Source organism: Marmota flaviventris, chromosome 18 (assembly GCF_047511675.1).
Source record: "Marmota flaviventris isolate mMarFla1 chromosome 18, mMarFla1.hap1, whole genome shotgun sequence".
Classification (NCBI taxonomy): Eukaryota; Metazoa; Chordata; class Mammalia; order Rodentia; family Sciuridae; genus Marmota; species Marmota flaviventris.
The window spans coordinates 13,129,752-13,201,840 of NC_092515.1; the positions used below are offsets into that span (position 1 = coordinate 13,129,752).

General features: G+C 40.6%; 1 protein-coding gene and 1 pseudogene across 2 annotated transcripts; both read right to left on the reverse strand.

Moving 5' to 3' along the window:
• Positions 1–18,010: 18,010 nt before the first annotated feature.
• Positions 18,011–24,317, reverse strand: LOC139702638 (cytochrome P450 2A13-like). Of its 2 annotated transcripts, XM_071604125.1 has the most exons (9): positions 24,138–24,317; positions 23,704–23,866; positions 22,839–22,988; positions 22,462–22,622; positions 21,239–21,415; positions 20,116–20,257; positions 19,497–19,684; positions 18,746–18,887; positions 18,011–18,192 (listed from the first exon to the last, which is right to left on the reverse strand). In XM_071604125.1, exons 1-9 carry the CDS (start codon positions 24,315–24,317, stop codon positions 18,011–18,013), a joined length of 1,485 nt encoding a protein of 494 aa, XP_071460226.1. The 2 variants fall into 2 exon arrangements, with proteins under 2 accessions (XP_071460226.1, XP_071460227.1); XM_071604126.1 differs by lacking the exon at positions 23,704–23,866 and having other exon boundaries at positions 24,116–24,317.
• A 39,345-nt stretch (positions 24,318–63,662) lies between these two features.
• Positions 63,663–72,089, reverse strand: part of LOC139702648 (cytochrome P450 2G1-like) — a 17,432-nt pseudogene continuing 9,005 nt past the window's right edge.

Below are 72,089 nucleotides of genomic sequence, written 5' to 3' on the forward strand. Positions count from 1 at the left end.
AAAAATAGATCATATATTATGTCACAGGGCAACTCTTAGAAATTATAAAGGAGTAGAGATAATACCATGCATCCTATCTGATCATAATGGAATAAAACTGGAAATCAACGATAAAAGAAGGAAGGAAAAATCATGCATCACTTGGAGAATGAACAATAGGTTACTGAATGATCAATGGGTTATAGAAGACATCAAGGAGGAAATTAAAAAATTCTTAGAGATAAATGAAAACACAGACACAACATATCGGAATCTATGGGACACAATGAAAGCAGTTCTAAGAGGAAAATTCATTGCTTGGAGTTCATTCCTTAAAAAAAGAAAAAACCAACAAATAAATGATCTCACACTTCATCTCAAAAATCCTAGAAAAAGAAGAGCAAAACAACAGCAAAAGTAGTAAAAGGCAAGAAATAATTAAAATCAGAGCTGAAATCAATGAAATCAAAACAAAAGAAACAATTGAAAAAATTGACAAAACTAAAAGTTGGTTCTTTGAAAAATTAAATAAGATCGACAGACCCTTAGCCATGCTAACAAAGAGAAGAAGAGAGAGAACTCAATTACTAGCATACGGGATGAAAAAGGCAATATCACAACAGACACTTCAGAAATACACAAGATAATTAGAAATTATTTTGAATCCTTATACTCCAATAAAATAGAAGATAGTGAAGGCATCGATAAATTTCTTAAGTCATATGATCTGCCCAGATTGAGTCAGGAGGATATACACAACCTAAACAGACCAATATCAATTGAGGAAATAGAAGAAGCCATCGAAAGACTACCAACTAAGAAAAACCCAGGACCGGATGGGTATACAGCAGAGTTTTACAAAACCTTTAAAGAAGAACTAATACCAATAATTTTCAAGCTATTTCAGAAAATAGAAAAAGAGGGAGAACTTCCAAATTCATTCTTCGAGGCCAACATCACCCTGATTCCTAAACCAGACAAAGACACTTCAAAGAAAGAAAACTACAGACCAATATCTCTAATGAACATAGATGCAAAAATCCTCAATAAAATTCTGGCAAATCAGATACAGAAACGTATCAAAAAGATCATGCATCATGATCAAGTAGGATTCATCCCTGGAATGCAAGGCTGGTTCAATATTCGGAAATCAATAAATGTTATTCACCACATAAATAGACTTAAAGATAAGAACCATATGATCATTCGATAGATGCACAAAAAGCATTCGACAAAGTACAGCATCCCTTTATGTTCAAAACTCTAGAAAAACTAGGGATAACAGGAACATACCTCAATATTGTAAAAGCTATCTATGCTAAGCCTCAGGCTAGCATCATTCTGAACGGAGAAATATTGAAGGCAATCCCTCTAAAATCTGGAACAAGACAGGGATGCCCTCTCTCACCACTTCTGTTCAACATAGTTCTCAAAACACTGGCCAGAGCAATTAGAAACACGAAAAAAATTAAAGGCATAAAATAAGAAAAGAAGAACTTAAATTATCACTATTTGCAGGTGACATGATTCTATACCTAGCAGATCCAAAAGGGTCTTCAAAGAAACTACTAGAGCTAATTAATGAATTCAGCAAAGTGGCAGGATATAAAATCAACACACATAAATCAAAGGCATTCCTATATATCAGCGACAAATCTTCTGAAATGGAAATGAGGACAACCACTCCATTCACAATATCCTCAAAAAAAAAAAATAAAATACTTGGGAATCAACCTAAAAGAGGTGAAAGACTTATACAATGAAAACTACAGAACCCTAAAGAGAGAAATAGAAGAAGATCTTAGAAGATGGAAAAATATACCCTGTTCATGGATAGACAGAACTAACATCATCAAAATGGCGATATTACCAAAAGTTCTCTATAGGTTTAATGCAATGCCAATCAAAATCCCAATGGCATTTCTTGTAGAAATAGATAAAGCAATTATGAAATTCATATGGAAAAATAAAAGACCCAGAATAGCAAAAACAACTCTAAGCAGGAAGTGTGAATCAGGCGGTATAGCGATACCAGACCTCAAACTATACTACAGAGCAATAGTAACAAAAACAGCATGGTACTGGTACCAAAACAGGCGGGTGGACCAATGGAAAAGAATAGAGGACACAGAAAACAATCCACAAAACTACAACTATCTTATATTTGATAAAGGGGCTAAAAGCTTGCAATGGAGGAAGGATAGCATCTTCAACAAATGGTGCTGGGAAAACTGGAAATCCATATGCAACAAAATGAAACTGAATCCCTTTCTCTTGCCATGCACAAAAGTTAACTCAAAATGGATCAAGGAGCTTGATATCAAATCAGAGACACGGTGTCTGATACAAGAAAAAGTTGGCTACGATCTACATACTGTGGGGTCGGGTTCCAAATTCCTCAATCGGACACCCATAGCACAAGAGTTAATAACTAGAATCAACAAATGGGACTTACTCAAACTAAAAAGTTTTTTCTCAGCAAGAGAAACAATAAGAGAGGTAAATAGGGAGCCTACATCCTGGGAACAAATCTTTACTCCTCACACTTCAGATAGAGCCCTAATATCCAGAGTATACAAAGAACACAAAACATTAAACCACAAGAAAATGAATAACCCAATCAACAAATGGGCCAAGGACCTGAACAGACACTTCTCAGAGGAGGACATACAATCAATCAATAAGTACATGAAAAAATGCTCACCATCTCCAGCAGTCAGAGAAATGCAAATCAAAACCACCCTAAGGTACCATCTCACTCCAATAAGATTGGCAGCCATTATGAAGTCAAACAACAACAAGTGCTGGCGAGGATGTGGGGAAAAGGGTACACTTATACATTGTTGGTGGGATTGCAAATTGGTGCAGCCAATTTGGAAAGCAGTATGGAGATTCCTGGGAAAGCTGGGAATGGAACCACCATTTGACCCAGCTATTCCCCTTCTCGGTCTATTCCCTAAAGACCTAAAAAGAGCATGCTACAGGGACACTACTACATCGATGTTCATAGCAGCACAATTCACAATAGCAAGACTTTGGAACCAACCTAGATGCCCTTCAATAGACGAATGGATAAAAAAAAATGTGGCAGTTATACACAATGGAGTATTACTCTGCATTAAAAAATGACAAAAATCATAGAATTTGCAGGGAAATGGATGGCATTAGAACACATTATGCTAAGTGAAGCTAGCTAATCCCTAAAAAACAAATTCCAAATGTTTTCTTTGATATAAGGAGAGTAACTAAGAACAGATTTGGGAGGAAGAGCATGAGAAGAAGATTAACATTAAACATGGGTGAGAGGTGGGAGGGAAAAGGAAAGAGAAGGGAAATTGCATGGAAATGGAAGGAGACCCTCATGGTTATACAAAATTACATACAAGAGGAAGTGAGGGGAAAGGGGAAAAAAAGCAAGGGGGAGAAATGAATTACAGTAGATGGGGTAGAGAGAGAAGATGGAGGGGAGGGGATGAGGGATAGTAAAGGATAGGAAAGGCAGCAGAATACAACAGACACTAGTATAACAATATGTAAAACAGTGGATGTGTAACCGATGTGATGCTGCAATCTGTATACGGGGCAAAAATGGGAGTTCATAACCCACTTGAATCAAAGTGTGAAATATGATTTGTCAAGAACTATGTAATGTTTTGAACAACCAACAATAAAAATTAAAGAAAAAAAATAAGTAAAAGGCTGTTCTGCATAGGAAGGGCAGCAGAATAGAATAGACATTATGATTGCTGTATGTATATAGGTGACTCTAATGAACAGTGTGATTCTGCAATCTGTACAATTAGAAAAATGAAAAATTATACCCCAATGATTCAAATGTATGAATCACCAAGATCATTGTAATATCATGTGTAGCTAATAAAAAAATTTAAAAAATTAAAAAAATTAATTTGTATTATATAAATATGATGCCTGATAGGCAGGGCATGGTGAAAAGGAGTTAAAAGAGGACTTCTCTGAGGAAAATTACTTGACCTTTAACATTTTTAATAGTTCATTTTTATGCTTATTGAAGTAAAATTGACCAATAATATACTGAAAAAAAAAGATAAAGCAATCATTAAATTCATATGGAAAAATAAAAGACCCAGAATAGCAAAAACAATTCTAAGCAGGAAGTGCGAATCAGGCGGTATAGCAATACCAGACTTCAAACTATACTACAGAGCAATAGTAACAAAAACAGCATGGTACTGGTACCAAAACAGGTGGGTGGACCAATGGTACAGAATAGAGGACACAGAGACCAATCCACCAAATTACAACTATCTTATATTTGATAAAGGGGCTAAAAGCATGCAATGGAGGAAGGATAGCATCTTCAACAAATGGTGCTGGGAAAACTGGAAATCCATATGCAACAAAATGAAACTGAATCCCTTTCTCTCGCCATGCACAAAAGTTAACTCAAAATGGATCAAGGAGCTTGATATAAAATCAGAGACACTGCGTCTGATCGAAGAAAAAGTTGGCTCCGATCTATATATTGTGGGGTCGGGCTCCAAAATCCTTAATAGGACACCCATAGCACAAGAGTTAATAACTAGAATCAACAAATGGGACTTACTCAAAGTAAAAAGATTTTTCTCAGCAAGAGAAACAATAAGAGAGGTAAATAGGGAGCCTACATCCTGGGAACAAATCTTTACTCCTCACACTTCAGATAGAGCCCTAATATCCAGAGTATACAAAGAACACAAAAAAATTAAACAATAAGAAAACAAATAACCCTATCAACAAATGGGCCAAGGACCTGAACAGACACTTCTCAGAAGAGGACATACAATCAATCAACAAGTACATGAAAAAATGCTCACCATCTCTAGCAGTTAGAGAAATGCAAATCAAAACCACCCTAAGGTACCATCCCACTCCAGTAAGATTGGCAGCCATTATGAAGTCAAACAACAACAAGTGCTGGCGAGGATGTGGGGAAAAGGGTACACTTATACATTGCTGGTGGGACTGCAAATTGGTGCAGCCAATTTGGAAAGCAGTATGGAGATTCCTGGGAAAGCTGGGAATGGAACCTCCATTTGACCCAGCTATTCCCCTTCTCGGTCTATTCCCTAAAGACCTAAAAAGAGCATACTACAGGGACACTGCTATATCGATGTTCGTAGCAGCACAATTCACAATAGCTAGACTGTGGAACCAACCTAGATGCCCTTCAATAGATGAATGGATAAAAAAAATGTGGCATCTATACACAATGGAGTACTACTCTGCATTAAAAAATGACAAAATCATGGAATTTGCAGGGAAATGGATGGCATTAGAGCAGATTATGCTCAGTGAAGCTAGCCAATCCCTAAAAAACAAATGCCAAATGTGTTCTATGATATAAGGAGAGCAACTAAGAACAGAGTAGGGAGGAAGAGCATGAGAAGAAGATTAACATTAAACAGGGACAATAGGTGGGAGGAAAAGGGAGAGAGAAGGGTAATTGCTTGGAAATGGAAGGAGACCCTCATGGTTATACAAAATTACATACAAGAGGAAGTGAGGGGAAAGGGAAAAAACAAGGAGGAGAAATGAATTACAGTAGATGGGGTAGAGAGAGAAGATGGGAGGGGAGGGGAGGGGAGGAGGATAGTAGAGGATAGGAAAGGCAGCAGAATACAACAGACACTAGTATGGCAATATGTAAAACAGTGGATGTGTAACCGATGTGATTCTGCAATCTGTATACGGGGTAAAAATGGGAGTTCATAACCCACTTGAATCAAATGTGTGAAATATGATATGTCAAGAACTATGTAATGTTTTGAACAACCAACAATAAAAATTTTTTAAAAAAGGGTATTAGTCAACATGTCTTTGCTACTCAAGATGATACTAAATAATAACAGTCAAAGGCTGGTTGTATGGATTTATCTTTGCTGGAATGTGTGTGTGTTTGTGTGTGTGTGTGTGTGTGTGTGTGTAAACACTTAGACATTTCTAACTTCAAATCCCAGCATACCAGTTCCTTGCATTTCAACCTTGAAGTTTCTTTAATCCACAGTCAATCACTTTCCTAAGGGCCTTGCTTCCCAATTCCTGTGCCTCTTCCCTGCCTTCTCAGATTGGATCCAGTGAGGATCACAAGTGCTGGAGCTTGCTGGAGCCCCATTCTGGAGCTTGGCCAAGCCTCTAGATCACTGCCAAGCTTGGCCACTTGACCTCTGTAACCTGCACCACATCTTGCTCCTGTATGCACGCCAGGACAATGGGGACTGGCTCACACTGTTCCTGAGAGGGGAAAGTCAGCCTTTGACATGATCTTCTTCAGGTGTCTATGTAAACTGCACCCTGTTCACAAACTTGGCCGGTGTTGGACAGCCATGGTCATCTCCAGCAGAGGCAACTATAAATTTCCTATCTGAAAAAATTTGCTTGGCACCCCCATAGTCCCAAGATGAGAACTTCATCTCTCTCTCTCTCTCTCTCTCTCTCTCTCTCTCTCTCTCTCTCTCTCTCTCTCTCTCTCTCTCTCTCTCTCTCTCTCTCTCTCTCTCTCTCTCTCTCTCTCTCTCTCTCTCTCCTGAACAAATTTGTGGGTCAGAAGGATCTGGCAGATGGCTGTGGATCACATCCCAAGGTTAGTGGGATTCTCTAGCTTTTACTAGGATATGATCTGTCCTTAGAAGATTCAGATTTTTTGAAAAGCTGTTGTCTTCTGAAAAAAAAAATGACTAAAGAAACCATGAAGGAAGGAAGAGGTTTCATTGACTAGTGACATACAATCGCCATCTTCATAATATCCACGTTACTGTGAAGAGTGTGAACACGTTTAACCTAAGAACCACCTGTAGGTGCTGCTTGTTTGTAAGCAGGCCTGCTTGCCCTTGAGGTCAGGAATAAACAGGGTCAGCCAAACTTAAAACTCACAGAAGTTTGTGCCTATAAAAGTTATAATGCAGGGTTTCAAGTGTCATGTGGAACTCCTCTTGCTTCTTTTACACCTGAAACCATACACTGTGCCACAAGTATAAAATTGATAAAGTGGCATTAGTTACTATGTTTTAGGTTGGAATTTTATTTTAGTTAATATTTTCAGGAACTATGAAGCCATATAAAACCCATCTACTTTCATGCTCTGAAATCCTACTTACTGAAAGCAAAGAGGTTAGAGAGAAGGAGTATTAAATTAAGGAGGATTATTTTCAGTATGGTAAATATTGGATCATTTTTTCCACCTCATTAAAAGAGGTCATTTTTATATTGATTAAAGGATGGGAAATGAGAGTTAAGACATGAACTCTATTTAAAACCTTTGATCATGTTATGGATTCTACAATCAATTTCTTAGTTCATGAAATTTCTTAGTTTCCTACCAATAAAATAAACGTGATTACATTTTTTAAAGTCACATGGAAACTTATTGTGACCCAGGGAAAGTCATCTCACTTGTCTCAGCCAAATTACTGCAGCGATAAAACAAGTGTTTGAGACCTGCCTCAGGTTGTTGCAAAGACTGAATGATCTGAACAGGAAAAGCACCCATGAGGCAGTGGGTGGGACCATTTCCAGTGTCAGGAGGTGAAAGACACACACACACACACACACAACTTTAATGCTGGCTCCACCTACCCAGGGACACCCAGTGACAACAAGCAGGAACCTTTCCCTCAGGGCCTTGGTCTCCCACGTGTACAGTGGGAAGCCAGAGTGTGGTCTGCGCTTCTTTTTCATTTTTTGAGGGCTTGTGGACCCTCATGAAAACTTTTCATCGTCCTTCACAGAAAAATGTGGCTCTGCACTGAGTTTTGAATAAAACTTCAGGAAGTTCCAAGACCCCTCGTCAAGCTCTAGCATGGCTTCCAATCATAGACACTTCTTTGTATTTGTCTGTCTAGTTTTAGCTCAGTATCTCTGCCCTTTGTTTCAGTGGTTCATGACAACTTTTGTTCCTTCATGTTTGGAAATCTGATAAAAGTCAGAAATTTTATCCCTAGAAAAATAAGCCTATAGGCACTCTAATAGAGACCACCAATTGTTCCCTGAAATCTGCTTATCTCTTCTTCCACAGCAACAGAAATTCCAGGTTGTCATTGGGCATAGAGCCACCTAGAGTTAAATAATATACATTTCCCAGCCTCATTTACAGGTGAATGTGGCAACATAACTCGGTTCTGGCCAATGGGACTTAGTAGAATGGCCATGTGGCACCCTCTTGGTATCTCTATCAATGACACATGCCTTAACTCCATGACCCCATTTCCTCTATTTCTTATATTTCCTTCTTTCTCCTCTCTCCTACCTCACTCTCCTCTCCTCTTTCTCCTCTCCTTTTCTCTTCTCTTCTCTTCTTTTTTGGCACTAGGGATTGAACCCAGGGATGCTTAACACTTGAGCTACATCCCCAGCCCTTCTTATTTTTTATTTTGAGACAGGATTTTGCCAAGTTGCTTAGGGCCTCACTAAATTGCTGAGGCTGATCTTTAACTTGGAATCCTCCTGCCTCAGCCTCCTGAATCATTGGGATTAGAGGCCTGTCCCACCACACCTGGACCTTTCCTCTTTTCTGACAGCTGGGATGTGTAATCAATGCCTGATGCTCCAGCAGTCATCATGCACCATGATGTGATCCTGAGAGTGGAAAACACACAGTAGAGCAATAAAGTAGAAGAGCCCAACCCTGTGGAGAACCATAATGATCTTGTACTGACAACTGCTGAATGTCTAGAATTTGTAAGAGAATTAAAGTATCTTATTTTTTCAGACTATTTCTGGATTAACCCATCACCCACCATACTCAAAAGTCTATATGTATTTAACATGAAAGAATGATTGACAAATGAATGACCACAGTCAATTTCACCTGAAAAACTAAGAAAGGAGTGGGGGGCACTGTAGAGAAGAATAGTAATAGTAATAGAGGACTTGTGGGGTGCTTAGACTAGGGGAAGAAACACTGAGAGCAGAAGACAGTTTATAATTCCATGAAGCAGTTGTGCAGCACATATATGAAGTCCAGGTGAGGAAGGTGATTGGTGGAAGAAAAGATGAAGAGCAAAGAGACAGGGGTGAGTGAATGGTGTGGGGATGCGGCAGTGCCACTGAGGATTGCAGATAGCTGGCGAATTGAGGAAGAAAGGGGAAGGGATTTTTGTACAATTCCAAGAAGGTGTGCTTGGACCCTCATCTTAGTGAGCTAGCTGCTGTAACAAACAATCCCTCAAGTCACATGCACTCAACACAAGAAGATGCAGTTCTTACTTACATAAGACATGTGCCCATGTTCTTGGTCCTAACTATGAGGGATATCGGGAAATACAACCTCCTAGTCTCTGCCACCTTGACTTTTCTTCTTCTTTTTGCTCCATAATTTCCTCTTACTGTCCTAATAGAAAAACAAATAACTGTTTTGGATTATTATGAATTCATTTTTGAGACAGAGCCCTCATGAATATTTGTAATCAGTGGGTTTTGGTTATAAATTCAAGGAGTCCACAGAACCATTGAATCCTAGTCACAGTCCCTGGGTAAGATTTCCTGGGCAAGAAGAACTTCTCCTCTTTATTCTTCTTTCTCCCATTCTCTCTCCCTCTCCCTCTCCCTTACCCTCTCCCTCTCTCCCTCTCTCCTTTTATGTCTCCCTCTCTCCCTCTCTTTCTCTCTCCAGTACTTAGAATCAGCTTATGGCTTTGAACTTACTGGGTAAGAACTCTAGAATTAGAGTTACACCCCAAGCCTGACAAAAGGAACTTTAATGACATTTCCCATAAAGGAGTCAACCTGAGCCCGAGCTGGTGAAAGTGTCCACTATAAAGAAGTATTGAACAACCAAGTAGACAAAATAACTGTGGTATACAATTTTTGCCAACAGCACTGGCAAAACTGGCCTCTGAACACGGTGATTCTGAATATTAGTTGTTGCTGTACAAAAAGTTACCATAATTATAGCATCTTGAAGCAACACAAACTTATTAGCTCACAGTTCTGGAGGCAGAAAGTTCAGCATGCATTCACTGCATTTTCTGGTTAGGATCCAATGACATTGCAGTCAAGGTGTTGACAGACTGGGCTCTTACCTGTAGAATCTAGGGAGAATTAAACAGAATTCTATACAAACAAAGCTTGTTAAAATAACCCTTAACTTTCTAGTACTCCTCCATGATTAGCCCATGCTCAAGCCCCTTGTCTTGCCATATATTCAAAATTCACTACTCTTTTTGAACTTAGTATATTAGCATCTGGCTCTAACTGCTCCTTTGGGTCTTCTCTTTCCTGAAGAGATTCCCATGCAAAGATAGAAACCATATACTTTGCTCTTGTGAATCTTTCTAATGTTAATTTTATACTTAGGGACAGCTGAAATACCCTGTGAGGTAAAATTTTCCTCCCCTATAGTACTACTAGAAAAATGATACATGGGGCCTCTATATCTTTTTCGTTGAATCTATGATTATTTCACACTAAAAAGAAGAGAAGGAATCTGTAATGTTACCATGTTGACATAGAAATTGAATTCATCCTAAGCACTGTGACTTAAAATTGTTTTCTTTGACGTCTGTCTTCATTCTTGCACTATCTTTCGTTTTCTGTGTTGATTTTCTCAAATTTCTAAAGATGGACACTTAGTGTACTAATTTTTGTATGTTCTTTTCCTCTCCCATGAAACTGTAAGGTACAAATTAATGTCTAAATACAGATTTTCCTTATTCCCATGGAACAAATCAGAAAGAGTGTTTCCTCCCATTTTATCCTTATTTGAAATTTTTTTTGTCTAGTCTATATAGATTTTTATACTAGTTTATATAAATCCACCAAAATTCTTGCTTGTATTTAATTGTGTTAAAGTTATAGATCAATTTGAGGAGAAATGACTTCTTCATTATGTTGAGTCTTTCAATCCATGAACATGGTATGTATCTCCATTTATTTACATAGTAATTGATTTTTTCATCAGTATTTTGTAGTTTTTAGAATACAAGTAGTGTGAAAATGTTGCTACATTTATAATTAAGTATATTTGAGTGACTGTAGTAGTATTATGTTTTAAAGCATTATTTCTTCAGGTTTATTGCTAGTATATAGAAATAATAAAAAATAATTTTCACATGTATGTTAACCTTGCAGATCTCACTTATTAATTCTAGGAGGGTATGTTTGGGTAGATTCTTGGAGATTTTTTTGCATAGACCATTGTTTCATCTGCAAGTAGAGACAGTTTTATTTCTCCCCTTCTAACATGAGTGCCTTTTATTTTATTTTTCCCTTGATTTAATATGTTGGCTAGAATTTCCAGTAATACATTTAACAAAAGTGTTGAAAACAGATCTACTTGCTTGTTCCTAATTTTGCAGGGAAGTCACTCAATCTTTTACAATTAAATATAACATCAGCTGTAGGTTTTTATAGTCTTTATCAAGCTGGAAAAGTTGTCTTCTACTTATAATTTGCTGAGAATTTTTATTATGAATAGGGGTTGAATTTCACCAAATGATTTTCCTGCATATGTTTATTCCATCACATGACTTTTTCTCATTTCATCTGTTTACATGGTGAATTGTCTGGGCTTATTATTTTCAATGAATAGACTATTTTTCAAGTAGTTTTGCTTTCACATAAAAATTGAGTAGAACCTACAGAATCCTTCTTCTCAATTCTCTCTACTCTATTCCACTGAACTTCCTTCTATTTTCCTGGGATTCCCCCTTTTTCCTTAATTGGCTCTAACTTCTGCATATGCTAGAAAACATTTGACCTTTAGTTTTCTGTTTCTGGCTTATTTCATTTTAGCATGATGTTCTCCATTTCATCCATTTACCAGCAAATTACATAATTTCATTCTTCTTCATGACAGAGTAAGACTCCATTGTGTATACATACCACATCTTTATCTATTCATCTGTTGACAAACACCTGAGCTGGTTCCATAACTTAATTCCAATCGACCACAGTGAACCTCTGTGAATTCCACTTGACTGTAATGGATAATATTTTTAGTGTGTTGTTGCATTTGGTTTCTAGTTTATTGTTGAAGATTTTTGTGTCTATTTTCATCAAGATTTTTATATACTATTTTATATTGGCCTATAGTTTCCTTTTTTGATGTGTCCTTATCTGGTTTGCTTCACAAGTAATGCTGGCCTTACAGAATATGTTTGGAAGAATTCCTTCCTATCCTATCTTTTGGGGATAACGTAGGGGCAATTGAAATTAGATGAAATGGTCATCATTGGAATGGGCAAGTATGTTTTGGAAAAGACCCCCAAAGCACAAGGAACAGAAGCAAAAATGGAATTACATTAAACTAAAAGGCTTCTGCACAGCAAAAAAAAAAAACAATCATAGAATACAGAAACAACCTATAGAAAGGGAGAAAGTATTTGCTAACTGTATATTGAACAAAGGGTTGATATTCAGAACATATAAGGAACACCAAAAACTCAATAAAAAATAATAACATAATTAAAAACTGAATAATACATCTAAATAGACAATTCTTTAATTAATACTACAGATTTTTAAAATTATATATATTTTTGTATACTATTTTACACACACACACACAAATGACTAACAGGTACATGAAAAAAATGGTTGACATTACTAACCAGCAGGCAAATGTAAATCAGAACTACAGTGAGATGGCATTTCACCCTAGTAATATTGGCTATTATCAAAAAAGACAACACAACAAGTCCCAGCAAGGATGTGGAGAAAAGTGCACCCCTGCACAGCACTGGTGGGGATGTAAATTAGCACAGCCATTGGGGAAAACAGTATGTAGTTTCCTTTAAAAAATAAAACTATAACCATTATATGATCCAGGAATCCCACTACTGGGTATCTATCCAAAGAAATGAAACCAGTATGTTGAAGAGACATCTGCATTCCTGTATTTATTCAGCCCTATTCACAATATTCAAAAGTGGGGAACACCTAATGTCCACCAACCAATAGATAGGTAAAGAAAATATGGTACATATACATAACGGAGAACTGTCAGCTGCAAAAATCAATGATATCCTGTCATTTGTGACAACATGTGGTGAACTGAAGATTGTTGAGTGAAATAATCCAGACACAGAAAGATGAGAATTATATGATCCTACTCATGTGTGGAATCTACAAAAGCTTATCTCACCAAACTTCAGAATACAATGGTGGTTCCCAGAGGCTGGGGCAACTTGGGGTGAGAACTGGAGAAAGTTTGATCAGTGGTTACTGAGTTACAGCTAGATAAAAGCAAGAAGTTCTGCTGTGCTGTTGTACAGTAGGGTGACTATAGATAACAATAATATATACAGTCCTTTCAAAATGCTAAAAGAAAGGATTCTAAAATTTGTACCTTGATTAAATGATGTTTGAGGAGATAAATGCTTAACCTGATTTATACATTGCTCAATGTACCCAAACATTACATGGTACACCATTAATATTTGTAATATTCATGTTTTGTATAAAAGTTACAAATAAATTTTATAAAGAGCATGTTGTTAGATCACATGGTTGGCATATGCTTGACTTTTAAGAAAATGCCAATCTATCTTCCAAAGTGACTGTACCATTTTTGCATTCTTACTGGTGATGAAGGAGAGTTCCTGGAGCTTCATCTCCTTGCCAGAATTTAAGATTGTCAGGGTTTCAAATGAAGCCCTTCTAATAGGTACACAGTGGTATCTTATCTACCGTGGTGTCTCATTGTGTTGTTTTTTTTTTCTCCCATGGTGCTGGGATTGAACCCTGGGCCTTGTGCATGTGAGACAAACTCTCTACCAGCTAAGCTATAGCCCCAGCCCCCACTGTGGTTTTAGTTTGCGGTTCCCTCATGACGCAGGATGTTGGGCTTCTTTTCATCTGCTCATTTGCTATGCATGCATTCTCTCTGGTGGGATGTCCATTTACATCTTTTCCCCATTTTTTTTCTATTTGTAATCGTGTTGTTTTATTCCTTACCATCAAATTTTAGAAGCTCTTGTATTATTCATATACAGAGTTGAAAGTATGCTTTGCAAATATTTTCTTTCAGTCTTTAGCTTGTAAGTTTTTAAATTTAAGTAAATTGAACATATTTGTTGTTTCTTTCATGGATTATGCATTTGCTATTCTAAGACTTGATCACCAAATCCAGGTCACCTGGATTTTCTAAACATTTCACAGTTTTTCTCCTCGTATTTAGGTCTAGGGTATGCTTAGAGTTAATTTTTGTGAAAATCATAAGCTCTGGGTCTAGATTCATTTTTTCACAGGTGGATGTTCAGTTATTCCAGCATTTTTTTCTTGGAAATACTATGCATGTCCACAGGCCTGCCAGAGTCGTGGAAGCAGCCCAAAATGGAACATCATGGGTTTCAGTGAGGGATGATGGGAAGCTAAATCCCAGCCTCTGACCTCTTTTCCTTGGGAAACGTTCTCCTTAAAGCTGATTCCTCCCCCAGGGTTCCTCTGGGTCTGGAGTTGTCTCTAACTCTTCTCTGAAAGCTCAAGAGAGGCACATCAGAATTTCCCTGTCCTGTATCCACTTTATGACCTTCATTGTGTCCTATCTGTGTGACTTTAAGCAGGTTCCTAAACTTCCTATGAGCCTGTGAACTCATCCTTAACTTGGCGTCATCGAATTGCCTGACAGGCTGGTTTATAGGATTGAATGTGCCATGCATAGGGACGTTATGGGGGTGAAATGTGTGCTCCCAAAAGGTTCAAGTCCTAATCCTCAGGACCCCTGCTATGTGACCTTATTTAAGCATAGGGTCATGGAAGATGTGGTGAAGATGAGGTTACTCTGGAGTAGGGTGGGTTCCTAATCCATGTGACTGGTGTCCTTATAACAAGGTGGCCAGACAGGGACGGCAGTCATGCAGCTAGAAGCCCAGGAACACAAAAAGGAAGCTAGGAAGAGGCGCAGAAAAATTCCCCTTTTGTGTTTCAAATAGCATGACCTGCCAACACCTGGATCTTGACCTGCTAGCTTTCAGAACTGTGAGACAATACATTTCTGTGTTTGAAGCAACCCATTCTGTGTTATTTTGCCTTGGTAGCCCTGGGAAGTTAATACAAGGGGCTAAGCACAGGCTCTGGCACAACCTAGGCAGTTGTCACCATGGCAAGAACAGGTGTGTGTGTGTGTGTGTGTGTGTGTGTGTGTGTGTGTGTATTCATGCATGTATGTGGCTTTACTCTTGGAACTCTGGGCTTGTTGGAAAGATTGGTGGAAATAAAGGTACTCACAAAACATCACCCCCATCTCATCCATCTATCCCTACAACCATTTAGGGTTTTAAGCTCTCCAGAACTGGGCTATCTGTCAACCTGCACATCACTACTGTGAGGAAGGAGAGATGAGAAAGTGCCCCAAGAAGATGGCAGCAAAGCCTGGCCCAGATCCAGGGGTCATGCTCCCACCTCAGTCTCAGCACAGCTGGGGAGTTGGCCGTTCCAGAGCCCCACAGCTGAAAGCATCCTGTTTGAACAAGTGAAAATGGCTGCTGGTGGCACCTCTGGAAATGCCTTGATGAACTCCTGGTTTTGGTTTTGGTTTTCTTACCAGGCATAAGTTTGAGGGTTATGAGAATTAGTACTTGCTCTTTTTCTCTCCTCTCCCCTCTTACAGGGTAAAGACCTACCCGCCACTCTGTCTTCCACCAGAGGTGTGTCTCATTGGCAGAACCCACAAATGGCACCAGCCTCTCATTCCTCTCCTCTTTCTCAATAGGAACATTTAGCTTGGAGGACAGACATTTGCTCCCACTGAGGTGCTTAGAATACATTTCCCAAAAATGTGTGTGGGGCAACTTCTATGAAAATTGTGAGCACCGAGAGTTCCAAGTATCAGTGATCCGAAGATTCTGAGGGGAAATTTCTGGGTAGTTGTCATTCCAAGGTTCTGAATTTTAGACATCACAGTTTTAGGATATGACAGTTTTGTCACTGCACAATTCTAAGATTCCCTGGGCTGGATTTGTGGCTCAGTGGGAGAGCATTTGCCTAACACATGTGAGGCCCTGGTTCGATTCTCGGCACTGCATATAAATAAATAAATAAAGGTCTATTGACAATTAAAAAATATTAAAAAAAGAAAAAAAGATTTAAAAAAGGATTCCCTGAGTCAAGGATTTTAGAAGCTCTTTAAGGAGACATGCAAATGAGAGGATGTGGCTTGATGCTGATGCCGGTTGTTGACCAGCATGTTGGTAACAACAGAGGGGTGTGAGTCTTTGAGTCCATTCTCATTCCCACTCCAGTGAACAGGAAGAGACCATTTATAGAACCCAGGTTGTAAGACATAGATAACAGAAATCGAGAAACATGAGAATCACTTCCTGTTGGAAACTTGCAAAGTCCAAGGGAACAGATTTCTCTTTGGTGGATCTCAATCTTCATTTGTTAAAAGGAGGTGTGTGCGTGTGTGTGTGTGTGTGTGTGTGTAACATTTAAGAAATGTGGATATACTCTGGTTTCTCTTCAGATCGTATAAATCTTTCGCCTTTTTAAGAAATGTGGAGATCCTGATGTATACAAATGCTCAGATTATGTATACTCCTCAAGGATCCTCCTTGTTAGGAGACTTGCATTATCTCATCTGACAGCAGGAAGCAGGTGATTCTGAAAATGGGTCTTACAGCTGATCACTGACTCCTCAGAGCACCTCACCTATGGAAACCCATGGCAGAATATGTAATCATATCCTTGTGTTAGGGAACAGACACATGTGAATGAAGGGAACACGAGGTTGAGAGAATAATTCCACCAAATCGGCCTGTTGTGCTGACCCCCATGTGCTTTCTTTTCCAAAAAGAAATTTACCTGCATCCCTGCCTGCTAAAGTAAACAGGTTATGTTGCATTTCTCAGCAAACTCTCTGCTAACTGTAGGAGAAATGCAGGCCCAAAATATTGTTGACAAGAGGAATCCAAGTTACCCTTAAGGTGAAGACTTTTGTGACCAGATCCTGAAACTCTGGGGAATAAAGATAGTTCCTCCTAACCATAAAATCTGTAAGAATGTATGGCAGAGTCCAATTAGAAGTGATCGGCAGGGGCAAAGGTAACATAGAGTTGCCATGGCAGTTGGGACTTGAAAGTCTGATGTTATCTTGCTGTCAGTCAAATGTCAAGGGATGAATCTGGGCTGAACTCTCTAGAAACTTCTTTGGAATCCCCCAAAATACTGGAATGCAGAAGAGGCAAGTTGTCCCTCTCCTCTCTGAGAGGAGCCACTCTCTTCCTTGAGAGTGTCCCCTTTCCCTTTACCTGTCCCTTCAAAAAACTCCTTCATGTTATACTCTGAGCAACATATCTGAAATCTTTCTGAATTGATCACAAGAATTGGGTTTGAAGGTGGGTTATTCACAAGGCCTTGGTTTCTTGAAAGGCCCCAGCTCTGTAACATTTACACATCTGTGCATGAACACACACCTGCTCATGGCTGTACTCAAATCCAAAATTCTGGCCTTCCCTGAAAGAGTTCATCTCCCTCACACACCTCAATGAGAGGCCTGATTCTACTTCCCCAGATGGACTCTGAGTCCGACACACTGGCCTTCTCTGACAGACACACAGATGATGACTGCTGGTTTTCATGTTCTGCATAATTAGGCAGGAGTGTAGATAAATATGTTGTTTTATTCAGGGAAGTGATGATATTTTAAAATCTCCTCCAAAGTCTGGGCACAGATGTTGAAGCATTTGCTAGGCACTTCTGTTCTGTGTTCTGTGTTCACATAGTGACTTAAACTTTCTAAGCCTCAGCCGTGTCACCTTAAAAATGGGCATGAACACTGTTCCCTTTCACGTGGGCTTTTGAGAATTAAGCTGGGAGATCATTAGATGCTTTTAGCACAGAGCTGACAAAGAATGCTTGCTCGAAATAATAGCTGTTATTATTATTACTATTACTATTACGACTGCGACTACCACCACCGCATAGTGTAAGGGTTCCCTGCTCTCAGGGTCCAATGTCCGGCAAAGGCAGTCTGTTGGTCTGTTCTTACTCTTCTCCCTCTTTTATTATCAAACTTCCCTCTTACTTCCACTCTCCCTTCCCCTTAACCCTGCCTCCCCCTTGGCTGGGCCCCAGCTCAGCGGGCCAGGAAGCTCATGGTGTAGGTCTTCGGGATGGTGGCAAAACCCACGTGTTTAGGAGACACGTCTATGTCCTGGGGCGCCTGTGGGGACTTGAGGCAGAAGTTCTGCAAGATGGTGGTGAGGAAGAGAAAGAGCTCCATTCTAGCCAGGCCTTCTCCAAAACAGTACCGCTTTCCTGAAGAGGAGAGGAGGGAGGGGCCGAGGTGAAGACAGCTCTCTGCAGCCTCACCCCAGTACCAGATGCCTGCAGCATTCTCCCAGGGAGTAGGGGCTGCAGCCCTGTGACCCGAGAGACCTTCAGGAAGGGCTCTAATCCTCTCTGAGCCTCCATTTCCCTGGCACATGAGCTGGGGTGATCCATGCCAGCCTGTAGCACTGGGAAGTTTAAGTGCCCCTTACCCCCAAATACATTCTCAAATACGGCTGTATGCTGTCATCTTCTAAGAATCTGAAGATGTTGTTGTGTGTCCTTAAAAGGATTTCTGACTCTCTCTGATCCTTCATCATCACCATTTCTAAATGAGATTTGATCATCCCTTCCCTTTTCCTGGGTGCAGATATATAGGTCCTGGTTGTTACGGGAGTTGCAGCTGGTAGGCTCCAGGGTAGATTTCAAGAGGGACTTTAGAGCTGGAGAAAGATGCTAGGCTACACTTAGAGAGGGAAGCTGGGATGAGCTTCCACTGGTGGTGTGAGCCATGGCCTGGCAGCAGGTGGTGGTCTCTTACCAATGGAAAAAGGCACAAATGCATCACTCTTCTTAAACTGCCCCTTGTCATCCAGGAAGCGCTGGGGGTTGAAATCTTCAGGGTTGGAGAAGAACTTGTTGTCTCTCAGCACAGAGCCCAGCATAGGGAATACTTCTGTGCCCTGAATAAGGGGGGAGGAGGGGTGGATAAGATGGGTTAGAAGAAGAGAGTGTTGAAAGTTCACAGGCACCAAAAAGAGAGTTAGGCTACCCCACCGGAAGAGAAATGGGAGGCGTGGGAACAGGGCTCTTCTGAGAGAGAAGCTTTGGGGGGTATGAAGTGTGAGACAGAAAGTATGGGGGAGTTGGGGGTTCACGCTCTCTAAGGCAGTAAAGTTAAGGGACACAGGGTCTTTGTCTCCTGGGACAGGATGTTGGGGAATGTGGGTTCATCTTTCTCAAGGCTGGAGGTTGGGGGAATTTGGGGAAATATTGGTATTTGTGTCCCTCAAGGCAGGATGTGTGGGGGACATGAGGTTCCTGTCCTGAAGGCAGGAGGTCTAGGGAAATGAGATTTGTGTCTTTTGAGACAGCGAAGTTGGGAGACATAGGGTTGATTCTCCTGAGACAGAAAGACTGTTGCTACTGGAGACACAGGAGTCTATGAATGGCAAGATGCAAGGCACACAGCAGTTGCATGATTCTTTGATGGAGGGTGTGGGATAGGGATTGGAAATCTATTGATGGGGATGGGGTGCTAGGGTCCCAGGGAGTGGCTCAGAGGTCAGCACCTTGGGGAGGAAAAAGTCCCGAAATTTGGTGTCCTTGATGACCCTGCGAGACACGCCCATGGGAATCATGTCTCCAAATCTTTGGATCTCGTGGATCACGGCCTCTGTGTAGGGCATCTTGGCGCGGTCCTCAAACTTGGGCTGCCGGTTCCTGCCAATCACCCGGTCAATCTCCTCATGGAGTTTGGCTGAGGGAAAAGGAAGACGGTATTTAGGTACCTAGTGGCTGGAGAAGAGGCACGACAATCCAAACACGTAAACCTGGGTGAATGGCAAGCACCTCTGTATGACACCCCCTTAGACCATTCAGAACAACCAATGGCCACACACATTGTGGCAGCAGGGTCTTGTTAACTTGATCGTACCAGATGGGAGCTGCAAGTCAGGGGCCCTAGGGAGTGCCTGGGGAGCGGACAGTGGGACTTAGTGGGCTTAGCAGAGGAGCAATTTGCTAACTGGTTCACACACTTCCAATATTTTCATGGCTACTTGGCTGATGCCTATCCACTGAATATCCCCCACCCCTGGCCAAGGACCTGAGAGAGGTGGAGTCAGTGGAGCTGGCTCAGAGGAGTTTGAAGGGTCTATGGCCTCCACTCCCCTGTCCCTGCAGCCTTACCCTCCACCTCTGGGTGCTTCATGAGCATCAGGAAGCCATAGCGCAGGGTCGTGCTCACGGTCTCGGTGCCAGCAAAGAAGAGGTTCACTGTGGTCATCACCAGGTTCTTCATGAAGAACTCTGTGTTGGGGTTATTTTTCTCCTGAAAGGAGAGAGGCCTTCAGGCCAAGTCCCAAAGTCTTCCCTTTGGGGCCCTTCTGAGGTTTTACCTTGGACCATCTCTCTTAGGTCCAGACCTAAGGTGAGAGGAAGGGGGCCTAGATTTGCCGGGCTCTGCCCAGGTTTCAAGCTTTTGAGTAAAATTCTGGCTTTGTCCAAAATGCTCTTCTCATGTACTTTGCCCTGATGGCTATCTATTCTTTCATGACCAGGCCAGTTGTCACTTTTTCAATTACAGGGTATTTAGTGAGACAGGGGTGGAGAGAGACTGAGAAACATGGGTGGAGATGTGAAGATGGAGTGATTCAGGAGCATTAAAGATAGTTTTTCTGAAACAAAGAATTTTAAGCAACAGCATCTGTTCCCCAAAACATAGTGAAGTCTTTAGAGGATCTCCTTCCTAATCCTTTGAACATCAGACTCCATAAATCCCTATCTCCTTGCCGCACAGAAAAGAGAATGACATGCAGTTGGAGGTGAGATCTTTCAATGTCACATAGTAAAGCCAAGTCACCTATCCACATGAGTGTGACTGATGACCAGGTTATAAAACATCAGACAGTTTGGTGGCTGAAAGCATCAGCCACAGAGTCAGAGAGACATTGTTTTGAGCTAGGGTCCACTTTTCTTTGCTATGTGATCTTAGGCAAGTTACTTATACTCTGTGGGCCGCAGTCTCTTCACTTGTAAAATTGGGGTCATAATAAAACATTGTTCAAGAGCTGTTGTAGATGCTAAGTAAGCACTCAAAATAGTGCCTGGCTCATGGCAGCACTGTAGAGGTATGCACACGTTCCTCTGGGCTTACAAGGGCTTGGCAGATGGAATAGTGGTGTTTAATTATGATTGGGACCATGAGGATTATGCAAAGGGAGGCTAATTTGGGCCTCTGTTCTTCTGCCCTCCCTGGCCTTATTTCCCACTGCCTGGCTTTGGACCTCCCCACCCTGGCTGCTGGCTGCACCTCCTTCATGCGGATAAGAAAGGAGTCGATGAAGTGCCGCGGGGAGTTGGGGTCCAGAGTGCGTTGGTTCTGCTCCACCTTCCTGGCCACGAAGTCCTCAAGGCCCTGCAGCTCCTTAAAGGCCTGTTGCTGAGGTCCTGGCAGGTGCTTCATCACCGAGTAGAACATCTCATAGAGCTGGTGGTTGCGGAAAGAGAAAGCAAAGACCAGACAGCTGTCAGTGCGCAGCACCCAGTGGGAGTAGGACCTGTCTCCAGGTGAGAAAGGCGCGGGTTCAGGGCAGCTGAACCCCATGTGTTCAGTATTTGGGTGGGGCTGGAAGGCAGCATAAAGTGTTCCTGTGGGTTAAGTAGGAGGGCAACTGTCTAAGAATTTAGGGGAGATGATTGGAGCATGCATGTAGGTTGCAGATATTCAGGTGAGGTTGTGTTGGGAGACATTTTTGTTGAGATTTTCAGGTGGGACTTTATGGGGGGGCACCTATTAGGTGTTTGGGCATTCAGGCAACCTCAGCTGGAGACAGCTGTGCATATACTTACTGGATTGGGAGCTTCTAACCAGGTGTTCAGACATTAAATGCTGTTATTCAGATGGCAAAGTGAGGGGGTTGACTATTCCCCTCTTTAGGTATCCAATGGGCTGCACAGAGGGACCCCTTTAGGTGTGTGAGTGAGTTGTGTTGGAGGACGCTTATTTGGGTGTTTAGGGAACATTCAGTGCCCAATATTTGGAGTCTTGGTTGTGGTGCCTGACCCAAGTGTTCAGGTAATTCAGTGGGCAGAGTAGGGACCACTTGTGGACTGGCTTGGGACACCATGATAGAGGTGAAACGGTGTTGGTGGCCTGGATTTTGCAGCACCAGGTATTCAGGCACCCAGGAGGGAACTCAAGTGGTCATTTGTCCAGGTATTAAAATATTCAGAAAGGTTGGGTGGGGAGGCTCTGCTAGAGATGAAGGCAAATTGGGCTGGGAACATCTCAGCTGATTGAAGCCATTTGTGTTTCCTGCAGGCTCTGTTGGGGACGTCTGTTGAGGTATACAGGTATTCTTGGAAACCATATATTGGACACTTGTCACTTGTCCTGGATTTGAATGCAGCTGGGGGCTGGTTTTTATCAATGGAGGGGGATGGCAGTTTGGGACACCGGTTGCCCTGTGGGGCTGGGGTTGTGGCAGTTGGCCACTGTGGTGGCAGGGGTGGTGCCCAGCTGGAACAAGTTACCTGCCCGGTGGAGGTAGCTGTGAACTGGAAGCTTCCCAGCATCATGCGCAACAGTGACAAGAACTCTTTGTCCTCATAGTCAAAGCGGTCACCAAAGACAATGGAGCTAATGACATTGGAGACTGTTCGGCTCAGGTAGAAAGTAGGATCTATGAAGGCGCCTGGGGGTGGGGAGAAGGTGGGAGTGATAGACCGGGATTGGAATAGAGCCAAGGGGGCCATCTTAGACCAGTCCCAGAATGTGAGCCAAGGACATTCCCAGCCCCATGCCACAGATGGCGGCCACACACACCCTTTCCCCACCTAAGACCCCATCCAGCGACACAATGAGGGGGATTTCCTTTTCCTTCTGGCCTGCTCCGGTGCCCCGGGCTCACCACAGGTGTCACGGAATGCCTGGATGAGGAAGCCTGCCTCCTCCTGGATGCGCTCCTGTATCCCGCGCTTGCCCACTCCGAAGTCCCGCAGGGTGGTGATGGAGAAGCGCCTCAGCTGCTTGGCGCGCTCCCCATTGCTGAACACTACCCCTAGAGGTGAGTGCAGTGGCGGGAGGAAGTCACTGACAAGGGTGGGGGCCAGCGGGCCACAGAGCACCCCAAAGAATGTGCCCAAAAGGTAGAGGGTTGCACAGAGAGGCAGGGAGCAGGGGACCATAGGCGCCGAGCTGGAGCGCTGAACAAAATGACAGGCACTGATCCAAACTTGGAAAGAGAAAAATCTGGAGAAGAGAAAAGTGGATAAGACAGATGAAGAAATTGGGGATACAGAGACACGAGGGACAGAGGGACAGAGTGAGATTGAGGAAATATAAAGTGTCTAGGCTTCTCAATTGGAAGAGACAAAACACAGGGAGAGAAGAGAAGAGGTCTGGAGAGAGGAGAGACTCTCAGCAGAGGGTGGAGATGGGGATTTTGAAGAGTCACTGTGAGGTTGTGACTGATGAAGAAGAAGGGGGGAGGGAAGGAGAGAAAGAGTCACGGGGAGCACAGAAGCTGAGGTGACAAAATCGAGGAGCCAAGAGATGGATCCATCCAAGGAAAGAAGAGAACAGGGCGACAGGTAGAGAGAAGCAGGGACAGACTGGGACATGGGAGGTTGAAGATAGGCCAGAGTCCAACACAGGGAGAGGCAACAGTGAACAGGGACGCAGAGAAGACCAGACAGAGGCTCTGCACAAGCTCAAGGGCAGCTGACTTGGGGCAGGCTGGGAAAACTGAGGCCACCAGGTGCTGTCCCACTTACCGTAGCCTTTGAAGAGCCAGTCAAAGGTGGCGTTCTCCCCTCGCCCGCTGAACTCCTCAGCCTGATCCACCAGGGCCTCCTTCACTGCATCGTAGCCACACAGCACCACGACCCGGCGAGTCCCCAGGTGGACCGTGAACACAGGGCCATAGCGCTTGCTCAGCTGATGGGGGACGATGGGAGTGGTTAGAGGGCTTGTTCCCTGAATTGGTTCAGTTCCCTCTGTGTCAGAGATTGGGATGTCTTTTCCCCAGTCTGACATCAGATGATCTCAAGGTCTGTCTTTCCTGGCTAGGTCCTGGCTTCCCAACACTCAGAATTCTCCTGTCCTAGGACTGTAGCTCCTCAGGTTCAATCCTCTGCCACAAAGCCCTGATGAAACTGGGAAGTCCCTGTGCCCACCCCATTTCACCCATCTCCCTGGAAGGTGGCACCTTCATGAGGCAGGTGTACATCTGCTCCGTGTCCAGCTGCAGGTAGTTCCCGATGAAGGGCAGTGGAGTGGGTCCGGGAGGCAGCTTCCCCCCGAGCTTCCTCTGTCTCCAGACAGACATCAACACCATTACACTCAGGCAGGCCAGCAAAGCCACCAGCAGCAGCCCTGAGGCCAGCATGGTGGCAGAGAGTAGGACAAACAGGTAGGGAAGGCTGGGATGGTCTATCTTTATACTGCTGAGATCAAAGTCTGGCCTTTGGTCCTGGTTACATAATTGTCTCTTGTCTCCTTCCAGCTACACCCCCCACCATGCACAGAGCTATTTTGGAACACAGCCAGCAAGCAAGGAGGAGGGGGCAGATTAGCAGGGTAGACTTCTGGACTGCATTTGTGACACCTGAGGAGGAAGCACCCCAGGACTAAGGATTGCAGTGGTGTAGGGTCAGTAGATAAATTTGAGAACTGAACACTTTGGGATATTTGCATACCAGAGCTTCTGAGCTTCAGGTGTGGGGTTGCAGAATTACAAGGGTCCTACAGGTGCAAATTTCAAGGTCTCAGAAGGAAAGGATCCCAAGGTCTGGATTTCACTGGAATAAGACAAGATGTGTGGCTGTGGATTTGGGGGTATTTTGGTGAGGAGGGACATAGATTTAAGGGTTCTAGATGTGCATGGCTTGGGGTGAGAAGGCCCCAGAGCTTGGAGTGGAGTTCCTGAGAGGGAATTCCCACAGGATTCTGGAGTGAGCACTTGAGCCCAGCTGTTTACCTGATGGCTGTGTGTGTGTGTGTGTGTGTGTGTGTGTGTGTCATTGGTTCTTTCTAGTTATCCATAACATTAGGATTCGTTTTACACAGTTATACAAACATGGAATATAATCTGCTCTAGTTCAGTCCCCAATCCTTCCTCTTTCCCTCCATTCCCCTCTCCACCTGTTCCCTTCCCTTTACTCTACTAATCTTTCTGCTATTTACTTATAGTTTTTTGAATTAGTGTCTTATGAATGTACATGATGGTGAGATTCACTGTGGTATATTCATATATAATACATAATAACTAGGAATGGAACCACCATATGACCCCGTTATCCCACTCCTTAGTATATATCCAAAAGATTTAATATCACCATACTACCATGACTCAGCCACATTAATGTTGATAGCAGCAAAATTCACAATGGCCAAGCTATGGAACCAACCTAGGTGCCCTTCAATAGATGAATGGACAAAGAAAATGTGGTACATATACACAATGGAGTATTATTCAGCCATAAAGAAGAATGACTTTATGGCACTTGCTGGATGGAACTGGAGACTATCATGCTAAGTGAAATAAGCCACTCTCCAAAATTCAAAGGGAGGATGTTTTCTCTGCTGAAGCTAATCCAGTATAGTGGGGTAAGGGGATAAAAAAGTAGAAGAAAGCTCAGTGGAACAGCTGAAGGGGAATGCAGGGAAGGGAGAAGGGATGGGATAAGGAAAGACAGTGCCGTGAATCTGACCTAACTTTCCTGTGTGCTGGCCCTTGACACCCAGTCTCATCATGGGAACCTCAAGGTGGGGCCAGGATGGGCAAAACAGAATCAGCTCCTCCAGGGCCCATGTGTGGCTGGGAACCAGGTAGAAGACCAGAGTCACATTTCAGCGGGACTTTGCACAGAACCAGAGAGGAGTAACTCACAGTCACAGTGGACAGAGACTCTGCTCAGACCTTGAGAAAGTCATGACAACAAGAACATGGTGGCACATGCTGACAGTTTCCTGGGTCCTCATGTACAGACAGCCCCCCTGGGTTCCTACCTTGGTCCTAGGGAAGCCCACAGGGTTTACTGGATCATTTCTATGGTATTATTTTTACTAATATGCATGCTTCCCACTTCACATAAGGTGCACCGAGGACAGATGCAGGATGAACATGGAGCGATCACATGAGAAACCTGAGGCCAAGGCCCTAAACTCCCCCCTGTCCTGCTCTGCTTCTACATTTCCCCTTTCTGGATTTTGTTTAGTGGATGGGGAACATTTGGGCTGTAGAAGATCCTATTTGACGATGCGTTCAGTCTCTTTTAAGAGTGATTCCTGGTTTGTCAGGGACTATCATTAGCAGCCAGAAGGAACTGGACATTTGGGTCAGGTCCAGTGTGGGCCCTGTGATGCTGAGGGTGGGCGCAGAGAAGGGACGAGTGGCCCTACTGCCCTTCCCTCATTGACACTTTTCTTTAACAATAAGGACAGTCACCCTTAGTGATCTTGTTGTTCTCTGAGAAGATGGAGTCTGTGTTTGCATGATCTTTAAATCTCTCTGACAATGAGGTCCCTCATCACCCACCTCACTGAGGGCACCTGGGTGATAAGTGATAGAACTGGGCTTTGAACTCTCCCCACTTCTCTCTTCCTTGCCTGACCCAGCCCACCCTGGGGGCCAGATGAGGACCAGGTGTGGCAGAAGGTGGGTGCTGAGACTGGCATCAGCAGTGGGCACATGGATTCTATTTGCAGGTTCAGATACCAGTATCTGGTAGGTGCTAAATGGGGAGGCATTGGGTTGGCATCGAGATTGCCCCCAGATAAACACCAGGGTGGAAAAGAAGTTGTCATTTAACTGGACAACAAAAGAAGATCAGAACCTCTTCTGGTACCAAGAGGGTTCTAAGAGTAGACCCAGGTGGTCATGGAGTTGGCTTCAGAAGGGAGGAAGGGTAGGTAACCAACCATCGAGGCTCTGAGGTTCGGCCCAGGAGATTCTGACATTGTGTTAGGTAGGTGCTCAGACTGGCCCTATCTGGGTTTGGGATTGGCCTCAGCTAAACCTTGAGAGGGGTGCCAGCAGAGTGCTGGGCAGGCCTTGGTGGTTGTACCTTCCAGATTTGCCCGCCCACAGGACAAATGGAGGTGGGCGAGGTTGGCACTCCCAGGACTGACATTTTGCTCAATCTCTTTTAGGCCACTGGACTCTGGAACCTGTGGGGAGGGTACAAAGCAGAGAGAAAAAAAAAAGTTGTTTGTTGATATTGGAGGGGGAAGAGGTGGGGAAAAGAATTAGCACAGGCTTGTCAGGTATCCTGTTGAGGGCCGCAGCTGAGTCAGGATGACGCGTGCATTTTTGCCAGAAGTAGTGGTTGAGAGGTGATGCCAGCGAGCCATTAAGATGATGACTTTTGAGTTCTCTCGGAGTTCCCGTTGAGTTCCGGTTGAGCTCTCGCGGGAATTCCTTTAGAGTTCGAGTTGGTTGGTGAAGTTCTGGTGGTGGGAGTTCCGGTTGGTGTGTGGTGTGTTGCTGGAGGAGCTGCGTGGGTGGCGTTCGGGAGAGTTCCCGGGGAGTGTGCTGGTGGAGTTTGGAAATAAAGTTTGTTCCTGCTTGAGTGGCTCGTGATTTGTGCCCAGCCAGACTGCGGCAGTATCCAGTCCCTCTAATCCTGATTACTGGCCTTCACCTGGGCTGGCCCTAGGCCTGGACCTCTCCTATCCCCTACCCACCCCCTGTTTTATTTTAGAAGGGAGGGAGATGTTTGGAGAATTTGTTCCTCAATGAAGTTGACCAGGGGATGAGGGAAGGGTTATGAATGTTCAAACAGGCTTTCCTGATCTGTCCAGGGAAGGGATGGGAGTGTCTGAATGGGAGCAGGATTTGGGGAGAGGTCAGTCAAGTGTGTTTGCTCTTGCTGATTTCCATGGGCTAAAGGATTCATGTCTGAAGTCACGTTGGAGTGGCAAGTTAGTGAGCAAGTGGTGAACCCCAGGAAAATGCCTTGCCCTTGCCCCAGTGAGTTTCCCTTTCTGCACACATGAATTCCTACCTAGATGGATTATGAATAACAAAGTGAAGGCCTGGGTTGGAATCTTAACTTCTCTCTTTGTTGAGTGACTTTGAACAGGTGACTTCATGGAGCCTTGTGGGGTCAGGGACAGCACCTGCCTCTCAGACTGTTTGGTTAAGGAACATATGAGTTAATGCACATTTAGTGCAAAGCAGAAAATGCTCAGTAAATATTGGCTATGTTATTTCCTGGTTGTTATTAGACCTTATTAATCTGTAGAATAAAAGATATGGTTGGGAGGGCTGGGGTTGTGGCTCAGTGGTGGAGCCCTTGCCTGGTACATGTGAAGCACTGGGTTCAATCCTCACCACCACATAAAAAGAAATAAAGGTATTTATTTTTAAAAAAGATACAATAAAAGTTTTTAAAGATATGAATGGGAATTTCTCTCGGCCCTATCCTGGCTTTTACATTCTCTAGCCCAAAGTTCCCAAAGATTTTCCTTTGGGAAAAGGGGAAGTGAGACAGAGATTTTATAGACACCTCCCACCCTCCCTCCCCATCCTTTTCTCCATACAGCTGACCTTTAACCCCCTGGATGGGAAATGGAGCTTCCAGACGATGGTGCTCTGTGAGGTAGGCTTTCTGTGTGCTCTGGCTAGCTGTATGTTGTATTGTGTTGTTCAGTGGAGTCTCCCAGATGCCTCTGTCATGTTTATCTTTATGTATGTCTTTCTGGGTGTGTGCATGTATGTTTCAGCATGTTCATGTTCATGTTGATTAACTTATTATGCGCCAGTCTTTGTGGGCTATGTGTTTGTGTGTAATAAGTGGGTATCCAGTTAATGTCTGCATGTGCACATTTGTGTGAGCAGCTGATATGGGGTGTGTTTCTAGACAGGTGTGCCTGAATGCTCACCAGTCTCTGCCTCTGTGTGCATAGCTTAAGTACCCATGTTTTGGGAGATCGTGTTTGGGGGATGTCCACAGTGTATTTTGTGTCCAATCTGGAGCATGACTGTGCTTCTACATTGGTCTGTATGAAAGCACAAGTGGGTGACTATGTATAAGTGTATGGATGTGTGTGTGTGTGTGCATGTGTGTGTTCTTGTGTACATATGGAAGCACGTGGAACATGTTGTGCACAGGTGAACATCTGATATCTGCCTGTGCTTGTCTGTGTTTGGATTGAAATGTAATCCTGGCCTGGCTTCGTTTCTCGTTTTGAAAAAACAAATAATTCCTCTGTTTTTAAAGTATTTACCTCCCTCAGTTTTCAAGAGCAGGTTGAAAAGCCTCCCTGGGACAGGTGTGTCCAGGGCTGATTACTTCCCACTGGATACATTTAAATATCCTCCCAGAAAATTCTCATTCCCACGTATCACCACCTACCTCCCAAGCCATTTAACAGAATCATTCACCCAGTGTTCCCTGATTCATGTCAGCTCTGAGCTGAGTGGTACCAAGTGACCAGAAAGCCCTGGGCCCTGCCTCACTCAGGGCTCACTCCTAAGGGGAAGACAGACCCACAGCTCAGAATGGACTGTGCTGGGGTGCGAAGACACAGGCAGAGGGGCCCAGACAGGATGGAGAGAGCACAGGTGTCTGTAGGAACCCAGAAACATCACCTGACTCGCCCTCGTGGGCATAGGATAGGCTGTTAGTAGGGATTTTGTGCAGAAGGATAGGGAGGGTTGGGAGGTTGTATTCCACACAGAAGAACCAGTGTGTGTGAGGGCCTGGGTGTGTGGCTGGGTAGAATTAGGCATTAGAGATCTGGGCTCGTGTTTGTGGAGAGAGCTAGGGCCACCGCAGGAGCCAGAACGCATGGAGCCTAATTCAACTCAGTGAGAAGTGTAGACTTTGTCTTGAGGCGGTGGGGAGCCTCGGAAAGGTTTCAATCTGGGGGACAAAATGGTCAGATTTGAGTTTCAAAAAGAGTCTTCACATTTTTGGAAAACACTTAATGCTGGCAGCTGAGAAATGAGTTAGTGTCTGCTACAGCATCCAAGTGAGAGTGGATGGAGGAGCCATGCGGGTGGGGATGAGGGGGTGGGCTGGAGAAGACCTGGAGAACTGAGACTTGGTTGCAGTTGGCTGTGCCGGGCTAAGGGTTAGGGGGGCACTCCAGCAGGGGAAGATGGTCATGTCATTAACTAATTGGTGTTCTAGAGCCTTCCCAAGGCTGATTACTTCCCACTGTATACATTTAAATATCACACAGATCAGGAGAAGATCTGAATCAGGTGGTAATGGCTTTGGCTTTGGGTATGTGGGTGAACAAGACCCAGTCTCTGTTTAGGGATTTCTTAGAGTAATGGGAAAGCAGACCCTTAAAAATGGAAGTCCTCATGATTCTGTCATTATTCATTAGTAATTTGCTACTTGAGGTTTGGGAAGGCTTCCTAGAGGAGATGCCTTATGAACTAGGTCTTGCAGGATAAATTCTCCAGGTAGGGGAAGAAAGGGAAGAAGTCCAGGCAGAGAAACTCATGCAAGCCCAGTCCAGGGTATATGGGATGGAGGCAAGAGAACAGAGGTGTTTGACAGCTACACCCAATGCACAGGCGCACACGCGCAAGCGCACACAAACGCACACACTCTGGCTCACTGCTAACCTCAACCTCAGCTTCCTATGCCCACCCCCACCAACCCCACCCCACCCCAATCCTAGCCCAATCCAGAATTCTCAGGAAAAACCTCGCTCAGGCCAAATGTGCCTAAAATCTATGATCCTATCCCAAATGAGAGTATTCTCCCTCCCCTTCCCTCCCTCCTCGCCCCCCCCCCGCGTTTAAAAACCGAGAAACTGAGATGAAATAACATTAAAATAATCATTTTAAAGCAGTAGCATTCACATTGTTATACAGCCACCACCTTAATCTAATCTCAAAAACATTCCAAAGTGAAGATCTTAAGTGAGCCTTCTTGTTTTATTTTTTAAAATACAATTACTAATGCACATTAGTTATACAAACCATTGGGTTTCACTGTGAATTTCCATACATGCATATGTCATGTTTTGATGATATCTGTTGGGAGTCGACCAGGCTCCAAAGACTAACTTCCCCATCCCCCAAGAAGAGCCATCCAATGGTGAGCCCTGCTGACTCACATGATCCTTACCCACCAATCAGACTAGCCCTGCTGGCTCACCTGATCCTTACCCTCCAATCAAAAAGCACCCCATGCCAACTCTCAAACCACCCCTGACTCTATAATCATTCAGAGCTGTTCCTCAATAAATGGGCATTTGCTCTGGTGATGAGCCTTGTTCCTTCTTTCAATATACACCCTCCCAGGCATAGTGGCACATGCCTGTAATCCCAGAGACTCAGGAGGCTGAGGCAGGAGGATTGCAAGTTCAGGGTCAGCCTTAGCAACTTTGCAAGAACCTAGGCAACCTAGAAAGACCCTGTCTCAAAAAATAAAAAATAAATAGGGCTGGGATGTGGCTCAGTGGCTAAGCACCCCTAGATTCAATTCCCAGTACCTAATGGGTGGGGAAAAGATCTGGTAAAATATAATAGTATAATTTAAAAATAAAATAAAACAATGAATAAAAATATAGTCTGGTAAAATTCAGTGGTGACTTGAGCTATAAAAATTATTGTTCAGTCTTCCTGAGTTAGCATCATTTCTGTAGTTACTCTTGCTATTGACTCTAGTTTCACTCTATTATGATCTGATAAGATGCATGAAATGATTTCAGTATTTTGAGTTTGTTAAGATTTGCTTTAGCATCTGGGGTTGTGGCTCATGGTAGAGTGCCTGCCTAGCACATGTGATGCACTGGGTTTGATTCTCAGCATCACATATAAATAAATAAATAAATAGATAGATAGATAAATAAAGTTCATCAACAATGAATAAAATATTTTTTAAAAAGATTTGCTTTCTATCAAATGGATTTCAACAATTTTGAAGAAAGTTCCATGTACTGATGAAAAAGTTGTATGTTCTTCAGATGTTGGATGGAGAATTCTGTAGATGTTGTTAAGTCCATTTGATCTATAGTGTAATGTTCCTTTGTTGGTTTGTGATTGTTGCTGTTCAGGGTGGTCTACCTGTTGGGTGAGAGTGAGCTGTTAAAGTCACCCACTATAATTGTATAATGGCCTCTCCTTGCCTTTATGTTCAGGAGTGTTTGTTTTATAAAACAGAGTATTCTGATTGTTGGTCCAGATGTTTGTAATTATGTTATCTTCTTAATGAGCTGTTCCCTTAATATGTAGAGACGTTCTATGTTTCTTAGGACTGATTTTTGGTTAATGTCTGATTCATCAGATATGAGCATAACAACTCCTTGCTTTGGGATTCCATTTGTTTGGAATATCATTTTCCACCCTTTCCGTCTTTTCAGACATAACACTGTGTCTTTGCTGGTGAGGTGTGTTTCTTGCAGGCAAAAAAACACACTTGAGTCTGTCATTTTATTTTTAATTCTAGTTTGTGTCTTTTAATTGAAGAAATAAGACCGCTTACCTTCAGGGTTATTATTGAAAGGTATGAACTTGTTCCTGTAACTTTGCTGTTTTTTTTTTTAATTATTCTATATTTACTTCTTCCTCCCTTATTAATCTTAGAGGTTTAATAGTCAAATGTATTAATAGTGTTTGATACCTAACTCTCATTTGCTTATCTACTCTTCTAGTGAAATTTCTTCTTTCCCATGCTCTTATAATTTGACTTGTTTTTCTTCCTCTTTGAGGGTATAGAATTCTTTCAACATTTTCTGAAGTGTTTATTTAGTAGACATAAATTTGCTTCACTTATACTTATCTTGGAAGGCTTTTATTTTTCCTTTGATACTAAGGGAATGTTTTCTGGGTGTTGCCATCTAGGATGGTAGTTAATTTCTTATTTTCTTTCAGGGCATAAAGTACATCATTTGATATAATTTATATCTGACTTAGTGCTTCTCTCTTGCAGTTTTTAACATTTACTTTGTTCTGTACTTATATATTATAGAGGGGTTCTGTTCTGGCCATGTCTATCAGTTTCTAAATACCTCTTGTATGTGAACTTGCATATCTTTCCCAAATTTGGGGAGTTTCTATTATTTCACTGAAAAGTGTTTCTATGCCTTTATCCAGGACCTCTTCTCCCTGTCTATTGTGCTTATTCATAATCTTTTAAAAGTGTCTCATAGAACTTGTCTGTTAATTGTTTCTTATTTTCTTTCTTTTTTGTCTGAATATGATAATTCATCAACCTTGTCTTCAAATACTGGTATTCTTTTTTTCCACTGGATCTAGTTTATTGATGAGATTTCCAGCTGAGTTTTTATCTGAATTATTGTGCTTTCATTTCCAAGATTTCTGTTTGGTTCCTTTTCAGAATCTTTTAGTTTAATTTCTCTTAAATATCCTGCATTATCTTTCTTAATTTATTCATTTTTTGTTTCTTTTTGGATTTCATTGATCTTTTTCAAAATCATTCTTTCAAATTCTTCCACATTTAATCCATTTCCATATACTAATCTGTTACTGCAGAATTATAAACCTTAGGAGGTATCTATTGCCTTGTTTTTTCCCATATTTCTTGTGTTTCTAAGTTGAGCTTTGCACATATATTGGAATGGATATTTCTTTAACTTTAATATGAGGGTCTTCTTATGAGGCAGGCTTCCCTTGGTGATGTGTCCTAAGACACCGGTTTGTGTAGTGTTGGGTTTAACTCCTAGTGGACTTTAACTCCTGAGTAGTTTTACTGTGGATTCCCTATGGCTGTGATTAGCATGTTTTGACACTATACATGCAGTGTCGGAGCCTGAGGAAGCTTCTTGCTTCTCATGAGAGTGGGGTCTATCTGCTGGTTCAGGCAGGTGTGTTGTAGGCAGCAGATTATATGGAATATACCTGTGGTTACTTCTCTAGTCTTAACAGCAATGTGTGGTCTGATAGGGTCTTTGCTGAGGTCCCTTATAGATGTGGTGTCCACAAACTTTGTGTTATTTCTCTCTGCTGTTGTTATTGGGTGAATGTTGAGTAGCAGGTTTTCAGGCCCCTGCCAGGCACACCTACTTGGGATCAGGTCATCAGATGGGGGCTTTTGTCTCCCTCATTCTTCAATTTGAAATAGCCACCAGGGTTGCAGTGGGGTTGGGTTATGGATTAAGTAAGGTGTAATTTTTCTTACCTGGGCTGAGAGTGTAGCTCAATGGCAGAGCAGCCACACAGTGTGCTCAAAGGGTCAGACTTAATCCCCAGTACAGCACAGAAAGAGGAAAAAACAAAACTAACAGCAAACAAGAGCAAACCGGATACAAAAATAAGGTAAAAGCCAAATTTAAAACTATGACAACCATAACACCAATGAGATAAGAAATGACAGGAGCAAAAATAATATAGAATGAACTAAAACATTAAAAAAGTGATGAAGTTTATAAATTTTTAAAAAGGAAGAAAAAGTGGGAAAGAAAAGAAGGAGAAAATAAAATGGTTTTAAAAAGATAAGAATGCAAGGAGTAGAAAGGTAGAAAGTAAAAGAAAATTGTAAGAGAAAGAAGAATATTCATAATTAAATATTAAAAGAATAGAGAAAGAAGAATTACACACACACAGACACACACAGACAGACACACACACACACACACACACACACACACACATACCCCAAACAACAACAACTACAAAAAGTCTTAATAGAAAAGTTTCATGTCAGCCAAGGTGGTTGATTCTGTGGGTGAACATGGATTTGTGCAACCTGTGCCCATCAGAACTTTCTCTGTCTCTTAGGCTATATTTCCCTTGGAGAGAACAAAGGCTGGAGGTTATTCACCCTTCTTACTTTTGTGTTGTCTTCAGGAACCAGTGATTTGGTTTGGTTTGGTTTGTGACAGGAGCCAGTCAGCTGGAATACCTCCCAGCTACACTGCTGTCTAGCACCAGCTAGCACAGAATGCAGAGCTGCCCTGGCAGAGATTTACCCTGGGGATATTTTCTGTGTACCCCAAGGGCAGGCTGACACTGAAGTGCATCAATTTCTCTGGTGCCTTTCATGATGCCCACCTGGGACTGGGATTGGTAATGTGGCGGCAACTCTCTGCACTTGGTGGGAAGGAAGGCAGCCCACACCCCACAGCCCACTTTGGTGTCCAGAGACTTCGCTTTTGCACAAGACCACGTATTGTCTGCTCAGTCCACTAAACTCCTGAAGCTGGCTTCCTGAGGTCCTGGTCTTAAGGGGAAATGAGCATTGTTTCCTTAAGTGTCATGGACCCATTTCCCATCACATAGAATTTTCAGTGGATTTGTCTCCATGGCCATTTCCCCAGAGTCAAACTTGGTCTCAAGGCAGATGCCCTCTGAGTCAGTGTGATAATGTATGTTCCCAGAGACAGAAAAATTCAAGAACTTTTGACTCCCAGAGCAGCAAACTCAGAGTAGACCTCAAAATGCCCCATTAGGGCACGACAACTACCCACCAGGAAGGATAGAGAACTTTCCCAGCATCAGTTTGCTGGGCAGACTCCACTTCCACTTCCATTCAGATTGCCCATTTGCAGTTTCTGGTTCTTATGCGTGCTGTGCTTTCTGTGCTTTCCCTCTTTCTCCTCTTCCCAACCCTTCCCACATTGCTGCATGATCAGTCCCATGATTCAGAGTTTGTGGGTTTCTCCCACTTTGTCCGCCATTGAACTTCAGCACGTTCCCACAGTCACCAACCTTCATGAGGAGCACGTCTCCAGTTGCTTGATTCTGTGGAGAAGTGGGAAAGTGCAGGTGCCTCTAATCTGCAATCTTGAATCTTCTATTTAACAGCCTTCTTCTTTTAAATTTAAATATTAGTACAGGGAATCCACGATATCATTTGTCAACCAACATCTTATTATGTGAAGCTTTAAATGAGTGTGATCTTTCATATTTTTATTAGTGCATCATAGTTATACATAATATTGGGGTTCATTTTGACATAATCATATATACATGGAAAATAATTTGTTCTATTTCATTCTCCAGTACTAATTCTTCTCTTCTTCCTAATATTTATTTATAGTTTTTTAAATTAGTGCTTTATAGATGTGTGTGTGTGTGTGTGTGTAAAAGTAGATTTTGCTGTGATATATATTTTTTTTTCACATAGTATAATTTGGTCATTTTCATTCCAATGTTCCTCCCTTTTCCCATCCTCCTCTCTCTCCCTCAGTTCTCCTTCTCTGCTCCACTGCTTTCCCTTTTATTTAAATAAGATCCCCCTCTTCCTGTTTTGGTCTAACTTCCACATATGAAAGGAAAAAAAATCAGCCCTTGAATCCTGTGATCTCCCCAATCCTCCCCTCCCCCACCTGTTTTTCTTTCTGAAACATCATAAATCTCCCTATAATCTCCTGTGGTTCTTGAAACACCTCCCTGTAAGCTTGAAACAAAAGGTTCTGAAATGTTAGAAGTCTCTTTTCTAGAAGAGAGATTTGACATTATATCATTTTTTTTAATTCCTTGGAACAAAACCAAAGACCTGATTGACCAATTACCACCCAAGCCACTGGCAGTGAGGTGGTGGGTGAGCATGGAGAAAAAGTTGTGGTCAGGCTGTGAAATGTTTGAGTTTTGTATTTCAGAGTGATGACAGGGATCAGGGTGAGGTCATGGGAGTGTTGGCTAATATGGTGCAAAGAGAAGTCAAGGTTCTTTCTGTCTGTTTAGGTGGCTCACGCCCATGGCCACAGGAATGCCTCTTTACCAGGAAAATAGTAGGGCACAGAGTACAGAGGAGGGGCATAAGTTAATAGGTGATATGGAATGAAGGAAACAGACTCAAAGGAGAAAGGATTTTTTAATTTATATTTTAATTGACAAATAAACATTATATATATTTACAGTATCCAACACAATGCTTTGATAGGTATATACACTGTGGAATAGTTAAATCAAGCTAATTAACAGATGTCTTGCTTCATATATTTATTTTTGTGGCAAGAACACTGAAAATCCCTCTTATCAGTTTTCTAGAATACAATATGTTGTTATTAACTATAGTCACCAGGTTGTAATTAACAATAGATCTTCTCAGCTGGAGAAGATTCCTCCTGTTTAATTGATATGTGAATCCTGTGATCTCCCCAATCCTCCCCTCCACCAGTCTCTATGAATCACCATTCTCTCTGTTCCTGTGAATTTGACTTTTGAAGATTCCACTTATAATGAGATCATGTAGAATTTGTCATTAAAAAGAGAATGGATTTTTTTAGAGTAAAGGTGTCATAGTCTACAGAATGCACTGAGTAGTGTGTTTCTGGTAGTGACTGAGTAACTCCTATTGGATCAAGCATCTAGCAAATAACTCCACCAACTTCCTAAAGTTACTGGTGAATGGAAAAAATAAAGCAGATAGTTACCAAAGGAATTGGAATAAATATTAAAGAATGTAATTACATGACTGATAAGGATTAAGGATGTTTTAGAACTTGGTTTCAGGACTCCCTGCAGATACCAAAATCTACAAATGCTCAAGTTGCTAATCATAGTGGAGAATCAATGTGAATTCTTGTTATACTGCCCTTTTTTTTGGTACTGGGGATTGAACCCAGGGGTGCTTAACCACTGAGCCACATCCGCAGACATTTGATTTTTTTATTTTGAGACACAGTCTTGCTAAGTTGTTTAGGGCTTCACTAAGTTGCTGAGGCTGGCTTTGAACTTGCAATCCTCTTGCCTCAGCCTCCTGAGCAGCTGGGATTACAGGCATGTGCCACTGTGCCCAACCAATTCTACATTTTTATTTGTAGTTTTCTTGTCATATAATTTTATTGTTTTTCTCACTATTTTTCATCTGCAGTTTGTTGAATCTGAGGATGAGAAACCCGTGGATACAGAGAAACAACTGCCTCAATGGACATGACAGTGAGGACTATTCAGATGAGGTCTCAGACAGAAATGAGGAACAAGTGTTAGAAACTGGAGTCTCACCTGTATCTGATTTAGATGACAACAGGTGAAACTCTGAACCTTGGCATTTTGAATTGTTGCTAGGATGAACTGAAGGCTGTGGAGGCTGTTGGGATCGAATGAATATATTTTACATGTAAGAAGGATATGAATTTGAGGGGTGAGTCAAAGAATGATATGATTTAAACAAATCTTCATTTTTTTCTAACCGGTTTGTATTTTTATATTGGATCAAGAATACCTTGAATATGGGTGTGCAGTTTTTCCAGGATTGTTTGTAGAAATGCCGTGCATCCTCCATTGAATTAACTTTGCACATTTTCAAAATTCAATTTGCCATGTATGTGGGCCTGTTACTGTAGTCTTTCTTCTATTCTATTGATCAATATGTGTAGCTTTTCACTAATATCACATTTAGTTATTATTGCTTTATAGTAAATCTTAAAATCAGAAAGTATGTGTTTTCCATGTTTTTCTTTTTCAAAATTATTTTGGATGTTTTAGTTCCTTTGCTTTTCCATGTACATTTTGAAATTAACTTGTTTATATCCACAGAACATACTGTAGGGATTTTGATTTGGGTTACATCAAATCTATAATTTCTGAAGAATTAACATTTTATCAATATTGAATATTCATTCTAATTTCTGCATATGATAAATCATATGCAGTTTTTGTGTTTGTTTAAGCTTCTTAATATCTTTCACCAGTGGTTTGTAGTTTTCAGCATTTATACTCTAATTTGTGTTCACTTTTTATGGCTATTGTATGTGGTACTTTAGTTATCAACTTTGCTTTACTTTAACAAAATACCTGAGATAATCAATTGAAAATGAGGAAAGATTTATTTTGGTTCACTGTTTCAGAGGTTTCAGCCTATTGCCACTTGGCCCGATTGCTTTGAACCATCAGCACATGATGGTGGGGAGTATGTGGTGGAATAAGCTGCTCACCTCCTGGTGTCCAGGAAGCAAAGAAAAAGATCAAGACTCAGGTCTCATAATCCTCTTTGAGGACATGCCCCTGATGACCTAAGATTTCCATTTAGGTCCCGCCTCCAAGGTTTCCATCATGCCAAAATGAAGGTCAAAGTGAAGATCACACTTTAACACATGGGCATTTGAATGACATCCAGGCCCAAATTATAGAGGTACTGTTTTTAAACTTTCGATTTCCAAGTTTCCTTTGCTAGTCTGTATGTGTGTATATAGGTATACATATATAGTATACATACACACCTGCACACATACATATGTGTGTGTGTGTATGCACATACACACAAACACTTTTGTACATTTGTACATTGATGTTGTGTCCTGGGATTTGGTAAAAGTATGTGTTTGGTGAAAGTATTTGTTCTAGAAACTTTTTGTGTATATTTTCTTGGATATACTACACAGACCCAACCCAATAATCTGAGTATTTTTCTCAGAATAATTCTTCCCAAACTGTATGTATTTTGTTTCTTTTTTACCTTATTAGCTAGAATTTCCAGTAAGATTTTATTAAAAAGGTGTGGTGAAATCAGACATCCATGTCTTGCTCTCAGTCTTTGGGAGAAAACATTTTCTCATGTCTTTGTAAGCACATCTTAATTTGAACACTATATTTTCATTAGAAGTACTTGATCTGTATTTAGATTTTATAAAACTTAAAATTGAAAAGATAGATTCACATCTCCAAGTGTTCCAAAGTTACTTAAAATGTTTCCAATAATTGAATCAAATGTTTGAATTATTTAAAATGTAATAAATGTAAATGTTCAGAAGGAGTTAGAAATTATCCCTTGTATCCACACAAGAAAAAAAACTGAACAAATTGAAAATCAACAACTCTTCTTAGATCTATCAGAGACCTGAGGTGTTAAGAAAAACTGCTGACCCCAAAACTGAAGAAACAGACAGGTAGATACAGAAAATCACGACTTATTAGAGCAGAATCCCAGGAGCAAAAATCTGTGAGAATCAGGAAAGCTAAACTGCAGTTGGCAAGTTGCTGGTGGTTCAGTGTGGCCAAGTGTGAAAGGTAAAAACTCCAGAGGAGTCGTTTTTGGAACACACACACACACACACACACACACACACACACACTTTCTTGCTTTACCTCCAGGAACCCCACCTCTTTTCAGACTGTAGATAGGAGATCAATGCTCCTGGTGAGCAGAGGGAGGAAGTGGGCATTCTAGTGCCCCAGGCATTCTGATATTCTTAGGAGGCCTTCCCTCAAGGGAAGCCATATTACCAGAGTCTAGCTGACTGGAGTTTACTAACCAATGAGACTAGCCTGGGTGAAGCGGCACACCCAGCTGCAGCCCACCCCAGACTTCAAAGTGCAGAAAGGAAAACACACAAGTCCAGCTGCCATGCCCTTTCTCTCACCTACAGGGAAAAAGAAAAACAAATGGGGAAACATTCGTGAGAGTCACAGCTCCTGGGCACAGGTCACTAAAACTGAGAAATATGCACACACTACAGGATGCTCCCTCTCCCCCAGCACCTCACCATCCATGAATACAGCCCCTGGGTAATAACAGGAGGATACAACAGGAAGAAATGTGAATTTTCAGAGGTTAAGGAGAGGTCTCAGGAGCAAAGACAAGTGAGACAAAAGCTAGAACATGCAGTGGTACCAACCAGATGGGAGAATGGGGGCTCTCAGGTTCTATCCTGCTCATCCTGGAAATATAACTCACCACTACAGCAGGCAGTAGTACCTTCATGAATGTTCCAGCGCTTGGGAGTGAGGCTGAGATACCCCACTAGGACCATAAAACTGAGAAAAATCATGTTCAAAGAGTCAGAGGAGCAGTTTACTCTGAAGGCACTGTCTCTTCCCCAAGCTGGCACTGATACACAGAAGATTCCCCTTGACCCATGGTTTCTGCCATGGAAAAAGCAAATTGGAGGCAGACACTCAGTTTCCCCATCATTCTGTGACTCTTGGCAGGAGGCTCATTCCTGTCTTGTCCCATTGGAAAATCAGGAGTCCTGCAGGACTAGACACCTTGGGTCAGTTAGAAACAGAGAATAGAAGTGGGGCTCACCGCAACCAGCACACTGACCTCAGCAACTTGCCAACAGAGGCACCACTCCAAAGAGACCAGCAAATAGCCTCACATTGCAGAAGGCACAGTCCACAGGACAACCAAGCTTAAGGTCCTAGCTGGCTTCACCACACAGCCCTGGTGCTCAGCTCATTCTTCCCAGAGGTTAAGGTAGGTGGCAACTGCAGCTCAGTGATTATCCACAGAAGGAGCATTGAACCTCACCCAACTCCACCAGCCAAGAAGTGATCCAATTAAGCTCTGGTCTTGTCATTAAGTGTTCTCCAGGCTGAGAGGCAACTACACGTCAGCCATTACCATGGAGGTAATTATCCATCTGGACCTGCCCAATGCCACTGCTCAGTGGTGACTCCACCAAGCCTCAGTGCTTTTCTTATGCTTATCTTAAGCTGGGAGGCAGGTGTACCTCCACACATATCTGTTCAGAACAAGCTCTGATCTTTCCCACCCCAAGTGGCTGAGCAATAACCTGGAGATCTCCATCAGCCTCAGAGACAAGCACATGATCCTGCCCAGCTATAGATTCCAAATCATAGCACGACCCAGCAGGGAAGAAAACCTAGACTTTTTCCTGTTCAGAGATCATTACAATGCCCTGTCAGTGCTGGCAAAGTCTAGCCAGTGGTCTCATGGAACACAGTAGCATATAATTTGACATCAGAGCACAGGAAGTGATGCAGCCCAGTGAGAGAACTGGCACCAAGATCTGTCTGTTTGGGGTTACTACGAGGTGGTCCACCCAGAATCCCAGGCTACACTAAATGATAAAGATCTATCGCCACCAAAGACCAGAAAAGACCTGAAGATGTGGGCATATCATCAAATGTGCAGGCATCAATGTAAGGACATGAGGACAATGAAATCAGGGCAGTATGACACCAACCAAAAAAAGTCTAATAAAGACCCAATAACAGACATGGAAGAAATTGATAACCATGAAATGACTGGCAAAGAATTCAGAATAATACTCTAAACAAAGTTCAGGAAACTCCAGAAAAATACAGATGGAAAATTAAATGAAGCTTGGAACCCAATTTATGAATAAAATGAGAAAGTTGACCAAGAAATAGAAAAAATAAAAATCCTAGAGAGAAACAGCACAATAACTTAACTGAAAAAAAAATCAATAAAAAGTTTCAAAAGCAGACTTGACCAAGCAGAAGAAAGAAACAGTGAGCCAGTAGATACCACATTAGAAATTGTGCAATTAGAGGAGCAAAAAGAAGAATGAAGAAGGCTTACAGGAATTGTGGAACTTATCAAGCAAACTAACCTTTACATAATACAATTTCAAGGAGGAGAGTGATAAAAAGATATGCTTTCTAAAAAGCATGATTTAGGAAATAATGGCTGATAGTTTCACAAATCTGGGAAAGGACAACAATATCAGGTATAAGCAACTCAGAGGTTGCCAGTAGTCAAATTCAACCCAGACACATTCACCCAAATATAACCTTATCAGATTATCAGAAGTCAAAGACACACACAAAAAAAAAAATACCAAAAGCAGAAAGAAATAAGAAACGTATCACATATCACTTATGAAGGAGACCCAATATCGCTTTCAGTGAATTTCTTAGCAGAAACCCTGCAGGCCAGGAGGGAACAGGGTGGCCATTCAGAGTGCTAAAGAAAAAGAAAAAAATTTTGCTAACTAAGAATGCCTGGAAAAGCTGTCCTATAGAAAAAAGGAAAAAATAAATATTTTTAAGACCAAAAAAAAAAAATCCGAAAGAATTTATCAGCACTAGACTTACAGGAATTGCTAAAGGAAGTTCTTGAAGCCAAAAGGCTGCTAATTGATAAGTAAAAATATAAAACTTAAAAAAACTCGATAGCATGAGCAACACATAATCATACTCAGAAGTCTCAAATGCTGTAAGGAGGTGTGAAAATCAATTTCACCCCTACTAGAAGGGTTAAGAGATAAAATTATTAAAAACAATTGTAGCTGCAATAAACTGTTGGGGAATAAAAATTATTAGGAATGTAAATTTTCACATCAAAATCAAAAAAGATGAGAGGGGAAGAAGGGCAAATGTAGAGTTTTTGTATTCAATTAAAGTTAAGTTGCTATCAGCTGAAAGTACACAGTTATGTAAGACTCATGGTAACCACAAAGCAAAAACCTTGCATCAAATATAGAAAGAAATCATTGAAAAGCACCATCATCAGAGAAAGTCATCAAACCACAAAGGGAAATAGCAAGTTAGGAAGAAAGATAAGAAGGACCTACAAAATAATCAGAAAAGAAAATATAAAACAACAGTGGGAAGTTCTTTCCTATTGATAATTATGTTAGGTGTGAATGGGTTAACTTTTTCAATAAAAAGATAGAATGGCTTAGAAACCAAGAGACAACCGTATGCCACTTACAAGACACATTACTAGTAAGGACAACACAGATTGAAAATTTGGCAAACAAGATGTTCCAATGGAAATGGGATCTGAAAGAAAACAGAAATTGCTGTACTTAGATAAAATAGACTTGAAGTAAAGAATATGTATATATGAAGAGATAGAGAAGTTCATTACATAATGATAAAGGGATTAATTCAAGGAGAAGATTCAACAGTTGTAAATACATGCACTCAACATCGGAGCACCTAAATATATAAAGCAATTAATAAATTATTATAAGGAAGATATAATCTGCAATAGTGTAATATCAGGGGAACTCAATACCCTATTTTCAACATAGAGCCTGAAAATCAATAAAAAAGTGCTGGAATTGAGTTATACTTTAGACCCAACAGCTCCAACAAACACAAAAACACTCCACCCAACAGCAGAATACACATTCTTCTCAAATGTCCCTGGAACATTGTCCAGAATGTCACAAAACAAATCTTATTTAAGATTGTTAAAAATATGTATCTTTTTAGGTCACAATGGCATGAAACAAGAATCAATAACGGAAAAACTCTTGGAGCACATGGAAATAGAGGAAATCAAACACATTTCTTAACAACCCCTAGGGTGACTGAAGAAATAAAAAGGAAATAATAATACCTTGAGACAATCGGAAATGGAAACACAACATATCAAAATTTATGAGTTCCAGCAGAAGAAATCCTAAGAGAGAAATTTATAGTGGAATATTTCTTTATTGAAAAAGGAAAAATTTATCAAATAAGTTCCCTCCAAGAACTAGAAAAAAAATGAAAACACACTGAAGCCCAAAGTTAACAAAAGGAAGAAAATAACGAATATCATAGACCAAAATAAGAGAAAAAGAGGTGGGGAAAATCCCATAAAAATAGAAGTGAGAAAAAATACAATGGCACCTGCCCATAATCCCAATGGCTCAGGAGGCTGAGGCAGGAGGATCTCCAGTTCAAAGCCAGTCTCAGCAAAAGCAAGGTGCTAAGCAACTTAACGAGATGCTGTCTCTAAATAAAATACTAAATAGGGCTGAGGATAAGACTCAGTGGTTAAGTGCCCCTGAGTTAAATCCCCCCACCAAAATAGAAGGGGGATCAGTAAAGCAGAGAAAAGAAAAGGATTGATGGGGGAGAGGAGGGATGGGAAAAGAGAACAATGGAATGAAATTAACCAAATTATACTATGTACGTACATAAATATGCCACAGTAAATTCACCTTTATGTATATCTATCAAGCACTAATTTAAAAAATCTATTAAAATAGAAGTAAGACCAGTAGATTAGAGGAAGGAAAATTGGGGGAGGGTGGAGGAAGGCAAAAAAGTGCTGGGAAATAAGTAGAGCAAATTATACTCCATGCATGTGTGATTTATGTCAAAATGAACCTCACTGTTACACATAACTACAATGCACTCATAAAAACACTTTTTAAATGAAATAGAGATTAGAAAAACAGTAGAAAAATCAATAAAACTTAGCACTGATTTTTTTAAAGAAGAAAACCAAAGTCAACAGGTTCTTTCTGAGACGAGGAAAAAAGAAGACTCAAATCAATAAGATCACAACTGGAAAAGCAGACAATATAACTGATTTCACTGAAATACAAAGGATAATAAGCAATTCCTATCAGTGACCATTTGCCAACAAATGGGAAGATGTAATAGAAATGAATAAATTCCTCGACAAAAATCCACAGTACTGAGCCATGAAGAAATAGACAATCTGAGCAGACCATTGACAAGTGAGAAAACTGAACCTTTAAAAAAAGTCCTGCAACAAAGAAAAGGCTGCACCCTCACCAGAATTGCTTGTAATGCTCTGCTTATGATATTCGAGGCTTTCCCTAGCCTGTTTCTCCAAATTCTGCCAGTGAACCAATCCCAAAGATACTTGAGCCTCTTCGAGTGTACTCAAGATCTCATTCTTGGCACTGACTTTACATATTGGTCAGTTTGACATTCCAACCCATTCCCCACAGCAGCTAACTTCATAAAGAAAAGAGGTTTATTTGAGTCACAGTTTTGGAGGTTCAAAGTCTAAATGGCATCAGTACAAAGCTCTGACAAAGTGCCATGGCAGACGGCAGGCACTCATGCAGGAGAGTGGCCACATCTTGAACCAAGAGCAGAGAGTTGGATGGGGCCGGGCTTATTCCTTTTATGGTAACCCTTTTATAAAGTCTCCACCTTTTGCAAGAACTACCAAGGAGTCACCAAAAAACGACCTTATCCCCACCACCACCTCCCAGCAATGACCTAAGGACTTCCCGCTAGGTCCTGCCTCTTAAAGGTCCACACCACCTTCCAAATCTACCCCCATTAGGTCCCAAATCTGTAATCACACATACCTTTGGGGGAATACAATTCAAATCATATCTAAACCATAGCAACTTGCTCTGAAATGCTGTTTGAGGAAGGAATATCATGGCTTTAAAGATGTGGGTGTTTGTGTCTGTGGAAGGCGTGGAAATGTGCTACTCAGATCTTCATTCAAATGCAGTGAGCAGACAGCCCCCACCTGTAGCACCATCAGGATCCACCTCAGCTAGAATCAGAGACCGTTTTCTTCCCAGGAAAACCCAGACAGTACTGAAGACAGCCTCTGAAGGTGTAAAGATGAAAGTGGTTAAGGCTGGGGCACTCTACAGGGAGGAAAACCAGTCGTAAATATCCACCATTCACCTAAGAGGAAACACGAATGAGTAATAGAAGCCTAAAAGGACATTGGAATGGTTTGGGTATTCCACAATGATATCCAATTCAACACATAATAAACCTACTATACGTGACAGCCTTGAGTTCCTGGATGCTTTGGGTTTTCTGTTTTATTTGGTTTTGGTTTTTGGATTTTGGTTTTTAGGGGAGGGAGATGATAGGGAGAACGAATGCAGACTACATTTTGGCCCACGTAGAGGGGCAAACTGAAAGACATAGAATATGCAACAAGAATTTGGTACAGACAGGGGCTGGGGATGTGGCTCAAGAGGTAGCATGCTCGCCTGGCATGCGTGAGGCACTGGGCTCAATCCTCAGCACCACATAAAAAATAAAATAAAGATATCGTGTCCACCTAAAACAATATATATATAATTTGTTTTAAAAAAAGAATTTGTTACAGACAGAAACAAACAGAGTTGATCAGATGAATGGAAAACCTGCTGGCTTACATTGAATCTCAGGAGCGTCATTGCTTTTCTGTTGCCTGTTGAAGGCGAGTGGCTGTGTATTTCCAGTAAGACCCACCTCTTGAAGGCCCACAGCAATTCCCAAAAGACCAGTGGTCCCATCTAAATAGCAATATTGACTTGTCTTAGTGTATTTGTGTGAATTTGGGGCAATGAGGAGGGTAGGTGCACCTGGAAACACATTAGACCTCTATTACCTGAAGGTTATTTGCTTTCCAAGAAGGGAGTACTCAGTAGGCCATAAAGTGCAACTCACAGGTTCTCAAGATGTTACTTATACTCAATTATCTGGGAGTGATATCAATGTCTTAGGGCAGCACCAGCAGGCATAAGGAGAAGTTCTGCAGGATGAAGTGAAGTAGAGGAAGAGTTCCATGCTGGCCAGAGACTCCCCTGGGCCGATGTGCTTTCCTGTGGTCACATCTGCATGGTGCTGAGGCCTGGAAGCATCTGTCCTGCCTGCCCCACTGAACCTCAGCTGCTTCATCAGCATCCCAAGGATCATGACTCTATCCACTTTATAGGGTCAGTAGCAAGACACAGTGGGCTTCTACTGTTGGTGCTCAGCTAGGACCTGCCGTTAGAGGAGCTCAATACTGCACAATGCCTCTGATGCCTCAGATTCCACTGAGTCCAACAGGGAATGGTTCTAAAGGATCCATGAACTTCCAACTTCTGTTCATTTTAATTCCCCAAAAGTTTTTTAAATGCATCAAGTTCCAGACACTGATGGGAGAAAAAACTAAAAGTTCACACTTAAATAATACTCTTTGTGAAGCATCCTTCCCATGGTTTAAAGAGATGAAGGTCCATCTCACAGATGGAGATCTGATGTGACTCCCCAGGACCAACCACTGGTAAGTGCTGCAGTGGTGTCCAATTGCCCATGCATGGTGTTGAGTCCAGGTTTCTCATGATTTCCACCTTATAAAAAGCCATTGTGCTGAATTTCATACCATGATGCACAAACTACCGTCTATCTGACCAATCTACCTGTTGGTTGTGTTCACGTAGGCTGAAAGTAGGCATCCTTTTTTCATTGAAAAATGGTTTTGAGAAGCCAAAAGTACTAGAGTATTTGATTATATAGGAAAATTATATAAACTGAAAATTTTAATTATTTGGGAACTCAGACACATTCGTTCATTTTTTGTAGAAGTTTGTGATCAGTTTGATACGACAGCAACCTAAAGGAGTAGGTGACATTGAGGATTTTGTCCCTCAAAACTTAAAATATTTATTCTTCTAATCTTACGAAGAAAAGTTCCTCACCCTTGTTCAATGCTATCACCATATTTGTTTCTGTTTTCCTAAAGATCAGAGCCAAGGATTCCAGTAGTCCCTGATTCAAGAATGCTCTTATCTTTCTGCCTGTTGTTTATGGTGCTATGATATGTCCCTTTACTTCCCATACTGACCTGAACTCCAAATATGACATGTTCTGACATGTTCCTTTAGGGGAAAAGTAGACCATGTACACAATATAACAATATAATTTGGTCAATTTCACTACCCAGTACCTCCCCTTTCCCTCCTTTCCACCCTCCTTCTGGTCCCCTTCCTCTACTCTAATGGTCTCCCTTCTATTTTCATGAGATCCTACACACACATCTTTTATTTTTCCTTTTTTTCTTCTCCAGCTTCCACATATGAGAAAAAACATGACCCAACTTGACTTCTGAGTTTGGCTTATTTCACTTAACATGATGTTTTCTGGTTCCATCTGTTTACCAGCAAATGACATAATTTCATTCTTCATTGTGGCTGAATAAACCTCCATTATGTACAAATACCATATTTTCTTTACCCATTCATCCATTGACAGACACATAGGTTGGTTCCATAGTTTGACTAGTGTTAATTTTGCTGCTATACACATGGGTATGCAAGTATATTATGCTAACTTTAATTCTTCAGGGTAAATACCAAAGAGTGGCATGAATAGTTGGGTCATATGGTGGTTCTATTCCTAGTCTTTTGAGGAACCTCCATACTGATTTTCATAGTAGTTGTACTAATTTACAATCTAAACAGTGTAAAAGTATTGCTTTTTCCCCACATTCTCTCCACAATTTATTGTTATTTGTATTCTCGATGATTGCTATATAAATAGAGGTAAAATTTCATTGTAGTTTTGATTTGCATTTCCCTAATTGCTAATAATGTTGAACATTTTTTCATATATTTGCTGATCATTTGTATATCTTCCTTAGAGAAGTTTCTGTTTAATGTGCCCACTTATTAGGTTTATTTTTTAATTTTTTGTTGGTAAGCTTTTGGGCTTCTTTATATATTCTGGATATATTAATCCTCTGTCAGAAAAATAGCTGGCAAAAACTTTTTCCCATTCTATAGGTTCTTTATTCACACTCATAATTGTTTCCTTTGCTGTGTGGTAATCTGGTTCTTTAATTAAAATTGGAATAATTAACTTTCAGGAAAGAAATGTATTTATCTAAACCAGGTATTGAAATGTAGCAATTATATTACATGAATGCATACAAATGTCTAAATGAACCCTACTATCATGTATGACTAAGGTACTAATAAAAACATTTTTAAATTATAGAGACTGACTCGGGAGAGGAAAAAAGATTGTTATCTCAAGGATATTGCCACAGAGAAAAGACAGCACAGGCCTTGGTTGAACAAGATCTTACTCAGAGTGTAGCCTTCTTTCTCATTGTCCCTGCTCAATATCTCAGCCCTTTGCACCCAGAGATGATCTTATTTGGTGACAGCCTCCCATCTTCTTTGCTTAGGTAATTTTCCAAATAAATCTTTTCCCTTGCCCCATCAACTTGCCTTAAGTCATTGCCGTTTTTGAGTGGCAAGTAAATAAACCTGGATTCCATCACAACTGTGATGTAATGCCTTTATCTATGCCTGATCATTTTGTTTGCTCTGAAGTCTCCTGTCTCTGGAATTAATATAGCCATATTGGCCCTGTTGGTATTTTTGTTAGTTTTGTATATCTTTCTCTAACTCTTTACCTATAATCTTTGTATTTTTATATTTATAGTGGTTTCTAGTAGTCACCATGTAGGAGAGTCTTACTTTTGTATCCACTCTATCAGTCTCTGAGTTTTATTTGGCATATTTACATCATTTGTATTTAATGTAGTGTTGGCACATTCAGGTTAATGCCTATCCTATTTGTACCTGTTTTCTATCAATTGGATCTTTTAAAATGTTCCCCATTTTTCTGCCTTCTCTGGTATTACTTGTTTTTATCGATTACACTTTATTTTGAATCTTAGCACATCAATTATACTTTTTAAGATTTGTGTGTGTGTGTGTGTGTGTGGGTGTGTTTACACTAAGTTTGAAGATGTGGTTTTCAGCAACTCTTAGTCCACATCTAGTTACACCATACTGTTACATGGGAGGTGCTGGCAATTTAGAACAGAGTAATCCAAGTTCCTTTCTCTCTTCCCTTGAGGCATGCTATCATTCATTTCACTTATCCATATGCTCTGATATGAGAATTCATCATTCTTATAACATTTTAATGAACATCACTAGGTCAACTAAGAATTAGAAAAATAAAAGGCTTTATTTTAGCTCTGTTATTTCTAATCTTCTTTCTTCTATATATACAAGTTTCAGACCCATATCACCTTCCTTCTCGTTGGAAACCTTTAAATATTTTCATAAATCAAATCCACCAGTGACAAGGTCTCTCGGTTTTCATTGCTAGAGAAAGCTTTGTTTCTTGGCCTTTCAAGGATAGTTTGCCGAATACATAATTGTGGGTTGGTGGCTCCTTTTTTATATAATTAGACATAATTCCTCATCTGTTAAATCCCAATTCTCTGCCATACCTGAGGCTGGTGGTGTGAACTGATCAATATAATCAATAAGTCATAGATATACGTTATAGATTATAGATATAAGGCAAGATAACATAGATAATCAAAAGTCTTAGGCATAGGTTATAGACTGTAGGAATAAGGTAAGATAACATAGATAAGCAACAGTAAGACATAAGTATAACATGAATATATAGATAAGTTCATCAGGAGTAAGCCTAAGTAACAGTAGTAAAATCATGTAACTGTAAGACATAGGATTTAAGCCATAGGAAAAAAGATATACAACAGTGAACAGTGATAAGTCAGGATAGTTATAGATAAATATAAACTAGTAGGTTAATATAGATAAGGTAAGATCAATGTAGCCATGAACAACTATATCACCTTGATCTTGTAGCCTTGCATAGGATAAAGGACATAAGGATTATAGATATTAGTAAAATGATAGATAAGTGTGTGTATGTAGACTATAAGGTGACTGTAGTTTCAAGTAGGCATCAAATAAGTTACTATTGCTGAGTGTGTAAAACAATTGCTGTGGTAGAATCTGATTAATCACTTGTAACAATTCCTACCTTACTGGGATAGCAGGAATGGAGTCACTATAGTCATAGGAGCAAAAAGATATGAGACTCCATCTTAGCTGTTCTAGACTCCATCTTGGTTTTTTTCTGTTACTGTCCCTGTGAAGAGAGAACTGTGTGACCCATTTCTGGGAAACAGAAAGGAAATCTGTCTTCTTATAAAAACTTATTTTTCTGTACTTTGTACCCCATAAATTGTACCCCACTCAGATGCAGCGTTGCTCATGGTGAGCTACATCCTGCGTTTGAGGGCACTTGCGGTCTCCATGACTTTGAAATAAATTCTTACCCACGCCAACCCCTCAGGATATGGTTATCTAGCACCTGCTTGACCCAGGAATGTGGCCAATTGAATTAAAAATCTAATTGGGAGGAGAAAGCCTGGCGCCAGCCCAGCCCAGACTGGAGGAGGAAGACCAATGCCAAGCCAGACCTGAGGAGGAAGCCCGGCCCCGCCTGCGTGCTAGTCCCAAGGAAGCCCATCAACCCTTAAAACCCATCAAAGGGGGTGTGGCTACCAGCACGGTTCTGTGGCTTATCCAGGTACCCGGTTTGAAACTCCCCCACCCTTAGCTGCTTTAACTCAAAAAATTTCCCACAAGCTTTTGGGGGTTGTAGCTATCAACACAAAACAACAACTGTACAGGCACCTGGTTTCCCACCTCAGAGATTAGAGTAGGGAAAATACAGGTGGAAGCTCATGTCCTTTTACATTGGCTATATCCACCACCCTGAACACAGAGGCTCAAGCTAGGAATAGACAATGCCACCTACTGGAAGCAAGGAAAACAGTGTTCTGAGAGACGTTTTTTTCCCTCTTTCTCTCTTTTCTTCTCTCTCTTTCACAACCTCAACATATGTGAAACCAAGAACTGTGCATGAACAACCGAATCACCAAAATAATATCATATAGAGGAATTGCATATACCCCACCTTCCCCCCATTTTTTTTCTTTATTTCTATCTTACTTTCTTTTTTCTTCTCTCTTATTTTTCTTTTCTTCTCTCTTATTTTTCTTTTCTTCCTTGTTATTTTTTTTTTTCTTTTCTTCATCCGTATTCCCTCTATCCCACTTACAACCTCCTAACTTTTGCTATCTATACATAGGGTAACTATCTAAATACAGATAGGAGGTTGAGTCTATACATTAGTGTTCTCCAAAGTTGCTAAGTTAGTTTAACCTCATACCCTCACTCCTTTCCCTCTAAGTATAACATCCTTCGTCTGAAATTAAGTTTTCTATATGCCACCAGATATGGTATGCCTTTTATGAAACTAATGACTATATTCTTAAAAATAATTAAAACCAATATCTGTAGATGTAGAATCTAACTATAAATGTATTCATAATGAAAACTTGTGCTTAGATGATGTACTGTGTATTGGGAACTGTTAACATTGTCTTTCTCTACAAAAGAGGGATTTTGGAGCTATACAAGAACAATATAAATATATAAGGGGAAAACCATTAACACAACAGTTTCACAAAGCTAGAAAGAACCATGAGCAGTATGAAAAGACAAGGAAAAAAAAGGACCACAAACAATACAGGTCAATTCAACATTAGATGAGGTAATATCTGCAGCTGATGGAATGTCAGACAAAGAGTTCAGGATATACATGCTTCAGATGATCTGGAGTCTTAAGGAAGACATTATACAGCAAATTCAGACTATGAAAGATCACTTTAACAATGAATTACATAAACAAATCCAAGAAGCAAAAGATCAACTCTATGGGGAGATAGAGGATATAAAAAAAACAAACAGAAATCCTGGAAATGCAGGAAACAATAAACCAAATTAAAAATTCAAATGAGAGTATTACCAGCAGAGTAGAACACTTAGAAGACAGAATTTCAGACAACGAAGACAAAGTTTTTCAACTTGAAAAGAACATAGACAGCTCAGCGAGAATGTTAAGAAATCATGAGCAGAACATCCAAGAATTATGGGATAACATAAAGAAACCAAACTTAAGAGTTATTGGGATACAAGAGGATATAGAGGTCCAAACCAAGGGAATGAGCAAGCTATTCAATGAAATAATACTAGAAAACTTCCCAGACTTAAAGAATGAAAAAGAAATCCAAATACTAGAAGCCTACAGGACACCGAATGTACAAAATCATAAGAGATCCACACCAAGACATATAATAATGAAGATGCCCAACATACAGAATAAGGAGAGAATCTTAAAAGCCACAAGAGAGAGGAAGCAGATTTCATTTAGGGGTAAACCAATCAGGATAATGGCTGATCTTTCAACAGTGACTCTGAAAGCTAGAAGATCCTGGAACAACATATTTCAAATGCTGAAAGAAAAAGGGTTCCAACCAAGAATCATGTATCCAGCGAAATTAAGCTTCAGGATTGAAGATGAAATAAAAATCTTCCATGATAAACAAAAGTTAAAAGAATTTGCAGCTAGAAAACCAGCTCTTCAAAACATACTTGGCAAAACATTACAAGAAGAGGAAATGAAAAATAACAATGAAAACCAACAGCGGGAGGTAGTACAGTAAAGGAAAAACTAATCATAGAGGAAAAACAAATCATGTTACGTAACATACATAATCAAATATGGCTGGAAGTACAAACCATATCTCAATAGTAACCCTAAATGTTAATGGCTTAAATGCACCAATCAAAAGACATAGGCTAGTAGAATGGATTAAAAAAAAGATCCAACAATATGCTGCCTACAGGAGACTCATCTGATAGGAAAAGACATACACAGACTGAAGGTGAAAGGTTGGGAAAAATCATACCACTCATATGGACCCCGGAAGCACGCAGGGGTGTCCATACTTGTATGAAATAAAATAGACGTCAAGCCAAAGTTAATCAAAAGGGATAAACAAGGACACTACATACTGTTCAAGGGAACCATACACCAACAAGACTTAATGATCATTAATATATATGCCCCAAACAATGGTGCAGCTACATTCATCAAACAAACTCTTCTCAAGTTCAAGAGTCAAATAGACCACAATACAATAATCATGGGAGATTTTAACATACCTCTCTCACCACTGGACAGATCTTCCAAAGAAAAATTGAATAAAGAAACCATAGAGCTCAATAATACAATTAATAACTTAGACTTAATTGATATATACAGAATATACCTCCCAACATCAAGTGGATACACTTTCTTCTCAGCAGCACATGGATTCTTCTCAAAAATAGACCATATATTATGTCACAGGGCAAATCTTAGCACTTACAAAGGAGTAGAGATACTACCATGCATTTTATCTGATCATAATGGAATGAAAATGGAAATCAATAATAAAATAAGAAAGAAAAAATCCTACATCACATGGAGAATAAACAATATGTTACTGAATGAACAAAGGGTTACAGAAGACATCAAAGAGGAAATTAAAAAATTCTTAGACATAAATGAAAACTCAGACACAACATATCGAAATCTCTGGGACACTATGAAAGCAGTACTAAGAGGAAAATTCATTTCATGGAGTTCATTCCTTAAAAGAAGGAAAAACCAAAAAATAAATGACCTCACATTACACCTTGAAGCCTTAGAAAAAGAAGAACAAATCAACAGCAAATTCAGTAGAAGACAAGAAATAATTAAAATCAGAGCTGAAATCAATGAAATTGAATCAAAAGAAACAATCGAAAAAATTGACAAAACTGAAAGTTGGTTCTTTGAAAAAACAAAATAAGATTGATAGACCACTAGCCATGCTAACAAAGAGAAGAAGAGAGAGAACCCAAATTACTAGCTTATGGGATGAAAAAGGCAACATCACAACAGAAAATTCAGAAAACCAGAAGATAATTAGAAATTATTTTGAAACCCTATACTCTAATAAAATAGAGGATAGTGAAGGCATCGATAAATTCCTTAAGGCATCTGAGATACCCAGATTGAGTCAGGATGATATAAACAACCTAAACAGACCAATATCAAGTGCGGAAATAGAAGATGCCATCAAAAGACTACCAACCAAGAAAAGCCCAGGACCGGATGGATATACAGCAGAGTTTTACAAGAACTTTAAAGAAGAACTAATACCTATACTCTACAATCTATTTCAGGAGATAGAAAAAGAGGGAGTACTTCCAAATTCATTCTATGAGGCCAATATCACCCTGATTCCCAAACCAGATAAAGACACCTCAAAGAAAGAAAACTACAGACCAATATCCCTAATGAATTTAGATGCAAAAATCCTCAATAAAATTCTGGCAAATCAGATACAAAAATGTATCAAAAAGATCATGCACCATGACCAAGCGGGATTCATCCCTGGGATGCAAGGCTGGTTCAATATACGGAAATCAATAAATGTAATTCACCACATCAATAGACTTAAAGATAAGAACCGTATGATCATCTTGATAGATGCTGAAAAAGCATTTGACAAAATACAGCATCTCTTTATGTTCAAAACTCTAGAAAAATTAGGGATAACAGGAAATTACCTCAAAATGGTAAAAGCTATATACGCTAAGCCTCAGGCCAGCATCATTCTAAATGGAGAAAAATTGAAGGCATTCCCTTTAAAATCTGGAACAAGACAGGGATATCCCCTCTCACCACTTCTATTCAACATAGTTCTTGAAACACTAGTCAGAGCAATTAGACAGATGAAAGAAATTAAAGGCATAAATATAGGAAAAGAAGAACTTAAATTAGCACTATTTCCTGATGACATGATCCTATACCTAGCAGACCCAAAAAATTCGACCAAGAAACTTCTAGAACTAGTAAATGAATTCAGCAAAGTGGCAGGATATAAAATCAATACCAATAAATCAAAGGCATTCCTGTATATCAGTGACAAATTCTCTGAAATGGAAATGAGGACAACTACTCCATTCACAAAAAAATAAAATACCTGGGAATCAACTTAACAAGAGGTGAAAGAGCTATACAATGAAAATTACAGAACCCTGAAGAAAGAAATAGAAGAAGACCTTAGAAGATGGAAGGATTTACCTTGCTCATGGATTGGTAGAATTAATATTATTAAGATGGACATACTACCAAAAGCACTTTACAGATTCAATGCAATTCCCATGAAAATCCCAATGACAATCCTTGTAGAAATAGAAAAATCAATCATGAAATTCATCTGGAAAAACAAGAGACCCAGAATAGCTAAAATAATTCTAAGCAGGAAGAGTGAAATTGGTGGTATCGCGATTCCAGATTTTAAACTATACTATAGAGCAATAGTAACAAAAACAGCATGGTACTGGCACCAAAACAGGCTGGTAGACCAATGGTACAAAATAGAGGACACAGAGACAAATCCACAAAATTACAACTACCTTATATTAGACAAAGGTGCTAAAACCATGCAATGGAGAAAGGACAGCATCTTCAACAAATGGTGCTGGGAGAACTGGAAATCCATATGCAACAAAATGAAATTCAATCCCTTTCTCTAACTATGCATAAAAGTCAACTCAAAATGGATCAAGGAGCTAGGAATCAGACCAGAGACTCTGCACCTAATAGAAGATAAAGGTGGTCCTAATCTTCATCACGTGGGGGCAGGCCCCAAATTTCTTAATAAGACACCTATAGCACAAGAGTTAAAACCAAGAATCAACAAATGGGATGAATTCAAGCTAACAAGTTTTTTCTCAGCAAGAGAAATCATATGCGAGGTGAATAGGGAGCCTACATCCTGGGAACAAATTTTTACCCCTCAAACATCAGATAGAGCTCTAATCTCTAGAGTATACAAAGAACTCAAAATGTTAAACAACAAAAAAGCAAATAACCCAATCAACAAATGGGCCAAGGACTTGAACAGAAACTTCTCAGAAGAGGATATACAATCAATCAACAAATACATGAAAAAATGCTCACCATCTCTAGCAATCAGAGAAATGCAAATTAAAACTACTCTAAGATACCATCTCACTCCAATAAGAATGGCAGCCATTATGAAGTCAAACAACAATAAGTGCTGGCGAGGATGCGCGGGAAAAGGTACACTCATACATTGCTGGTGGGACTGCAAATTGGTGCAGCCAATTTGGAAAGCAGTATGGAGATTGCTTGGAAAGCTGGGAATGGAACCACCATTTGACACAGCTATTCCCCTTTTTGGACTATACCCAAAAGACCTAAGAAGAGCATACTACAGGGACACAGCCACATAAATGTTTATAGCAGCACAATTCACAATAGCTAGAATGTGGAACCAACCTAGATGCCCTTCAATAGATGAATGGATTAAAAAATTTGGCATTTATACACAATGGAATATTACTCAACACTAAAAAATAATTAAATCATGGCATTTGCAGGCAAATGGATGGCATTAGAGCAGATTATGCTAAGTGTAGCTAGTCAATCCCTAAAACACAAATGCTGAATGTCTTCTCTGATATAAGGGGGGTGACTCAAAATGGGATAGGGAGGAAGAGCATGAGAAGAAGACTACCACTAAATAGAGAAGAGAGGTGGGAGGGAAAAAGAGGGAGAAGGAGAGTTGCACAGAGGATGGAAGGAGAAACTCATTGTTATACAGAATACATATATGATGTTGCAATGAGAAAAATTTTAAAAAGTGTGTCAAATTAGATTGGATAGAGGGAAAGGATGGGAGAGGAGAATAGGAGTAGGGAGGATAGGAAGGGTAGCAGAATAGAATAGACAATATGATTGATGTATGTACATTCCATGTATGTATGTATTATATATCAAAATGCATTCTATTGTCATGTATAACTAAAAAAATAAATAAAAAGTTTTTAAAAAAAGCTAATTGCTTTTTTTTAGCTTCTGATGCTTACCTGCTTGCTGACTGGAAAATTCCAGTCCTACTTAGAGCCCACAGGTCCTGCTAATTCATGTTTTAATTTCTGTGATTGGCTTACTTACTTGATGCTAAGCAAGCCACTGAGTTGTGGGTTTTGTCCATAAATTCTCAAGGAACAGACCAGGAAGCAGCTGTTCTCCCACGAGCTTCAGTCTCTATGAGTGGGTAACAGTCCCTGGCCAAGTAAGTAAAGCTCTCTTTAGATTTTAAATTTGGACTCAAAAGAGTGTTTTCTGCCATGGCTCCCCATAACAGCTGTGTTCCTGGATTTGTCTCTTCACATTATTCCTTCTTGCCTTTTGGAAGGCCTTGGGGTCATGTTTTTGATGGAAGCTGGACTTTGATGGATTGGGCAATACACTGTGGTAAGTAGGCCTTAGGTATGAGGATTTAATTCTGGTGGCTATGGGTTCTTCTATACTTCCTGCTTGCTGTAGCCATAGATGTCAATGTTTCTATTTCCTCTAGTGTCCTTTTGCCTTCATCGTTAGGTTTCCCTGGAAACTCCTTCTCACTTAGCATCTGGGCATAATGAGATTATGGCATCAGTATCTGTGTTCTTTCACCACAATCTTGTGTACTTAACGCAGGATCCCTGTCAACGTGAAGATAAGGCGCAAAGGGAGAGCAGATCTTCACAGTCCTTTGAGTAAAGCTGGGCTTTCCCAGGGCCTGTGCCTTTGTTGTGTGAACTTCACAAACGCTGTCAGGATTTCCTTCTGTAAGACAGGAGAGCTGGAGAGGTTGGAGTTAGATGTTTCCCTGCCTCCATATTGCTTAGGCCCTACTTAAGTCCTTGCCCTTGAAATCGGGCAGAGCACAGAAATACTCTGAGTTCATTTCATAAGGGTTACTTTCCCCTTTTTCCAGACACAAAAGAGTGTTTCTCTTCTGTCTTCAACACGGTGTGGGAAATGGAAAGTCCAGTGTTCCATTTTCAGAATACAGTATTTAGCTTTAAATGTAAACTGACTTGGGATGAAAGAAAGGCAGCTGGCTGGGAGACTAAAGTGAAAAGATTGAAGCAGTTAATAATGGAGTGTAAAATGTCACAGCTGCTTGACAGGAAGTGAGAAGGAAGGGGCCACCTGACCCACAGAGACAAACTGTGCACAAGCCCAAAGGCACTCACTCCAAGAGACTTTTCTGCCTCAATAGAACAAAGGGAGGTGGGTACAACTAAAGGTACATTTCTTTAAATAACCCATTAGGAGATGGTAAACCCTAGGCAATGTTTGGAAAGATTATATACCCCATAGTACTCAGCCAAAGAGGCACTGGGAGAAGGATCTTGTCCTCTGAGGGATAAAACTCTGGTTTACCCAACTGTGTTTCCCTGACCACCAGCACCCGATGTTTCAAGACAGTCATTAAAGTAAAGCCTCGCTTTTTACTGTTCCTTGTTTCCTAGTCCATTTTTTGGGCTTGGACAGGTAAGCGTGTTTCTTACAACTGGGATCCTGGACATTGACCTCACAATAGTCCCTCTTCAGAATTGAGAACTCCGCAGGAGTTTCTTAACCCACAACTAGGCCACTCTCAGGCTCAGGGCTTCATCTATGACAGTGTCAGTGTTCCTTCCACATTGGGCTCCATGGGCTTCTGTTTCAGATAAGCTGTGATTCCCTTCTTCTCTGTCTCTCCAGCATTAGGAGGGCCTGCTTTCTCTGTGATAATTTTCTGATGGACCCGAGAATTAATTTTCAGTTATTTCAGCTTTTTTTTCTGGCTGTGAAGATGAGCCAAATGACTCTCAAGCTCTCTACCTTTCAAAGTCCAAGCCAGAAGCTCTTTCCATTTACATTGATCTCAACAGGCACAAAGTGGCATGTCTGTCACATGGGGTTTATTCACATGTCTTTGATAGTGATGTTGAATATCTTTCCATGTGCATCTTGGCCACTATGTATTCTCTTTGAAAAAACAAAATGCCTATTCAAATCCTTGGCCCACTCTTTATTTGGTTTGACTATCTTTTGGTTGTCAACTGAAAGAATTCTTCATATATTCTTGAATAGTAAGTCCTGGGGTGCATAAAAATTTTAAGAAGGGCACCAGAATAGAATAGACAATATTATTGATGTATGTACATTCCATGTATGTATTATATGTCAAAATAAATTCTGCTGTCATGTATGACTAAAAAAAATAAAAATAAAAAAATAAAGCTATTTTTAAAAATTTTTTTTATGAAGTCTAATTTATTTTTCTTTCATTGATTGTGCACATGGTGACAAATAGTCTTGGTTTTTTTTAAGGTTTTTTGTTAGTTGTAGATAGACGCAATACCATTATTTATTTATTTGTGTGGTGCTGAGGCTCAAACCCAGTGCTTCACATGTACTAGGCAAGCACTCTGCCACTGAGCCCCAACCCCAGCCCCATAGTCCTTATTTTGTGGTTGCCCAGTATTATTTTACTATGCTGATGGGCTGCAGTTCCATTTACTTGTTGAAGCGCTTTGGGGCTGTATCCAGGTTTTGTCACTGTGAGTAAAGACTCCATAGATGAAATTTCCATTAGACTGGAAATCCGTGTCCGTGGTGTAACAGTGCACCACCTCATGCTTTGAATAGAGCCCTGCTGCTCTGCCACTGAGGCTTATTTTTAAATGGATGTGTTTCTTTTTCTCTTCTCCCAAAAGGATTACCTTGTTCCCCCGCCCTGGCCTGAGTTCTGTGTCTTTGAGCACACATCTACCACAGGAACTGAGTAATTCAGAACTCAGGGATAGCACCAGAAGATCCAAGAAATGGCTGTCTCCCAAATTAAAAAGTCAATCACAACTCCCCACAGGGAACATATGGAATGAATCTCTTCTTTAAAAACCCTCTGTTCACCCTGATGGGCAAAATCACAACCTCAGGGACAGGAGTCCCCTGTGCTTCTCCTCTGCCAGCAAAGCAATAAACCTTCTTTATACTTTTTCTCACACAGTGTCCTCATCATTGAATTTGCATCAGGGGCAAGGCCCAAGCTTTCGGTAACAATGGAATCTATTGTACAATATATGAAGACTAGAGTTAATAACGGTGTATTACAAATACTGGAAATTCCTAAGAGTAGTATTACATTTTACAGTTTCCACCAAAAAACAAATCAGTATAGAAAGTTATTCATATGTTAATTAGCGAATTCACAAGGTATATTTTATAGAACAAAATGTTGCAAATGATATTTGAATTTTGTTATTTGTCAATTTAGAAAAATACAGCAAAGTTACTATAAACATTCTGATATAGAATTTTGTTTTAAAAGTTTTCGTTGTTTTTTTTTTTTTTCAAATACCTAGGATTGGATTGCTGAGTTATTTGGTAAGTTTGTGTCTATAGGAAACTGCCACACTATTTTGCAGAAGAGATACCGAATTTTACATTACTCTGTATGCTAGCCAGCAGCTGCTACTTTTGTTTTATTTTAGTCTTTCTATAATATGTACAGATGTTTCTTTATGATTTAAATTCATATTTTATTATGTATAATGATGTTTGGCAACTTTTCCTATACTTATTTGCTGCTTATATATATTCTTTGATGAAGAGTCTTTGGTGTAAAAATTATTTACCAATTTAATTAGTCATAAACACCACTGCATTTGGACCAGCCTTATTTACCAATTTAAAAAGCTACATTGGCTTTTGTTGTTGTTGTTGTTACTTTATAATTTTTTATTTTAATTACTTATACATGACAATAGAATGCATTTATGCACTTTGATATGCATAAATGGGGTTTAATTTCTTATTCTTCTGATTGCACATGTTGTAGAACCACATTGGTCATGTAGTCTTATATGTACGTAAGGTAATATCTGTTTCCTCTATCCTTCCTATCCCCACAGCCCCACCCCTCCCTTCACTTCCCTCTACCTAATCTAAAGTAACTCTATTCTTCCCTAGCACCCCACCCACTTATTGTGGATCAGCATCAGTATATCAGAGAAAACATTCAGACTTTGGTTCTTTGGGACTGGCTTATTTTGCTTAGCATCATATTCTCCAACTCCATCCATTTACCAGCAAATGCCATGATTTTATTCTTCTTTAAAGCTCAGTAACGGTCCGTTGAATGTATACACCACATTTTCTTTATCCATTCATCTACTGAAGGGAACTTAAGTTGGTTCCATTATTTAGCTAGTGTGAATTCAGCTGCTATGAACATTGATGTGGCTGCATCACTTTAGTATGATGATTTTAAGTCCTTTGGTTATAAATGAGGAGTGGGATAGCTGCATCAAATGGTGGTTCCTTTCCAAGTTTTCTGAGGAATCTCCATACTGCTTTCCACAGTGGTTGCACCAATTTGCAATCCAGCAAAGTATGAGTGTACCTTTTTCACCACATACTCACCAACATTGATTGTTGCCTGTATTATTATGATTGCCATTCTGACTGGAGTGAGATGGTATCTTAGAGTAGTTTTGATTTGCATATCTCTAGTTGCTAGAGATGTTGAACATTTTTTCATATATTTATTGATTGATTGTATTTAAAATACTCATTGTTTTTTCATTGTTTTCTTATTATTGAGATTTTACAACCTTTTTCTCAGTATTTCTTCTAAATCTGGTGAGTATTTTACATATATGGGATATGTTGACCTATATACTCTACTCTTTCTTGAGATTCTTGATCTGCATTTAGATGTAATAAAATTTACCACTGGAAAATTAAACTCTCCTATCAAATATTTAATTGTCCCAAATATTTGTCATATTAAATGAATGAACTATCAGTGCTTCAATCTAAATAGATTAAAACTAAATAGAATTTAAAAGTTCCCAAGTCCTACTAAACACACCACCAGCAGTCATTTGCCCCATGTAACTACGCATTATCAAGATGGACACGCAGAGCCAGGGAAAGAAGTACCAGCTGTGTTTCACACTCTTCCCACCAAGACTGGGAAGAAGAGGTTATGACTGGTGTCATTAAACCATTACTTCAGTGGTTAAAGAGAACTCTTGGCAGGTAGCTCCTGGAGAGTAGGCAGGTGGTTTTCTCACCTGCAATGGGAGGGACCTACATCACCTCAGATGCTCACCCACAGGGAAAACCCAATGGAGAGAAAGAAGAAACCTGTGGGAGTGATATCTGGTTTTGTCTCAGTCTGGTATTTACAGGAAATGAGAGATTTTGTTAAAGCATTATTGTTAATGTCTTTCAAGGAGTCTGACTTTTTCTCTTTTTTAAAGAATAATACTAATTAATTATCTAATACCTTGAAAGAAAAATGGAGTCACTGATCATGTTTGCAAAGAATATCCAGAAGATAGTTTTGTAATACATATTTCAGCAGAATTTAAAATGTAATTTTTCATTTATTGCTATTTTAATTATATATGACATAACATAATGTGACTGAATTTAGATTTTGACTTTTCAATGATCAGCATAACCCATTCGGTAGGATCCACCACACCTCTATTGTTGGGCATGCTCATCATTTACCTTGTACTGAATTCCCGTATTCAAGTGTCGTTGGAAAGAACATTATGAGGACAAAATTATGTCCTCATAATTTTGACGTTTTTATGCCCTAATGGAATGGTGAGATGAACACATGCACAGAAGGAAAAGCCTTTCTAAAACTAGAGATAGCTCGTTAAAAAAGAAAAAGAAAAATTAGAAGTCATTTCACTTCAGAAGAAATAACTTTAAAATAAATGAAAATTCAAGAGCAAGAGCATTAGGTAGAATCCTGTTAACCACCACCAGAAGTGGGATTACCAGCAAGGTAAGGTGACACATGCCTGTAATACCAGCAGTTTGGGAGGCTGATGCAGGAGGATTGCAAGTTCAAAGCCAGCCTTAGCAACTGAGTGAGGCCCTGAGCAACTTAGCTAGACCCTGTCTCAAAATAAAATATAAAAAGGGATGGGGATGTGGCTCAGTGGTTGAGTGCCCCTGGGGTTCAATCCTTGGCACCCCCCCAAAAATGAGATACTTTCCTAACTGTGAAACAACTTAGAGTCAGTGAGAGATATCCTGACAGTAGAGGAACCACATGGACAAGGAGTTAATTCACAGGTTATTAAGGTTCAAATGCAGCATATACATAAACACACAAAAGTCCAGTCCTCGGTAATCAAAGACTGAAACACAAAACCATAGTGTGGCACCTTAAATTTACAGAAGTTCAAAAAGAAAGGCCCAACCTGTCTCATGGGGAAGCAGCATGACAAACTGTGATATCCAAGTGCCAGCGAACTGACAGGAGGGTGCTAAGGACAGGGCCAGAGAGAGCCCTTCACATTCTCCACAATTAGAACCTCCAGGTCTCCTGGACAACACTGTGAGGAACAAAATTTACCTGTATAGAGGAGCCATCCCTCAGGGCAACACTTCCACTTCTTTGATATCTGACAATCCCATCAGCATCCTGCTGAAGAAAAACGATGTTCAACGATCAATTTGTACAATCATCAAAATCATCTGTGGGGTTTCTTTCTGCCTCTGTATTATTTCTGTTATGTAAATTGGCTTTGTCCATTTGTTAGATTAAATGATGTACTTCTTACTGAATGTCCCTCATACAAGAAACTAATGTCCTAAACTGTGACATCCTTGTGGTCAGGGACTGCGTCTAGTGTTTGATGACAGCTTTTGTACATCTGTGTCTGCCACAGATGTGGAGATGCACCATTTGGAGTTTCATTCAAGAACTTGCCATTTGCCAGGCATGTTGGGGCTCACCTGTGATCCCAGCAACTCCAGAGGCTGAGGCAGGAATATCACAAGTTTGAGGAAAAGTCTTAGCAACTTAGTGAAGCCCTAAGCATGGCTCAAAATAAAAAAATTAAAAGGTCTGGTGGGGGCTGGGGGAGTCACTCAGTGGTAGAACACTTGTCAAGCACGTACAGGGCCCCTGGGTTCATCTCCTGCACCACAAAGGATAAAAAATATTTGAATGAAAGAATATTTTTAAATGAGGGGTCTTGGAATATAGCTCAGTGGTAGAGTACCCTTGGGTTCAATCCTCGGCAACAAAAAATAAGGAAGAGGAAGAGAAGAAACAGCAGCAACGTTGCAGAAAGAAGAACTTGTGATTCAGCAACAAGGAGCATGTGAGCCCCCAGCTGCAGCATCTTCAGGACCCACTGAGCTTGGAGCAGGTCCGCATTCTTCTAAGACAGCATGGACAGAACTGAGCATAAGCCAAGGTGTCGGTAACAGCCCGTTCTGCCCAATCCTAGACACTCCTAACAGCAGTCTTCACTTGAGAGGTACTTCTGAGATGACTGGGGAATCCGCTGTCTCAACATGGTGGTCTGGGTCCCTCCCTGCCCAGCTCTGCCTTCTCTTCATTCCTGTCCACAGTTGTCACTACTGCACTTTGGTCTGGAGACTTTTCCTGAACGCTTCTCCTTCCTTCCTCTTTTTCCTTCACATGCCAGTCCCACAAAACGATGCACTCCTGCCTGGAACTAAACCTCTGCTTCCCAGGGGGCCCTATCCACATAATGTGCAGAAGGGCATTTAGTGTTTATTATACATCAGAAAAATGAGAAATTATACCTCATTTATGTATGATATATCAAAGTGCATAAATGCATTCTACTATCTTGTATAACTAATTAAAACAAATTAAAAATAAAAAAACTCCCTTCTGGTTTTGCAAGCATGTCTACTATGATATCCCTGATCAAAGGCAAGTCCTTGCTCCCCCCATCACAACTCAAAGAACCATCTATTCCTCCTCACCACATCCCGTGCCCCCAGTCGTTAAAATGTGGCTATTTGAATTATCCTGCCTAGAACATTGAGGGTGTGCCACAAAAAAACAGACACAAACAAGAAGTTGTCTACAGCAGCAGCAGAGGTCATTACTCTTGGGTTGTGGTGTTCATGACTGGGGCTGAATGAGGTGGCAGCATTCCCTACTGGATGGTTCTATCAGAGCTTCATTTTTTCCTATTTCTGTTCATTGTCGGTTTTTCCAGAATTCTCATTGATTTTGTAAGCCGACCAATTATGCTCCAACACATAGCAACATTTACTATTTAAAATCATCAAAGCTTATGCTTCATTGTAAACCTTTTGCACTAGCACCTAAGCTCCATGAGGGCGAGAGTTTTATCAGTTATTTTTCACTGAAAGATCCTACGTCCATGAAGGGTGTGCCAGCACATGTTGGATATTTGATACGTTTTGGTTGAATAAATAAAATAACTCATCAGGAGTTTAGAAATGGAATAATAGGCTATGAACAACTGAACTATCTTCAAAATGGAATGGGTAGTGTGCAGAATTGGGTATTTGATCAGAGCAATCAGGAGAGTGATGATGGCAAAGAAGTTATGGTGGGGAGAATAATGCCACTCAAGATACTCGAGGCTAGAATGTCACGTGTGGTGGCCCAGACAGGGAGGAGTCCCTGGAGATGGGGCTGTCAGAGAAAATGACCAGTGATGAGGAAGTCCAAAAGCTCACTTCAGGTAGTTTTCTGTACTTTATATACTGTTTCACACAATGCACAATAAATTTCCTATATGTAACAGTCTTGAGCTCTGTGTTGATTTTACTGGGGGGAATGCAGATCAAAGTAACCCAGAAAAGATTGTAAACTATATTATGATCACTATCAGGGCTCACGCAAGGGAACAACATAAAGACAGAATCTACAGAAGTTTGTTGCAGCCAGAAACAAGGCAGAGGAAACTGTGAACTTACATCTACGGGCTTGTGCCAGATGTTGGGCAGTTTGTTGCTTTTCTAAAACAAAGACATACAGCTGTGTGTTTTTGGATGTCATCTGCTGACCTGTGGTCCCATCACAGTAGTGAGAGTGCCTTCTCTTAGGGTTATGGGGAGAATTTGGAGAGATGAGGAGGGTGGGTGTGTCCGGGAGCAAGAGGAAGAGCTCAGCTCTCAGACTGGTCTTGCCTGGCCAATAGGGGGCGCTCAGTGGGCCACAAGGCAGAGTTGGGGGAATGTTGCCGAAGCCTGACTTCCTGGGAGTGATGTCAATGTCTTCCATGGGGACCAGTGAACGTAAAGAGAAATTCTGAAGGATGGAGGTGAAGTAGAGGAAGAGTTCCATGCGGGCCAGGGCCTCCCCCAGGCAGATGCGTTTTCCTGCAGGCACAGAACAGGGTGGGAGGTCAGGTCATATCTGCTAGGTACTGAGGGCCTGGGAGGCATCTGGTCTTATCACCCCAGTGGGCCTCAGCTGCCTCATCAGCATCTCAAGAGTCATGACTGTGTCCACTTTGTAGGGTCATTAGCAAGACTCAATGGCTCCTCCTGTCCATGCTCAGCTAGGACCTGCTTCTTAGCAGGGCTCAACACTGGCAGCTACTTCTCTCTGCCTCAGATTCCATTGATTCCAATGGAAAGTTTCTAAAGGACCCAAGAATTTCAAACTTCTCTTCATTTCAGTTCCTCAAAGATTTTTCAAAAGTATGAAATTCAAATTTCAGTGTCCATAAATAAAATTTCATAGGCTCACACATATGCTCATTCGTTTCAGTGTTGTTGATGGTCACTTCCATAGTACAATAGCAAGGGTAAGTAGTTCAGACAAGGATCACAAGGCTGGGAAAAACTAAAATATTTTGTATTTGGTTCTTAATAGGAAAATTTTGCTGCTCTACTCTAACATTTCCTAAACATGAGAGCCAGTGGTTTTAATATTCCCTGATTCAGGGATTTTAGGATTTGAGAGTTTAAGGACACAGTCCTCAGCTTCCACTCTGACTTGGGCTTCAAGAAAAGGTTCTAAAATGTCCCTGGAAAACCCATACATTGAAACCTACCAGAGGAGAAAGGCACGAAAGCCTCATTCTTCTTGAAGCATCCCTGTTCATCCGGGAAGTATTCAGGATAGAAGGAATCTGGGTAGTGGAAGTATTTGGGGTCTTTGAGGACTGAGCCAATCACAGGAAAGACATCTGTGCCCTGGGGTGAAGATGGGAGCAATTAGAAGAAATCAGTATTGGACAGGGGTTGGTGAACCAAGAGTCTGCAGCCATACTATCCTGGACCCACCAGACCTCTGCTGAGAGCCACAGCTGAGTCGGAATGGCCCCTGGCATTTTGCCAATAGTATTGGTTGAGAGGGAAGCCATTAAGTGATGCTGGATTGATTCGGTTGTATATTAGACCTTTACTGTCTGCCTTGGCCTGCTACTTTGGAGTTCTAGTGCTACTTTGGAGTTCTCGTGGGGATTCCCGGAGAGTTCCCATTGGTTGGGGAAGTGCGGGAGGAGGGATTTCCAGAAGAGGGATTTCTGGTTGTTGGTTCCTGGAGGAGCCACGTGGCTTTCAGGAGAGTTCCCGGGAGCATGTGTGGAGTGTACTGGTGGAGTTCAGAAATAAAGTTTGTTCCTGCTTCAGTGGCTCGTGATTTGTGCCCAGCCAGACTGCGGCATTTGGTGGCCCGTACGGGGAACGCCTGAAGCTCTGAGGTAAGTGAAATTGCTCATCCCTAAGGGAAGGCGAGAGAATGGGTGACCATTTCAAAAAATAATGTGTTCTTGTTTTGATTTGTTTTGTTTTTGTTTCAAGCTGCCTATCCCTAGAACTTTCTCAGGCAAACTGGGAAAAATGGTTGGCTCAAGGTTTGAAGTTGTTCGCCCATGAGGAAGAGATAGAAATAGACCACAAATGCACATGTCAAGAAAATAGGAAAATTGATACAACGATTTTTTGTTCCATTTTTGTTTCATTCTGTTTCGGTTTTGTTTTGTGTTATCTTGTTGGGTTGTGTTATCTTTATAGTAGATTAGAAATTAGTAAAAAACAAACCGAAAGAGTGTTAAGTAAATTGTTAGAGGTCCAGACTATGGTAGAAAACATGTTAGATCAAGCAAAAGAGAAGGTCTCTCGAGCTAGTCAGATAGAGGAAGAAAATTTAAAGGAAGAAAGCTTAGAGGAGAAACAGCTATCAGCGGGGAAGCTACAACAGGAGGCTGCTACTAACTCTGTTCTATCACCCGAGGGCGTAATTCAACCAACAGCTCCACCTATGGAGACAGCTGAGTGGCCCTCAACCATGCCCTGTACTTGAGCAAGCAGGAGGGCAGCGAATTTACCGTGCTTTAGATTTCAAAACAGTGAAGCAGTTAAAGGAGGCTGTAACAACCTATGGTCCTCAAGCACCCTCACTGTAAGCATGGTTGAATCCATTACCAACTTGGACATGATGCCAGCAGACTGGGCTAGCATGTGTAAAGCTGTGCTAAATGGAGGGCAATATTTGTTATGGAAGATTGCCAGTAGACATACACAAGTTCTATGTTAAAATATTAAAATATTTTAATATTAAAATAAATGACCTAAGAATTTAGAGTAAATTATACTAGTGCTTATTTCATGGGAAGCTTTTCTGATGTTATAGAATCAGAAATGTGTTTCTGAACTCAGCAGAAATCTGGGTGGCAAGAATTATCTGATTCAGTAACAACAGTCTCAGAAATGTTAACATGATCCAACCGACAGGATTCTTCAGCAGAAATGTAATAGTATGTTAGTTCTTTAGTAGATATTTTTAAGGACAATTAATGTCAAAATGTAATTTAATTTGATGCATAATTTTGAATAAAAGATGCTTCATTTACTGGAATTTTTAAATCAGACCCAGTAAAGGTAACGGAATTTTGCTTGTAAATAAACTGTTTTATTACTTAAAAAAAAAAAAAAAAAAGATTGCCAATGAGGAATTTTGCATGGAGACAGCTAGGCAAAATGCAGCAGCCAGTTACCAGTTAGGGCATGGAAGACTTTACAAGGACATGGAGATTTACAAGGTCAATTATCTAAGATAATACAAGGAGCTAATGAACCTTACGCTGAATTTGTAGATAGGCTTATTCAAACAGCTACCAGAGTTTTGGGGATACAGAACAAGCAATGCCATTAATAAAACAACTGGCTTATGAGCAAGGAAATCGTTGGTGCAGAGAGGTCATTATACCATGGAAATGTGGAGATTTAAACACATATATTAAATTATGTAGAGACATTAATGAACAAGGGCAAGTCTTGGCAGCTGCAGTACAACAGGCATTAGATGCCAGGCTGTAAACATGCTACAATTGTGAACAAACAGGGAATTTTAAAAGGAATTGCTCCATAGGAGGAGGGTTTAACAAAACTAGGTATCAAAGGAGTAGAATACCGGGTATTTGCCCACGATGCCATAGAGGGAGACATTGGGCTAATGAATGCCATTCTCAAACCACCATAGAGGGTACTCTGTTACCAAAAAACAGACAAGGACCAGGTGTTTACCCACGATATCATGGAGAAAGGCATCGGGCTCCATTGCCAAAAAACGGACAGGAGGGCCCAATGCTCCAGGGCCCACAATCACAAATATACGGGGCACTGGAGGAACACAGCAACACCATCGGGGTAGTGCCCAGGACACATTATCCATCAGATCTCTCATCAGACGAACCAGAGGGAGCACAGCGTTGGACATCTGCACCTCCACCAGAGCAGTACTAACTCCAGAGATGGGAGTTCAAATCATTCCCACAGGGGTAAAAGGACCTCTTCCCCAAGGAACAGTAGGCTTATTGTTAGGACACTGTTCTTCTACTCTAAAAGGACTTATGATAAGTCCTGGGGTAATTGATCCCGATTATGAAGGTGAAATAAAATTATAGCTAGTTCTCCAAAGGGTATATCAGTAATTTCACCAGGAGATAGAATAGCACAGTTATTAATAATACCCAGCCTGCATGACAAATGTTCCAGCCGTACTGTACAAAGAGGTTCCAGGGGATTAGGCTCCACAGGTGTAGATTGGGCTATGCTGTCTTTAAATTTAGATTCTCACCCCATGCTAAAACTAAATATTCAAGGACATGAATTTAATGGGCTACTTGATACAGGTGCAGACCTTAGCATCATATCTCATCAAGAATGGCCAAAACATTGGCCATTATAACAAGCCACTCAAACGCTTCGAGGCCTAGGAGTGGCGACTAATCCCCATAGAAGTGCAATGGTATTAGATTGGAAGGATCCTGAAGGATGTGAAGGAACTATACAGCCATATGTATTGGATCATCTTCCTATAAATTTATGGGGACGAGATGTCCTAGATCAATTAGGTTTGACAATAACAAATAACATCAATCCAAATGCGCCCACTATTAGGGCTAGACAAGGTTTTAGGAAAGAAAAAAGATTAGGAGAACAAGAACAAGGTATAGCAGCACCAATACAAATAGATCAAGGAATAGATAGACATGGATTGGGTTTTCAGAAGGGGTCACTGAGACAATCAAAATTACTTGGAAATCAGAAAGACCAGTATGGGTTCCTCAGTGGCCCCTGACTAAAGAAAAGATACAAGCAGCCCATTACCTGGTCAAACAACAATTAGCGGAGGGACATATGCAACCTTCCGTATCTCCCTATAATACTCCCATTTTTGTCATTAAAAATAAATCTGGTAAGGATTATTGCAAGATTTAAGAGCCATTAATAATGAGATGGTTATTATGGGACCTGCTCAATCAGGGATTCCTCAATTGTCTGCCTTGCCTAAAACCTGGTATGTTTTAGCTATAGATATTAAAGATTGTTTTTTTTTTTCAATTCCAATTCATCTTGAGGATAGTCCACGTTTTGCATTTACTATCCCTGCACTAAATCATGAAGGTTCTGATCAGAGATATGAATGGAAAGTACTCCCTCAAGGGATGGCTAACAGCCCAACGATGTGTCAAATTTATGTTAACAAAGCAATCCAGCCACTTAGAAATCAAAATCCTGAACTACAAATATTTCACTATATGGATGATGTATTATTAGCACATAAAGATAAAAACACATTGCTAGAATGTTATGCCACACTTACAAACTTATTTAAAATTATAATCTAGAGATAGCAATAGATAAAGTACAATTAAATTTTCCAATTAATTATTTAGGGGTTCTATTATCCTCAACCATTTTCCGTCCACCAAAAATTCAAATACGAGTAGATCAACTCAAATCACTTAACGACTTTCAAAAGTTATTAGGAGACATAAATTGGATAAGGCCCTATCTAGGCATACAAATAGGAGAGTTGGGACCTTTATTTGATATCCTAAAAGTCCATCAGATCCAAATTCACCCCGAATGTTAACACCTGAAGCAAGAAAGGCATTAAAAATTATTGAAACATATATGGAAAATATGCATTTGGATAGAATTGATATAAGTTTGCCTTTATTATTTAATGTAATACCAACAAAAATATTACTACAGGAGTATTTTGGCAAGAAGGTCCATTATTGTGGATACATTTATCTTATTCTCCTAACACTATTCTTACTAGGTATCCTGAGGCTGTAGGACAATTAATACTCAAAGGAATAAAAGCAGCAAAGGGAGAGTTTGGAATTTCTCCCAATAAAATTATTACTCCATATACTATGGATCAAATTGATGAGTTAGCTAATGAGTTAAATACTTGGGCAGTAATCATGTGTAAATCTAATGTTTCAT

Bases quoted from the DNA above. Each gene is read 5' to 3' on its own strand.
- LOC139702638 (XM_071604125.1), bottom strand. From the start codon at position 24,317: ATGCTGGCCTCAGGGCTGCTGCTGGTGGCTTTGCTGGCCTGCCTGAGT. The intron at 22,989-23,703 runs GTAAGTGGGACA...ACTCACCTCTAG, and splicing joins CTGGCTCTTCAAAGGCTACG to GGGTAGTGTTCAGCAATGGG. The intron at 18,193-18,745 runs GTAAGAGACCAC...TCTCCTCTTCAG, and splicing joins ATTTGTGCCTTTTTCCATTG to GAAAGCGGTACTGTTTTGGA.